This window comes from Astatotilapia calliptera, chromosome 5, assembly GCF_964374335.1.
Source record: "Astatotilapia calliptera chromosome 5, fAstCal68.1, whole genome shotgun sequence".
Lineage (NCBI taxonomy): Eukaryota > Metazoa > Chordata > Actinopteri > Cichliformes > Cichlidae > Astatotilapia > Astatotilapia calliptera.
Genome location: NC_137426.1, coordinates 29,067,501 through 29,135,804, shown reverse-complemented (window position 1 = coordinate 29,135,804; position 68,304 = coordinate 29,067,501). Strand labels below are relative to the sequence as shown.

At 42.0% G+C, this 68,304-nt stretch overlaps 1 protein-coding gene across 2 annotated transcripts; it reads right to left on the bottom strand.

The window, feature by feature from the left end:
* Positions 1 to 22,743: 22,743 nt before the first annotated feature.
* fgd5a (FYVE, RhoGEF and PH domain containing 5a) lies at positions 22,744 to 58,086 on the bottom strand. 2 transcript variants are annotated; one of them, XM_026168686.2, is made up of 21 exons: positions 57,722 to 58,086; positions 53,214 to 55,983; positions 42,544 to 42,661; positions 41,530 to 41,588; positions 41,083 to 41,113; positions 37,882 to 38,033; positions 36,386 to 36,542; positions 32,244 to 32,334; positions 31,824 to 31,874; positions 31,626 to 31,684; positions 30,798 to 30,869; positions 30,527 to 30,595; positions 28,063 to 28,146; positions 27,904 to 27,983; positions 27,686 to 27,782; positions 27,196 to 27,333; positions 26,940 to 27,042; positions 26,694 to 26,830; positions 26,113 to 26,241; positions 25,661 to 25,815; positions 22,744 to 24,194 (listed from the first exon to the last, which is right to left on the bottom strand). In XM_026168686.2, the coding sequence occupies exons 1-21, from the start codon at positions 57,729 to 57,731 to the stop codon at positions 24,158 to 24,160; spliced, it is 4,599 nt and encodes a 1,532-aa protein (XP_026024471.2). In that variant the 5' UTR covers positions 57,732 to 58,086; the 3' UTR covers positions 22,744 to 24,157. The 2 variants fall into 2 exon arrangements, with proteins under 2 accessions (XP_026024471.2, XP_026024472.2); XM_026168687.2 differs by having other exon boundaries at positions 26,140 to 26,241.
* Positions 58,087 to 68,304: the final 10,218 nt, after the last annotated feature.

Below are 68,304 nucleotides of genomic sequence, written 5' to 3'. Positions count from 1 at the left end.
TTGTATTTAAAGTTTTGAGGGATAAACCTCTTAAATTTCTCCAAGTAGAAATATATGTAAAACCAAAACAAACGATTTTCAATTTTTTTGTAGTTTATTGCACTTTTTTGCAATTAATGCATACATATTAGAGATGGACCGATCCGATATTACGTATCGGTATCGGTCCGATACTGACCTAAATTACTGGATCGGATATCGGAGAAAAATAAAAAAATGTAATCCGATCCATTAAATATCAGGAAAGCACCTCACAAAACTTGCAACACGCCGTAACTCACCTCAGAACGTTAGCACGTCGGAGCAGTATGCATCACGTGATAGAGCGGCTGTGGCATGCAGGACCTGTCGGTGGTCTGGATAGCATTTGGAGCTTCGCTAGCAACCCGGCATTTCATCTCCGACAAAGTTATCCCGAGAGAAGTAAAGCAAGTGTGTAAGTCCATCTCTGAATGTTTGTAAAGCATTCCTGTGTTAAGCTTAACAAGCGACTGCCCCTCCTGCTGCTACTTCAATCATGAAACTGCTTAATGATCAGCTGTTCGGCTTTTCTGTCGCGAGTCCGTGTCTCTAGTTTGCTTTTGGCCCACTTTGCACCAGAAAGAGGAAACCAGCGGCTGAACAACAGCAGCACGTTTAAGCTTGATAAGCTGTTGTTAGAATGTATTTAATATTACTTTCTACTCGAGGATCTTTTTCTACGTAGCTGACGCTGGTAACTGTGCAGGGGCGCATCTAGCAAAGTTTAGCCAGGGGGGCCAATAGGGCATTAACAGGGAAAAGGGTGCACAAAGAAATACTTTTCTTTCTTATTCTCATTTAAAATGTCTAGCTTTTAATAAATAATTATCTGACACCCAAAGTTTTAATTTGATGTAAAATGAATAGAAGTCAATTACTGTATATAGTAACTATTAAGTCTAATATATATACCCTAGTAAGCTATAGTACTTTTTCCTTTGGGAAGGTACCATCTGTGCAGTCTGCAATTTTGTTGAAGAAAGATGTTGAATCTATTTAATATTTCTTGAAAAATAATTGATTTCTGTGCATTTTTTTTCACACTGCATCAAATTAAGGTTGATTACGTCGATTAAGCATCATGAGGTGGCACGTGAGGGGTGGTTCCCTATTTTTTATTTATTTATTTTTGTTGTTGCTGGGAGTTGGAACCCTATTAGTTAGGTTGCTTAATATTTATGCTAAGTACTCTTTAAAATACCAGAATAGGGAGGATGGTGTAGGTTTGAGTTTATTAGATTGATCAGTATTGCTGAACTATGAAATATTTTTTTTTGCATACAGGTATAACAGAATAGCTTTAGTGTAGTTGTTGTTTTAAACTTGAGTATGAACTTATACAAAATGCAGCAAGATATTTAAAAAACAGTTTTGTTGATTAAAAAACACTATATCGGATTCATATCGGTATCGGCAGATATCCAAATTTATGATATCGGTATCGGTATCGGACATAAAAAAGTGGTATCGTGCCATCTCTAATACATATTATTAAAATATGGGCTATAACAGTTGTATAGCAACTTGAAATGCTCCCAAAAATGGCACTACAGCATGTAAAAAAATAATATAAGCTCTGGCGGACTTGGTTCTATGGTAGGTCTTAAAGGGATAAATAAATATCGTCAAATAATTGAGATCTCAATTTCAGTGAAAATAATCGTGATTATCATTTTTGCCATAATCGAGCAGCCCTACAGAGGAATGTGGTACGTTTGGAGTAAACAGCAACTGACTGTTGTGGAACAGTCTAAGCTAACAATTGCTGACAATCAAGCTCCATTTAGGCACCTGACTGTCAGCATGTGGAAAACAAGAGGCTCAAAATAAGAGTCAGTAGCAGAAAACACTGATTTCCAGAGAGCATTTGGCAAGTTTCTCATGGGTGTGACCAAAAATGAATTTTCCTTACAAAAGTGACACCATATAAGGGGGGAAAACTGTATAAGGTTAACTGACAAAAAGAAATTATCAACCAAACACACGTTTCCTTACCCTTTGTGCAAATTTATTAAAACCTTTTAGTTCAGAAAGCTGATCTGTTTTAACTCATGCTCATTAATACTGCAGATGCTGAAATTGAAACAGGCTGAAATGTTTTGCGCTGTTTTCTTAAGCAGTCATAGTTTTTCTATTTGGTTGGACGCTGAAGTCAGTTGTGTTGGGTTTGTGGAAGTCCTTGGTATAACAAATGAACTGTAATGGATACCAGTGAAAAGCTTGAGAAAAAAGGGGGTTGATGCTGGTAGTAGCATGTTCTCTATTTGGCCAAATGCCATCTCCAACATACACAAAGCCTAATTACACAATGGTTGCCTGAACCTATTCTTGTTAAATGATGAAAAACTCAAAGGCACGTTTCAGCAGTGGATGAAAATATGGGCTATTGATTCTAAAAGCAGAAATCGCAACAAGGTTCAACATTTACTAAAACCGCAATTCAATCATCTGAGAATCTTTACTCATTAAATGATAACAGTTAGATGAAGTTATATGCAGTGATTTACTGATCAATGATCAAAGGGGAGATTTATGCCACAAAGAAGATTGTCATGAAAAGTGGGTGGCATTGGATCTCCTGTAGCCTGTTTAGCTAAGCTGTCTTTCCAGCTCCACTCTTTGATTTAAAAAACTTTATGTTGTCAAAGTTATTTGATTGCAAATGTATTTTGGAAATCTCGCCATACATTTTTCAATGTCAGTAGTGCAAAAACCTGCACTGATCTGACCTCATTTCTTCCTCATCCTGATTCCTGACCTTGGAAGGGAGAGAAAAATATTTTTGTTTTGTTTTTGTTTGTCTTCTTGTTTTATTTAATTCCTTGTAGGATATGGATCCAACAAGTAAAGTATGCATATTATGCACACACACAAACACACATGCAGCTATTACCCATTACTTGTATTCTTGAACAAAGCCATTGATCTGACACATTTAAAATGCAGTCAATTGTTTTTATTGTTATATTATTAAGAAAAAAGAAGGGGAGGGGGGGGGGTGAAAACAGAGAGAGAGGGGAGGGAGATGGGAGAGGTGTTAGGAGTTAAAGGCAGAGGGGGAGGATTAAGCTGGAACAGAGGTGGGGGAAGACGAGGTGACATCGCAGTACTGAAAGAAGGAGTGTTCCTCCTCCAGAAGAAGCGGAAGCGTTTTTTCTTTTTCTTCAGCTGCTCTTCCACGAGCACCTTTTTCTCGAGGATGAGGATTTTCAGCTCCTCGATTGTTTCGGTGTTTTGCTTCTGCAGCTTGTTGCATTTTTTCTCCACTTCTTCTATTACGGCTTGTTTTTCTTCCAACCTTTCTTTCAGCACTTTAGATGTTGCCTCCTGTTTCTACAGTTTTTCATATAAACACAACTGTCAGCCCTTCACTTTTGGTGCCGACAACATTTTGAGCATTTTCGACAGTTTGTGAAATGGTCGTCATTGGCATTACATGCCAGTAGTGTTCGCTAATTGACTTTACCGGGGATTATTATTATTATTATTATTATTATTATTATTATTATGATTAGTTTCCCCACCAGAAGAATGCGACGTTCTTGCCAGAACATTCCCAAATAATTGACCACGTTTATTAACAGATCAATTTTCTCCACAGTTTTAGGGTGAGCTAGAATAGATATATGGTTTCAGTAATACGAATAAGAGCGCAACAGCATAGAGACAATGACGATCACTCTCATAATTTCATTACGTTAGTGCACCCATTGCTCCGCGTCCTGACCCCCAACCTTAACGCTACATTGATGTCGAGAGTCTCTGACACAGCTGTGCTCTGCAGCACAGACACCCTGCTTATCTGTGATTCGGCCAGACTGGTGTTGAACTCCAAAGACATGCGCGGGGTTAGGTTAGTTGGCTGTTGGTGTGAGTGGTTGTCTGAGTCTCTCTAATAACCCTCCAACAGACTGGCGACCTGTCCAGGGTGTACTTTTGCCCTATGACAGCTGAAATACAACCTGAATAAAATAAGTAGGAGAAAATGAATGATGTTTATGAACTGTAGTTAATGTAGTCAGACAATAAGTTACCGAGCAACAGGCCACAAGTCTTGGTGCAGAATCATACTAAGATTTAAAAAATAAAATGTTGGCACTGGTGTTTGAAACAGTATACTGTCAGTAAGACTGGAGCAACTGCACACATCTGGAAACTAATAACTAGAGTAGTTAGTAACATTTTGTTACTGCATCCATTTAGCCAGGTATAATTAGCATGTCTACATACATGTCATTTCTAATGTGGTCCTATGTGGTATGTTGTAGGACAGTGAAGTGTCTGACACTGACCATGTACCTGAGAACACTGGTATGGAGGGGGAGAACGCACCTCTTTACTGTATTTGTCGGAAACCAGACATCAACTGCTTCATGATGTAAGTATATATCAGTTTTATATTTGCAGTACGTGCAGTAGGGGTGGGCGCTAGCTTCCGCAATGTTATCAGAGTTTGTTTGTTTTTTTTAAATGAAGATCTTCTATTTCGAGAAAACTACCAATAAGGATATATGCACAGATCTAGAAAACAATACTGTAACATTTTATTGATACTTGCAGTTTGGAGGAAGCAGTATTTGCAAGTGTAACTAAATTCCAGGCATTTTTCATCCTTCTTTTCCTATCTGTCACGGTCTGCAGAGACAGGCCATGCGGTGGTGTGTGTAATGGACCCAGGTGGGTACACAAGTGAGTAGACGGGAGTGAACTTAACAGAAAGCGAGCCTTTATTATGGCTGGAGACAAGGTGTACAAACAAAGCAAGGATAGCGTGGCTAGGCTATAACTAAACTGGGAAAACTAATACTGTGACAAACTAAGGAAACTCAGAGACTATGATGTTCGCTGCAAAGACTGACCGGGAAAACATGGATGTGAAAACACAGACGACGCGACACGGACTGTATGAAACACAGAGACTAAATACACATGAGGGATGATCAGGGGAAGTGGCCACACATGGGAGCACAGCTGACACACATGAACCTAACGACAGGACAGGAGAGGTGAAACTAAATACACTGACATTGAATACAGACTTTCAAAGTAAAACAGGAAACATGGAGATTAGACATGACATGAACTAAACATAACCATGCAGACATGACTCATGACAGGTAAACGCACGAACCAGGGAGACTGAGTACAGTGGAAGATGACAGAAGCGACAGCATGAACTTGACAACACAAGACACACAGACATAAACACATGAAGGGCAAGGGAGGCTTAATACAAGGGTAATATAATTACAAATGAGCTGGAATAACTTAATGAACCTAAACAAACAATAAACATCAAAATGGACTAAACACAAAACACTGGGTTGCATGACCCAGGACCACGACACTATCAGCTTTTTTCTAGTTGTCAGTGTGAACCAAGGTGTCAGCAGCAGCATTATAGTGCAAAAGTAGTGACCCAGCATAGATCAAATGTAAGCACAAAAGTAGCCAAGGTAGTGTTTTTCCTGGAAATTTTAAGTGAAAGGATAAAGTAACTGCTTACCACTTTAGTTTAACAATGATTAATGAAATGTAACCGTGTAACTCATCAGCAGTCTGCACAGTATGGTCACATATTAAAACTGAAGAATATGTTGTACTTGTTGTAGTGTTTCATCATGGGTCCAGTTTTTACCCAGGTGCTTAAAGCCCTTCTTTACCCTCATGTAACACCAACAGTAACTTCCAACCACTATTTCCTGTTCCTGTCAGTCAAACAAACAGACGACAAACATCTTCTATAAACAGGAATAATGTCATTTTATCGGATTAGAAAACATCTAATCTAGTGTTGATATTACACTGCTGTTTAGTGTCTGGCTGATCTCAGTGTCACCAAAATATCTGCCCTACATGTCAAACAATGAGAGAACTTGAAACAGTACCATCACCTAGCAGCTTATTTTAATTAGTGCTAACGTTTTGTTTGCTGGCTAACATTGCTATTATTATAGTCACAGTTAATTGACTTTGAATAGCTTTATTTCAAAAGTAATTTTACAATTTCACAGCCATTTAGCTGTGTTAACTGTACATGCTGTAGGTCATAAGGCGTGCATGGATCATTTTTATAATCAGCCTCTTATCTTTTGTCCACCACAGACTTTGCCATGATAAATTGGTCAGTTGACAACCAGGAGCCGTACACCTTAACCTCAGAGGCCAGGACATCCAGGGGCAGTGTGAACACGCACTTGCTTAAATGGGACGCAAGACGGACTATAGAGGGCCACCCAGGGCTGGACTGGGACAAAAAATCGGCCCGGGCATTTTGACTAGAGACCGGCCCACCAAAAATGTGACGTCATTCAGGGGTAAAACCGCAAAGGATTCTGGGAACTTGTGGCAAGAGGTACTAGCGCATGCAGGCTTTCAATTGAGCTCAGTTACACAGCGATAAAAAGAAACACAAAAAATGGCAAGAAGCTGTTGTATTATTAACTGCAATAGCCGGTGTTGTGCCAAAAAGTCTGCCAAAAACTGATTGCTGGTATTTAAATTGCTATGAGTAACTTGTTGGGCTATAATATGTGAAACATATGTCAAATGCATCCCTCATGGATGACATGAAGTCATCTCTCCATCTCTCTCTGCTGCTCTCCTGTCTCCTGTCACAGACTTCTCCACTTTAGATGATAAATCAGCCTGGTGCAACATGTAAGGATTGGCACAATTTGTTAAGATTTTGAGGAGTTTGAGAAACTAACCTAAAGCATAAAATAAAATTTACTATCAGTAACTTCATAGCACCCGCCCAGCAGTATATAAACTCCATCATGCTAGCTAGTACGCAGTACCAGTTATTCTAAGCGCCTGTAAAAAGTCAGCACAACGAAAACAAACTACAACTAAACTTGGTTTATATCTGACACAGACAGCAGGTCATAACTTCTTGCCTGAAGTTCAGTTCCTCTGCCACTATGACCGGCGGCCGCCTCGGTCTCTCCTCCTCTTGCCTCCCCTTTCCCTTATCCACCTGCTGGCCTCCACCACTTGCTGATGTTGCTAAATCTGTGGAAGCTATGCCATAGCTACCGCCAAACAATTCAGTTATTTTTTACACATTTGGCAGCGTCTGCCTGAAGGGCTCGTTTCTTTTTGGTCCTAATTTTTTCTGCACCTTCTTTCCTTTTTTTGTTCTCCATTTTCTTTAGTTCGTCTATAAGATTGCTAAACAAGGGGGAGGGTGCATCCGACCTCCTCGGCTGTAATTGGTCCAGCCCAGAGTCGATCATGACCAACTGGCCAATCCAACACCTTTCATTATTTATACCCTTCCAAAAAAAAGAAAAAATCGATCGGCCCATAAAAACAAAAAATCGCCAGCGGCCCACCGGGCAAATGCCCGGTATGCCCGATGGCCAGTCCAGCTATGGGGCCACCCGCTTGCCAGACAACCAAGTGCTGTCCCTGTCCACGGCCAGTGTGAGAAGGACTCTCACTAAAGTCAACCCACACAAAGCTGCTGGACCAGACAATATACCTGGACGCGTGCTCGGAGCCCGTGCTGACCAGCTGACTGATGTCCTAGCGGGCATCTTTAACATCTCCCTGAGTCAAGTTGTTGTGCCACAGTGCTTTAAAACCACCACCATCATACCTGTCCCCAGACCTTCCCAAAGCCTAATTCCACAATGATTGCCTGAGCCTATTCTTGTTAAATGATGAAAAACTCAAAGGCACGTTTGGGCAGTGGATCTGTGTGAAATCAGCAGCTTGCAAAACGAAATCAAAATGTGTGCAATTGATTCTAAAAATAGAAATCACAATAAAGTTCAACATTTACTAAAACCGCCATTCAGTCATCTGAGAGTCTTTACTCATGAAATTATAACGGTTAGATGAATGTATATGCAGTGATTTACTGATCAATGATAAAAGGGGAGATTTATGCAATAACGAAGACTGTCATGAAAAGTATTTGGCATCTGATCTCCTGTAACCTGCGGAGCTAAGCTGTTTTACCAGCTCTGCTCTCTGATTTTTCTTTTTTCTTTTATGAAAAAACACAAGTTGTCAAAGTTATTTGTTTGCAAATGTATTTCAGAAATATCGACATACTTTTTTTAATCAGCAGAAACTTTATGTCAGTAGTGCAAAAACCTGCACTGATCTGACCTCATTTCTTCCTCATCCTGATTCCTGACCTGGGAAGGGAGAGAAATATTTGTTTTTGTTTGTCTTCTTGTTTTATTTAATTCCTTGTGGGATTTGGATCCAACACGTAAAGTATGCATATTATGCACACACACAAACACACATGCAGCTATTACCCATTTCTTGTATTCTTGAATAAAGACATTGATTTGACACATTTAATTAGTGACCAATTGTTTTTATTGTTCAATTATTAAGAAAAAAGAAAAGGTGGGGGTGGGTGGGATGGAAAGTAAAGGGAGAGAGGAGAGAAAACCCCAACAATCCCCTCTGAGCAAGCACTAGGCGACAGTGGATAGGAAAAACTCCCTTTAAAGGAAGAAACCTATGACAGAACCAGGCTCTAGAGGGGGCAGTCAACTGTCGGGACTGGTTGGGGGGTGATTGTGAAAAGAGGGGAGGGAGATGGGAGAGGTGTTAGTAGTTAAGGGGGGGGGGGGGGGGGGATTAAGCTGGAACAGAGGTGGGAGAGGAAGAGGCGACATTGGCAGTACTGAAAGAAGGAGTGTTCCTCCTCCAGAAGAAGCAGAAGCGTTTTTTCTTTTTCTTCAGCTGCTCTTCCACTAGCACCTTTTTCTCGAGGATGAGGATTTTCAGCTCCTCGATTGTTTCGGTGTTTTGCTTCTGCAGCTTGTTGCATTTTTTCTCCACTTCTTCTATTACGGCTTGTTTTTCTTCCAACCTTTCTTTCAGCACTTTAGATGTTGCCTCCTGTTTCTCAAACTCCTGGAGAAGAAGTTTTTCTTCTCTCTGCTTACTGACCAGCTGTTCTCTCTCTTGAAGCAGGTCTTGATATTTGTGCAGTGTCTCTTCGAACTTTACCTGCAGCATCCTGTTGTTTCCCTCCATGAGCTGGAGTTGGCACTCCATGTCTCCCTGCTTTCTGTCCAGCTGCTCTTTCTCTTGCAGGATTTCTTTATTTTGTAGCAGAGCTTCATCAAGCTTTCCTTGCAAGCTTTCATTTTGTTGCTTGATGCTCTGCAGATTGGAATCCATTTCTTTTTGTTTGATTTCTTGTTCCCTTTTCTCTTGGAGAAGCTTCTCATTTGCTTGCTCTGTGCGATCAAGCCTTTTTTTGTCAACATTGTACATTAGCTCCATGTCTCGGAGATTGGAGTGCAGCCCTCTCTTCTTCGTGCTGTCTTTCATCTTCTCCTGGAGGAGTTTTCTATTTTGCCGCAGAGCTTGATCAAGCTTTCCTTGCAAGCTTTCAATGTGTTGCTTGATGCTCTGAAGCTTGGAATGCATTTCTTTCTCTTTTAACTCCTTTTGCCTTTTCTCTTTGAGAAGCTTTTCATTTTCTTGCAGTGTGCGATCAAGCCTTTTTTTGTCTACACTGTACATTAGCTCCATTTCTTGGAGATTGCTGTGCAGCCCTCTCTTCTTCATGCCGTCTTGTTTCTTCTCTTGGACAAGTTTTTCATTTTGTTGCAGGGCTTCATCAAGTTTTCCTTGGAGCTCCTGGTTCTTTTTGTCCATGTCATGGAGATCCTGTTGTTTCCCCTCAATAATAGCTTCCTTTTCGTGAAGCTGGTATGACAACTTTTTTAGTTGAGCGCTCTTTTGCTCATTTTCCTCCATCAAGAACTTAATCTTCTCTGCGTTTCTGAGCGCTTCATCCTCCAGTTCTTCCAAACGCTTTTCCTCTAGTTCCACTTGGTCACACCAGGGAAGAGAGGAAAGGGAAGAGTCTAGTGGCTCATCCCAAGGAAGAGCGTATGGGTCAACTTCTTGTCCCTTTGGATTTTTTTGAGACATGTTTGGTCTGGATACAGTTACAATTGCAAAGGATCCAAATATTTCAAAAGGCTTTTCTGGCGAACGGTTCAATGCTGCACACATCAAGGCTGCGAGAAACGGACTAAAAGTCGTTGCTCTTCACCCCTATTTATAGGTTTTTGGATCAAAGGAAAGAATGGTGGTAAGATTCTACGTGTGTGACGTCATAATTCTGTAAGGCAATGAGGTTGTCACGTGATATTTTTGGAGGAGGGCATTTTTCAACTTGGACAAATTATCAGTAAAGTTTCAATCTCTGTTATTTTTCCCCAAAAAACGTGTTGTCGCAATCATGTTTTCTACTGTAATTGGTGCCAACAGATGGCGCAGTTTAAAGTTGGCTGTTACTCTGCCCAGGCTGCTACCATAGAAGAAGAATGTAGACCAATAGTACTTTAACGATGTCCGCTGATCGTTTTCGTGTAAATCTTAGCATTGCTTTAGCCGTCAAGCTAAAGGTTTAGCTTCATACTGCCATATTTTCAGAGTAACAAAATATTTAAACGGTCTCAGATCATGGTGAGTATTTGAAAAAATGTTTATTTAATGTGAAGCCTGTGATGTGGAAAGGTTAGCAAGCGTAATTTTGCCTATTGTGTTATACACGGGTGCTTACATCCGAGTAGTGTTGATCTTTTCTAAGGTCCATGGGTTTATCCAACGAGCAGCTAAGTCACCGTTATATCTGTAATTTTGTGTGCAACGTCTTAATGCAAAAAAACAAAAAAAAAAACAACCCACAATGCGTTTTTAAGCTCTCTCTGCGTTCACTGCCTCTGCAAGTGTCAAACTTCCTCGCTTTAGCTGATGCTAACCAACATTAGCGCTTACGGTTCGTATATAAACACAACTGTCAGCCCTTCACTTTTGGTGCCGACAACATTTTGAGCATTTTCTACAGTTTGTGAAATGGTCGCCATTGGCATTACATGCCAGTAGTGTTCGCTAATTGACTTTACCGGGGATTATATTTATTACAACGTTACTGCGTGGAAGTGATCATAGTGTATGCTTATGAACGTGAGTGGTAGGTGTTATTAGTGCGACTTTACCCTTAATTAGTTTTCCCACCGGAAGTAGAGTTGTTTATGCGACGTGATGGCTAGAGCAGTCCCAAACAATCGATTGCGTTTATTAACAGACCAATTCTCTCCAAACTTTTAGGGTAAGCTAGACTAGAGATATGGTTGCAATAATACGAACAAGGGCGCAACAGCATATTGACAATGGCGAGGACTTTAATATTTACATTGTGTTAGTGCACCCATCGCTCCGCATCCTTAACGCTACATTGATGTCGAGAGTCTCTGACACAGCTGTGCTCTGCAGCACAGACACCCTGCTTATCTGTGATTCGGCCAGACTGGTGTTGAACTCCAAAGACATGCGCGGGGTTAGGTTAGTTGGCTGTTGGTGTGAGTGGTTGTCTGAGTCTCTCTAATAACCCTCCAACAGACTGGCGACCTGTCCAGGGTGTACTTTTGCCCTATGACAGCTGAAATACAACCTGAATAAAATAAGTAGGAGAAAATGAATGATGTTTATGAACTGTAGTTAATGTAGTCAGACAATAAGTTACCGAGCAACAGGCCACAAGTCTTGGTGCAGAATCATACTAAGATTTAAAAAATAAAATGTTGGCACTGGTGTTTGAAACAGTATACTGTCAGTAAGACTGGAGCAACTGCACACATCTGGAAACTAATAACTAGAGTAGTTAAGTAACATTTTGTTACTGCATCCATTTAGCCAGGTATAATTAGCATGTCTACATACATGTCATTTCTAATGTGGTCCTATGTGGTATGTTGTAGGACAGTGAAGTGTCTGACACTGACCATGTACCTGAGAACACTGGTATGGAGGGGGAGAACGCACCTCTTTACTGTATTTGTCGGAAACCAGACATCAACTGCTCCATGATGTAAGTATATATCAGTTTTATATTTGCAGTATGCGCAGTAGGGGTGGGCGCTAGCTTCAGCAATGTTATCAGAGGTTTTTTTTTTTAAATGAAGAGCTTCTATTTCGAGAAAACTACCAATAAGGATATATGCACAGATATAGAAAACAATACTGTAACATTTTATTGATGCTTGCAGTTTGGAGGCAGCAGTATTTGCAAGTGTAACTAAATTCCAGGCATTTTCCATCCTTCTTTTCCTATCAGCTTTTTTCTAGTTGTCAGTGTGAACCAAGGTGTCAGCAGCAGCATTATAGTGCAAAAGTAGTGACCCAGCATAGATCAAATGTAAGCACAAAAGTAGCCAAGGTAGTGTTTTTCCTGGAAATTTTAAGTGAAAGGATAAAGTAACTGCTTACCACTTTAGTTTAACAATGATTAATGAAATGTAACCGTGTAACTCATCAGCAGTCTGCACAGTATGGTCACATATTAAAACTGAAGAATATGTTGTACTTGTTGTAGTGTTTCATCATGGGTCCAGTTTTTACCCAGGTGCTTAAAGCCCTTCTTTACCCTCATGTAACACCAACAGTAACTTCCAACCACTATTTCCTGTTCCTGTCAGTCAAACAAACAGACGACAAACATCTTCTATAAACAGGAATAATGTCATTTTATCGGATTAGAAAACATCTAATCTAGCGTTGATATTACACTGCTGTTTAGTGTCTGGCTGATCTCAGTGTCACCAAAATATCTGCCCTACATGTCAAACAATGAGAGAACTTGAAACAGTAACATCACCTAGCAGCTTATTTTAATTAGTGCTAACGTTTTGTTTGCTGGCTAACATTGCTATTATTATAGTCACAGTTAATTGACTTTGAATAGCTTTATTTCAAAAGTAATTTTACAATTTCACAGCCATTTAGCTGTGTTAACTGTACATGCTGTAGGTCATAAGGCGTGCATGGATCATTTTTATAATCAGCCTCTTATCTTTTGTCCACCACAGGCTTTGCCATGATAAATTGGTCAGTTGACAACCAGGAGCCGTACACCTTAACCTCAGAGGCCAGGACATCCAGGGGCAGTGTGAACACGCACTTGCTTAAATGGGACGCAAGACGGACTATAGAGGGCCACCCGCTTGCCAGACAACCAAGTGCTGTCCCTGTCCACGGCCAGTGTGAGAAGGACTCTCACTAAAGTCAACCCACACAAAGCTGCTGGACCAGACAATATACCTGGACGCGTGCTCGGAGCCCGTGCTGACCAGCTGACTGATGTCCTAGCGGGCATCTTTAACATCTCCCTGAGTCAAGCTGTTGTGCCACAGTGCTTTAAAACCACCACCATCATACCTGTCCCCAGACCTTCCCAAAGCCTAATTCCACAATGATTGCCTGAGCCTATTCTTGTTAAATGATGAAAAACTCAAAGGCACGTTTGGGCAGTGGATCTGTGTGAAATCAGCAGCTTGCAAAACGAAATCAAAATGTGTGCAATTGATTCTAAAAATAGAAATCACAATAAAGTTCAACATTTACTAAAACCGCCATTCAGTCATCTGAGAGTCTTTACTCATGAAATTATAACGGTTAGATGAATGTATATGCAGTGATTTACTGATCAATGATAAAAGGGGAGATTTATGCAATAACGAAGACTGTCATGAAAAGTATTTGGCATCTGATCTCCTGTAACCTGCGGAGCTAAGCTGTTTTACCAGCTCTGCTCTCTGATTTTTCTTTTTTCTTTTATGAAAAAACACAAGTTGTCAAAGTTATTTGTTTGCAAATGTATTTCAGAAATATCGACATACTTTTTTTAATCAGCAGAAACTTTATGTCAGTAGTGCAAAAACCTGCACTGATCTGACCTCATTTCTTCCTCATCCTGATTCCTGACCTGGGAAGGGAGAGAAATATTTGTTTTTGTTTGTCTTCTTGTTTTATTTAATTCCTTGTGGGATTTGGATCCAACACGTAAAGTATGCATATTATGCACACACACAAACACACATGCAGCTATTACCCATTTCTTGTATTCTTGAATAAAGACATTGATTTGACACATTTAATTAGTGACCAATTGTTTTTATTGTTCAATTATTAAGAAAAAAGAAAAGGTGGGGGTGGGTGGGATGGAAAGTAAAGGGAGAGAGGAGAGAAAACCCCAACAATCCCCTCTGAGCAAGCACTAGGCGACAGTGGATAGGAAAAACTCCCTTTAAAGGAAGAAACCTATGACAGAACCAGGCTCTAGAGGGGGCAGTCAACTGTCGGGACTGGTTGGGGGGTGACTGTGAAAAAACGGGAGGGAGATGGGAGAGGTGTTAGTAGTTAAGGGGGGGGGGGGGGGATTAAGCTGGAACAGAGGTGGGAGAGGAAGAGGCGACATTGGCAGTACTGAAAGAAGGAGTGTTCCTCCTCCAGAAGAAGCAGAAGCGTTTTTTCTTTTTCTTCAGCTGCTCTTCCACGAGCACCTTTTTCTCGAGGATGAGGATTTTCAGCTCCTCGATTGTTTCGGTGTTTTGCTTCTGCAGCTTGTTGCATTTTTTCTCCACTTCTTCTATTTCAGCTTGTTTTTCTTCCAACCTTTCTTTCAGCACTTTAGATGTTGCCTCCTGTTTCTCAAACTCCTGGAGAAGAAGTTTTTCTTCTCTCTGCTTATTGACCAGCTGTTCTCTCTCTTGAAGCAGGTCTTGATATTTGTGCAGTGTCTCTTCGAACTTTACCTGCAGCATCCTGTTGTTTCCCTCCATGAGCTGGAGTTGGCACTCCATGTCTCCCTGCTTTCTGTCCAGCTGCTCTTTCTCTTGCAGGATTTCTTTATTTTGTAGCAGAGCTTCATCAAGCTTTCCTTGCAAGCTTTCATTTTGTTGCTTGATGCTCTGCAGATTGGAATCCATTTCTTTTTGTTTGATTTCTTGTTCCCTTTTTTCTTGGAGAAGCTTCTCATTTGCTTGCTCTGTGCGATCAAGCCTTTTTTTGTCAACATTGTACATTAGCTCCATGTCTCGGAGATTGGAGTGCAGCCCTCTCTTCTTCGTGCTGTCTTTCATCTTCTCCTGGAGGAGTTTTCTATTTTGCCGCAGAGCTTGATCAAGCTTTCCTTGCAAGCTTTCGTTGTGTTGCTTGATGCTCTGAAGCTTGGAATGCATTTCTTTCTCTTTTAACTCCTTTTGCCTTTTCTCTTTGAGAAGCTTTTCATTTTCTTGCAGTGTGCGATCAAGCCTTTTTTTGTCTACACTGTACATTAGCTCCATTTCTTGGAGATTGCTGTGCAGCCCTCTCTTCTTCATGCCGTCTTGTTTCTTCTCTTGGACAAGTTTTTCATTTTGTTGCAGGGCTTCATCAAGTTTTCCTTGGAGCTCCTGGTTCTTTTTGTCCATGTCATGGAGATCCTGTTGTTTCCCCTCAATAATAGCTTCCTTTTCTTGAAGCTGGTATGACAACTTTTTTAGTTGAGCGCTCTTTTGCTCATTTTCCTCCATCAAGAACTTAATCTTCTCTGCGTTTCTGAGCGCTTCATCCTCCAGTTCTTCCAAACGCTTTTCCTCTAGTTCCACTTGGTCACACCAGGGAAGAGAGGAAAGGGAAGAGTCTAGTGGCTCATCCCAAGGAAGAGCGTATGGGTCAACTTCTTGTCCCTTTGGAATTTTTTGAGACATGTTTGGTCTGGATACAGTTACAACTGCAAAGGATCCAAATATTTCAAAAGGCTTTTCTGGCGAACGGTTCAATGCTGCACACATCAAGGCTGCGAGAAACGGACTAAAAGTCGTTGCTCTTCACCCCTATTTATAGGTTTTTGGATCAAAGGAAAGAATGGTGGTAAGATTCTACGTGTGTGACGTCATAATTCTGTAAGGCAATGAGGTTGTCACGTGATATTTTTGGAGGAGGGCATTTTTCAACTTGGACAAATTATCAGTAAAGTTTCAATCTCTGTTATTTTTCCCCAAAAAACGTGTTGTCGCAATCATGTTTTCTACTGTAATTGGTGCCAACAGATGGCGCAGTTTAAAGTTGGCTGTTACTCTGCCCAGGCTGCTACCATAGAAGAAGAATGTAGACCAATAGTACTTTAACGATGTCCGCTGATCGTTTCCGTGTAAATCTTAGCATTGCTTTAGCCGTCAAGCTAAAGGTTTAGCTTCATACTGCCATATTTTCAGAGTAACAAAATATTTAAACGGTCTCAGATCATGGTGAGTATTTGAAAAAATGTTTATTTAATGTGAAGCCTGTGATGTGGAAAGGTTAGCAAGCGTAATTTTGCCTATTGTGTTATACACGGGTGCTTACATCCGAGTAGTGTTGATCTTTTCTAAGGTCCATGGGTTTATCCAACGAGCAGCTAAGTCACCGTTATATCTGTAATTTTGTGTGCAACGTCTTAATGCAAAAAAACAAAACAAAAAACCCCACAATGCGTTTTTAAGCTCTCTCTGCGTTCACTGTCTCTGCAAGTGTCAAACTTCCTCGCTTTAGCTGATGCTAACCAACATTAGCGCTTACGGTTCGTATATAAACACAACTGTCAGCCCTTCACTTTTGGTGCCGACAACATTTTGAGCATTTTCTACAGTTTGTGAAATGGTCGCCATTGGCATTACATGCCAGTAGTGTTCGCTAATTGACTTTACCGGGGATTATATTTATTACAACGTTACTGCGTGGAAGTGATCATAGTGTATGCTTATGAACGTGAGTGGTAGGTGTTATTAGTGCGACTTTACCCTTAATTAGTTTTCCCACCGGAAGTAGAGTTGTTTATGCGACGTGATGGCTAGAGCAGTCCCAAACAATCGATTGCGTTTCTTAACAGACCAATTCTCTCCAAACTTTTAGGGTAAGCTAGACTCGAGATATGGTTGCAATAATACGAACAAGAGCGCAACAGCATATTGACAATGGCGAGAACTTTAATATTTACATTGTGTTAGTGCACCCATCGCTCCGCATCCTTAACGCTACATTGATGTCGAGAGTCTCTGACACAGCTGTGCTCTGCAGCACAGACACCCTGCTTATCTGTGATTCGGCCAGACTGGTGTTGAACTCCAAAGACATGCGCGGGGTTAGGTTAGTTGGCTGTTGGTGTGAGTGGTTGTCTGAGTCTCTCTAATAACCCTCCAACAGACTGGCGACCTGTCCAGGGTGTACTTTTGCCCTATGACAGCTGAAATACAACCTGAATAAAATAAGTAGGAGAAAATGAATGATGTTTATGAAGTGTAGTTAATGTAGTCAGACAATAAGTTACCGAGCAACAGGCCACAAGTCTTGGTGCAGAATCATACTAAGATTTAAAAAATAAAATGTTGGCACTGGTGTTTGAAACAGTATACTGTCAGTAAGACTGGAGCAACTGCACACATCTGGAAACTAATAACTAGAGTAGTTAAGTAACATTTTGTTACTGCATCCATTTAGCCAGGTATAATTAGCATGTCTACATACATGTCATTTCTAATGTGGTCCTATGTGGTATGTTGTAGGACAGTGAAGTGTCTGACACTGACCATGTACCAGTGCCTGAGAACACTGGTATGGAGGGGGAGAACGCACCTCTTTACTGTATTTGTCGGAAACCAGACATCAACTGCTCCATGATGTAAGTATATATCAGTTTTATATTTGCAGTATGCGCAGTAGGGGTGGGCGCTAGCTTCAGCAATGTTATCAGAGGTTTTTTTTTTTTTAAATGAAGAGCTTCTATTTCGAGAAAACTACCAATAAGGATATATGCACAGATATAGAAAACAATACTGTAACATTTTATTGATGCTTGCAGTTTGGAGGCAGCAGTATTTGCAAGTGTAACTAAATTCCAGGCATTTTCCATCCTTCTTTTCCTATCAGCTTTTTTCTAGTTGTCAGTGTGAACCAAGGTGTCAGCAGCAGCATTATAGTGCAAAAGTAGTGACCCAGCATAGATCAAATGTAAGCACAAAAGTAGCCAAGGTAGTGTTTTTCCTGGAAATTTTAAGTGAAAGGATAAAGTAACTGCTTACCACTTTAGTTTAACAATGATTAATGAAATGTAACCGTGTAACTCATCAGCAGTCTGCACAGTATGGTCACATATTAAAACTGAAGAATATGTTGTACTTGTTGTAGTGTTTCATCATGGGTCCAGTTTTTACCCAGGTGCTTAAAGCCCTTCTTTACCCTCATGTAACACCAACAGTAACTTCCAACCACTATTTCCTGTTCCTGTCAGTCAAACAAACAGACGACAAACATCTTCTATAAACAGGAATAATGTCATTTTATCGGATTAGAAAACATCTAATCTAGCGTTGATATTACACTGCTGTTTAGTGTCTGGCTGATCTCAGTGTCACCAAAATATCTGCCCTACATGTCAAACAATGAGAGAACTTGAAACAGTACCATCACCTAGCAGCTTATTTTAATTAGTGCTAACGTTTTGTTTGCTGGCTAACATTGCTATTATTATAGTCACAGTTAATTGACTTTGAATAGCTTTATTTCAAAAGTAATTTTACAATTTCACAGCCATTTAGCTGTGTTAACTGTACATGCTGTAGGTCATAAGGCGTGCATGGATCATTTTTATAATCAGCCTCTTATCTTTTGTCCACCACAGGCTTTGCCATGATAAATTGGTCAGTTGACAACCAGGAGCCGTACACCTTAACCTCAGAGGCCAGGACATCCAGGGGCAGTGTGAACACGCACTTGTTTAAATGGGACGCAAGACGGACCTCACAGCCCTTTGTTCCTTCAGTGGGCTGGTTTCAGTCATTATGCAAATGTACTGTTTATAAGGTTGGGGAAACCTGCAGTCAGCTGAGACTGAAGAAGTCACTTGGATGAGTGACGAAACGTTTCTCCCACAAAACGCTGCGTCCAGATGAACAAAATCAACTTTTGGAGATTTGCATAATGACTGACTGTCACGGTTCTGGGTCCGTTGGACCCAGTATTTTGAGTTTATTATATTTGGTGTAATTTTGCATCAGGGATTGTTTTCTTGTTCTCTTGTGTTAATGATGATGATGATTATGATGTTTATTATTAGAGTTTCATGTTTGTGTTTAGGATTTGTTCTTCGGTTGGGTCTGCTTAGTATATGTCTAGTTCCATGTGTCATTTTCTGTCTGTCTCTCAAATGTCAAGTCTGTGTCTTAGTATGATGGTTTCTTGTTCCTGTTTTATTGTGAAGGTCTGCGTCTTATGTTAGTGTGGGCAGCTTGGTTCCCCCCGTCTCGTTAACCCTGATCTCTCCCAGCTGTGTCTCCCTCCTGTTGCCCATTCGCTGATTACCACCCTGTGTATATTAGCCCTGTGTTTTCCTGTGCTCAGTGTCGCGTTGTACCCTGTTTCTGTTTCATGCCAGCAATAAAAGCTGTGGTTTTAGTTACATTTCGTCTCGGAGTCCTGCATTTGGATCCACATTTCCACCTGCCCGCACACAGAGCCCTGACACTGAAACCAGCCCACTGAAGGAACAAAGGGCTGGGAGGTCAGTTTATTCATCATAATTATGCAAATTCTCATGCCCATTGATCAGCAACCACTCTCATTCAAAAAGGCATCTCTAAAATGTAAAAGTGAGGACAAGTGAAGTTTTGCAAAGTACAATTAGATTTCCAGACATTTGATGATACAGTCACGTTGCACTAACTCTTAGGTAAGTGGCTAGGGGTTCTCCAGAAACTTTGTGGGATCTTCTTGAGTTTAAAAAAATCTGCTATTCTGACCAGACAGCCAGCAGGGAAAGGTTTGCAATCAAGAGATAAGCTGAGAGCTCAGTGTCAACATTAGTGGGCCTGTATTGAGGAGAAAAGATCTATTCCAATAGAAGGAAATCAAACACTTAAACACTTGGAGGGGTGGAGCAGTGAGTTCAGGGTGTGGTGTTAGAGCAGGCTGACCCACACAGCTGTTCTCCATTACCTGGTCACGCCTTCCCTGCTTCAGTAGGATGCTGGGGTCTAACAGGAGAGCAGTGTGCTGTAATGGGACAAGGCAGCTGCACAAGAAAATATTGTAAATAAAATCATCCACGTGCTTACAACGCGGTGTGCCTTCTTATTGTGATTTCGTTTACAAAACTCGTGCAACATTACTGCATTACTAATTTTTCTAGTATCTGTTCTTGAGTAATTTCAGATCTCTCAAACTAGTGGCTGACCAGCTGGAGGGGTGGGATAAAAGTCCTCTCTGGACAAAATGTCACTTTGATACAGTAATAGAGAAATGCATAGTTGAGTTAACTCGCATGCCTTTGAAGACACTGGAAAACCGAAAGGCAACATGGTGAACATGAAAACACGAGGATCTACAGCTAAGACTTGCACACAAAACTGTGCTGTAGCTGCTCATTTAAACATATGTTGGTACAGCTGCTTCAATGGACAACATAACTGTAAATGAGTGTTTGACAGAGTAACGTTTTTTTCCTCATTCGGGAGTGAATCCACAAACTTTAAAGTAGCGCCACAGGGTATGTAAACTTTCCTTGCAGAGAAGGAAACTACATATGCATTTGATGTTGGATAAATGGACACTGTACCCATGTCCTTTTACTTATATGTACATATACTTTTTATTTTACTCCAGCAATTGATCCTCCAGTTCTAACCATAGCCTCTTTTTCGTTTATTTTTTGATAACGCTCATTCTTATATTAAAACTTATGTTAAACTTCTTCAAATTAAATCTTGGATGATTAGTCACTTATTTCCTGATCGATCAGCCTTTATCTTGATTTTAATCTGTCATTACCCCACTCTTTATCAGGAAATAAAGAAAATTCAAAGGTCATCTGTAAAAAAAAAGAAAAAAAAAGCATGTATTAGGACTCTAACGTCAGCCACAGAGCTGCATTTAGGCATGTTGCAGTTCAAATTGAGCATCAGAATAGGCAAAAAAGGTGATTTAAGTGACTCTGAACATGGAATAGTTGTTGCTGCCAGACCAGCTGGTCTGAATATTACAGAAACTGCTGATCTACTGGGATTTTCCTCACATATCAATCTCAGAATAGGTTTTACGGACGGCTTTGACCTCATAGGAATACAACAGTAGCTCAAATAACCACTTGTTATAACCAATGTATGCAGAAGAGCGTCTCTAAATGGACATCACACTGAACCTTGAAGCAGGTGGGCTACAGCAGCAGAAGACCACACTGGGTGTCTCTCCTTTCAGCTAAGAACAGGAAACCGAGAATACAATTTGAACTAAACTGGACAGTAAAAGATTGGAAAAACATTGCCTGATCTGATGAGTCTTGATTTCTGCTGTAACATGCAGATGGCAGAGTCAGAATTTGGTGTAAACAACTTGTATCAACAGTTCAGCTTGTTGATGGTGGTGTAATGGTGTTGGGGAACACTTTGGGCCTCTTCATACCAACTGAGCATCATTTAAGCACCACAGCCCGCCTGAGTATTGTTACAGACCACAGTGCACTGTGGTCATAAAGTACTGTGTACTGTCTGATGGCTGCTTCCACCAGGATTACACTATGCCATAAAGGTCAGATCATTTGCAACTATTTTTTTTTTTTTAACATGACAGCGAACTCATTGTACTCAAGTGGTCTCCACAGTAACCATCGCAGTCCACTGAGCACCCTCGGGATGGTGTGAAATGGGAGATTTGCATTAGTGGTTGCTATGATGTTAATATGGAGCAAAATCTCTAAGGAATGTTTCAAACAACTTCATCTATGCCATTGAGAATCATACTGCACAGCTAAGCTCAGAAGCCAAAATTTAATGCTTTAAATAGGATGTAGGGTATGCAAATTATCACATGATCAGGCTCCTCAGGTGCTTAGTCACCCTTAAGATGACTGTACTCAGAAACATGATGAGCAACCAGTGAGAAGTATAAAGGGCTCTATCTAAATCCCCATTTCGGCAAATCGCTTTTTGTCTGGATTTTAACTGAGATCATTTACACCTGGAACTCTGAGTAATGCAATTCTGGATGATCTGCTGCTCTCTATTCAATGGTTTTCTTGTGACTTGCCAACTTTGCTGTTGTTCAGTTGTGAGCTGTATTGTGCAGACTGTGTGTTGTACTACCTCTGCTGTGTTTGTGGTTGAGTTTCATGTATTTGAAAGACCACGGGCCTTTGCAAATAAGCTACGACTATAAATTCAGTGTTGTGTTTCTGGCACACGCTTATACTGATACACGATAAAACAATAAAACAACAAAATGAATCCTCTTTCTTTCTTTCTTTCTTTCAAAACCTTATATTAAAAGCAAAATATTTCCATCCATATCAGTGGGCTGACAACTTCATTAACATTACCATGTAAGTCCACTTTTTCATTGATTATTAAATCTTATTTTCACTTAACACCAGTTATTTCCTCATGCTCACACAAACAGGATTTAGGCTGGCTAAAGTTCATATTAAACCAGTTTGACACGATGTAGTGCTGCCCCCTTCTGGATTAAAGGGTCACTTAACCAAGCTGTATTTTTCCAGCACCACAGGCAATAGAGGAGGATAGGTACATTGTGTTCTCATTTCTCCATCACCCCGGTATTTATGACCAGGAGGAGATAAGCACAGCGTGAACATCAGTACAAAAAACACACAATGCATAGCAACAAGACGTGAATAAATCCTAATAATACAACAGACAATTCTGTCGGAGAGAAGAGGATGAAGTGCACAGCCATTTCTGAGCATCCAGTGCTGTTGTGCTTGTAACTAACCTCAGCAAAGCCAGAACCACACACACATACAAAAAGTTACTATGCTTTTGCAGTGGGTATCATTTTACAGTCGCTCGTTATTGTTGATACTGAATTATAATGCAAAAAAGAAACAAGCCTGCAGCACAGCACAGCGAACGCCCACTAAGTAAGCATTTTTAATGTAGTTTATTTTTTTATATGCATCTATATACATAAACATTTACAATGCAGTATATGCTATAGAGGTACAACGATAGTAACACTGTAGGTGTGAGCTATAGGAAACGGGTAGAAAAGCTGAACAGTACTCAAACATGTGCTTTTGATATCATGCTGCTTGTCTGATGATTGATCTTCATTCTGAAAGGAACAGATAATGCCATTGGATGGGTTATTTAAGAGAAACTGCATCTGATTATGAGTGAAATCCTGTGGCACGAGTGGCTGAGATCACTCTAATACTGTGAGGATGAAGGTAGTTTGACAGCATTTTTAAGAAGCTTTTGTATAATAAAGCAGCCAAAGTATGATTATATCTAGCAGCATATATATACAGCATTAAAAAAGGCCCTCATAAAAATGGCACAATAACATGTTCTTATGTGAGTGCACAGTAACTGACCTGTTCAAAAATACTATAAGGTTAAAGTATATGTAAGAATAGATTAAAAAGCAAGGTCCCTCCGTACAGTACTGTGATAACATAAAGAGTGAGGCACATTCATCATCACTTGCAAAATGCACTGCATTCAACAGGAAGAAAGCAACTGGCACTTCAGAGCTGTGTGAAAAATTTCTAAAAGACTTTTAAAAAATACAAAGTATCTTCAAAATTGTTCATCCTTTGACAAATGCTTTAGAGCGGACGGCATGCCGAGGGTCATTTCTTCACTTTGCAGATTCAACACAAGAGTAAAACTGTGTAAAACTCCACAAGAACAATAATGTACACATACTATGATGATTAAAACGAACCCTTATTGGGGACATCGTGAATCACAATTTTTATACAGATAAATCATCTAACTCACTTCAGTATCTGCAGGGTATACTTCACAATATATATTCAGAATACCAAGTATCTCTCCGTTCCCCCTTTACAAGATATGCATACTACCCTGAAGCAAAGGTTATTTTTCATGTCTTTGCAGTTACCATGCATAACTGCAACGAAACTGATATGAAAGGACGTCTCCTGCAGAAGACAAAGAGTGGTTTAACAGTCCAGTGGAAAGTCGGGTAAAATACACCAGAAAAGCAAAAAAAAAAAAAAAAGGAAAAAGTGCAGACATCTGAAAAAAAAGGTGAAAACAGAAGAAATAAAAATTTTTCTCTCAGGTGACGTATTTAAGGTATCTGAGCTGCTCCTGAAGGCTCTTGTGAAATCCGACTCGAGGATTCTGCTGCTCTTCTCCATACAGCAGAATTCCTTTGAGGAAAAATCTCCCAGGTGTTTGAATTGTCACTCAATATCCCACAAAAGGCCTGATGTGACGAATCCTTACTGATGGACTGAGTTCACATGCAGCAGGTAGCTTTGCTGCAGTCACGGAGTGGATGCGTCATTTATTTAACTTAGCAGATGCTATAAAATAGTGGCCTCCTCCATGGCATTGACCCATCTGAAACACAAAGAAGTGGAGCATTAGACCTTCGAACTCATTGTCTTTTTTTTGACTGGATTTGAAAGTCAGCTTATGTCACAGATCAGAGGTCAAGGTGTGTTTTTCCCAGTGTTTTTCTGTTTTCTCATAATTATGATACTAAATTGTTAATATGAATATTAACCACTTTGTTTTTCGTGGAATATAATCAACAAATTAAATCTTACAAACTAGATCATAAAACTCAGCGGCTTCTTTGTCTTTTTTTATTTAACAGGTTTGTATGATTTGCACTCGTGTACACCTGCTCATTCTCTTTATCAGCTTGTTTTGATTTCAATAGACTATTTTACTGTGAAACACTAAAAAAACATGATTAGCAGTTTAGTAGTACTTTTAGTGCCATTTTTATCAGCAAAAACTTGAAGTAATCATGTATGACTTTATCCCTCTCCACATCATTGTGGAGGAATTTTGCCCACTTTTCTTTACAGAGTTTCTTCAGTTCATCGAGATTTACTGGCATTCATATATGCACAGCTCTCTTAAGGTCCCACCAGAGCATTTCAATCAGGTTGCGGTCTGTGTCTGAACTTTAAATGTTAAAAAGGCTCTCTTTTATTGTTGTGACACGCTTATATTTAACTTTAAGCAGAAAAAAAAAAAAGGATGCAAATCTTCGTTAGGGAGTCAGAACAGATTTCACGGAGCGCCGTGAGAATGAATCCATTTTATTTGATATTTAAAAGAAAGTGCCTTGGAGTTATTTTTCTTTTTATGTCATCCCATCCCAGGAGCCCCTCAAAGGAATCCAGTTTAAATCTTGGAAGACCTCCTGCTCAAATACTTTTCAAAAATAAATATATATGCACTCTTTTGAACTGTTTTTACAAGCAAAAAAACCCGACAACCTACAAAACAGGGCTGACAGTAAGTAACAAGTGAATTCAAATAAATTGTCATGGCCCATTATAATAATTGATGCCTTTTGTAAATCTCAAAGTCAGTTGGAAGAGAAACGAATCCACTTTAACAAACACAGCCTGCCACCTCCACTCTTTGCCAGTAAAATGGGGATGCTGCAAACTGCCACGTATTTATTAAAACAAAAAGTGCATTAATAAGCTTGCTGTCAGCCTTCACTGAGTCACACATTCTACCAAAACAGATCAGCAATAGAGGACATAAATGCAGATAAACGAGTGCAAACATTAAGAGAAGACAGGAGACTTGTTAACGGTCAGTGCAGCAATCTTACACGAGAAAGCGAGAATGCATGGAGAGTACATTATGCTGCACTGCAGGAGATCAGCTGCTCACTGCCTACTGTCTAACATACCACACATGCCTTGCTACAGCTCCCTGGTGGTCCAGTGATTAAGATTTAGAGCTCTTGTTGCTGTAGTCTGGCTATGATTGCTAGTCAGAGAATGTGCTTTTAAAAGACACTCCATGAATGTGCTTGTAAAAACTTTTGCACTGACCTGCGAGCAGTGTTTTGATCATCTGCTTTGAAGGTGTAGTAGAGTGTTTTCTTGTGGTACAAATGGAATACGTTACTGCTTTCTTCTCCCTCTGGCCTCTCAGTCAGCTTGACGGTGAAGCCCTGCAGAGGCAGACTCTCTGAAGCCACTTTATCCTGAAGGAAGCAGGCACAAGTTAAAAATGCCAATCTGGCCGTCAGCAGCAACAACAACTTAATAAGTTGCTCGTGCTTTGAGGAAAACAAAAGACAAAAGAAACAGAGAGAGGGAGAGAGAGAGAGCACAGAGATTCCCTTTATTAGTCAATAAGTGTTCTGCTCATGAGGCTGAAAAAGTTAAAGAAGTGGATATGTAGTTAAATAGCTGTCATGCACTCGAGAAGAGCTGGATAAAGGCAATAAGAATGTGTGAATGTGTTTGGGGCTGGTGTGGGAGACTCTGTGCCCCCTCACCTCACTGGCTGTGAAGGTGTAGAGCACCTTGTCTTTGAGGAGGAACCACAGTCGCTTCCACTTCCTTTTGCTCTTCTTCCTGCGCTGCAAACTCCCACTCATGGTGGAGCCCTCCACACCAAGTGACACCTGCAGATAATTGTAATTTATTAGACATTCAGAAACTCTAATAACAGGGATGATGAGTCAGCTGTTTGTTGCAGCTGTAAAGACAAATGAAAGGGTACAAAGTAGTGTGAACCCTAGTGGCAATTTCCGTGCACTGCAGGAAGCAGCTGGACTAGATTCCAGTGATGCCAGTACACACAGACATCTTCCATTCACACAGCTCCCTGGTGGTCTAGTGGTTAGGATTCGGCGCTCTCACCGCCGCGGCCCGGGTTCGATTCCCGGTCAGGGAATAATCTTTACTTTCCCCAATAATACAAGAGTATGTGGGATATGAATGTTTTTACAAGGTTTGCCTAAATATCACAGTGGTCCGTGTTACTTTGGTAATAAGAAGCAATACTCTCTTGCTTATAAAATAGTTATCAGGGTTTGAAAAAAAGGGTAGAGATAACAGGCAGCGAGTAGTTCACCTGGGTCAGAGGGGATATGCTCTTTCGGGACTTCCACAGACTAGGCGGCTGCAGACTCTGGAAGACAGCGGAGAGGGGACGACTGGCCCGGTGAGTCCGAGGGCTGGCGTTATCACAGGCAGCTGACACACTTCCACCTGCAGGCAAATGCAAACTCATTTCCTTATCGAGGTAAACAACTGGAAATAATAAGGTTTACATTGTACAGTGAGTTTTGAAACAGGCACCAGGAAAGCTAAGCTTCACCTCTTTTCCTGAGCTCGGCATAACAGTGATCGCACACTTTAGCCAGTCTGTCTTTGAGGTACTTCAGAGGATATCTGTTTCTGGAACAAGCCCGGCACACCACCTGTGCGGACACATCAGTGACATCGTGATACATCTACAGTGAAAATCTCCAAAGTAACGGTAAAGTATGGTAAGATTATGTCCCCAATATCCCCAAACAAGTTTACAGCTAAACGCCAACCACGTTCGAGTGAGAGCAAACTTTGGGTCTGACCTTGCCACACGCATTGCAGTGGTGTCGTCTGAGAGTGAGGCTGAAGTCGGAGGTGCAGTTCATGCACATCATCACATGAGAAACTGGCACGAGGACAGGTGCAGCCTCGCCCAGCGCCATCCACAATTTCTCACGGGCCTGATTGGACAGCGATGTTGAGATGTTACAGCACGAATAAAGCTCGCTTTTTCAGAATTCAACTCTTAACCCTGTAAAGCCCGAACCACAAAATAATTGCCAGAAAAGTCTTTTTGTTTTCAAAGCTGAGAGAGTTTATTGAATCTTCTGACAAATACATATCATAGGAGTTGAACTGCAAGTTATTGCCAGCAATAATAAGTAGACAGGGCTTATAAATGGTAATTTATTTAAAAAGTGAATCATCAAACCCTTCTCTTAGCTAATTCTGCACCCTTTCTTACAATGACTCAGATGAAAGTTCTCTTCTATGACAAATCGTATTGTGTTACACTGAAGTTATTTTTCCTACCTCACTGCAGGGCCCGCCAAATGTGCAGAGTCCCGCCGCGTGGTCCGCTATGGCTCGACTTAGCGTGTGGAACCAGTCCTCCCTTTCTCCAACAGAACTGAAGAGAAATACAGAAATACAACACACCTGATGCCCCTGATGTGCCTGACTGAATGTGTAGATTTCTTTGGAAACGACAGCCATTGTTCACATCAGAGTTCTGAATGTCAGCGGCTCACCTGGCAGAGAGTGTAATAGTGATGTCGGACACCTCAATCTTAAGACAGTTCAGCACATTGCCCAGCGTGGGTTTGCTCACCTGTGTGTGACAAACAAGACCAGATCACAGTGCAGTAAAAAGCAAAACGTGTTTATGAAACTTGGAAAAGTTCATGTACCTTCATCCCTGACAGAGACAGTGTGTTCTTGAGCCTGTATTTCCCATCCTGCTGAGGGTAGGTGTACAGCATTATGTCGTTCATCTGAAGGAGAAAAAGGAAAGAAAATATAAGAGGTATAGAAAGATTTCACTATTTGAGATATGATGGCTTATTCTCACAACATTTACTGAAACTGCCAACATTTAAAAAACAACAAAAAAAAAAGAGAAACAATAAATTAATTCATAGTATTTTTTATTAACTGATTTATTTGTTGACTAAACTTTTGATTCGTTGTAGATTTTTACAGTTTCTTCTCCTGATGAGAAAATTATTTACCTCGGATGTAATATCACCTGCTAACACAAGGTGGTAGTGTTATATGAACTTAAGCACCACAGCTGCCCAAAACAGCACCGAGGGTAGAGCTGGTTAAGTACTAGGCTGTGTTTTCACAGCACACTCACCTCTGTGCATCCTGTCAGCACAGAATTCCCATGTATGCACACAACAAAATTAGGCATTACTGTAAGGAAAATGTTTATTTTCCTGTCAAACCTGAGGTATTTGAATCCCCTGAATTCACCAAGAGTCTATTGTGTTCTCACAACACAGACAAAAGAAATGACATCATCGGTCACACCTTATGTGTGCTCTAAACATCCGCTGGGGCCTTATAAGCAGCATCCAGGAATTCTCCACCCTGCTCTGGACTCCGGGCCTCCCCTCGCCTTCACAGCCTTCTTAGGCTACGCTGAGAACCAGAGCTGGGTGGAACTGGCCACCTTCACCACAACAACAACAACACTAACAGCAGCAGTAACGCATTTCATTGGACGACTGGCTGGAGACAAAACACTGCATGATAGCCAAGCCCGAGCCCTGCCTACGACCTCTGTGCTCGAGCCGCCGCAGCTCTTCTGCTCCACCCTGCACTACTCATTTACTCATTCCACAGAAATCCAAGCAAGCGCCAAGTTAACAGATTTCACAGACATGACCCACGAGACGCAAATTATATCCACTTGAGCAACCAAGACATTTACTTTTTCGACAGTGGCATTTCATCTCCTTCCCTAAAAGCATCACCTCCTTTACCTGCCCCTTTTACTCTTTCCCTCTGACATCTCTCTAGATCTCCATCCTCCCTCTTAATCCCTCCTCTCACTCACTCAGCCTGCTTTTCTTTCTTTTGTGAGCCCTGGCTTGTGACATGGGTGCTGCTTCTCTCTGTCACAGAGGTGGTTGATTGCTTTCATCGGCGCCGTTTGTATTTCAGTTTCCCATTAATAACACCTGAACCTCTGGAGCTGTTGGCTTCAAGGGAGCAAATAGCTTTATAGTCCTAATAGCCTACAAGTATCAACCACTAACATTTTCAAGCTAGAGCTTATCAGTTTAAAAACAGCAAGAGACTGATGGAAGAGAACAAAATGAATCCTGAGTGTCTCAAATGTTACATGCTACCTGGAACACTCTATGGCAAATATGCTGCCCATGGAAATTCATAACATGAGACAGCACTGATTGCACATGAAACAATAGATGGGACTTCTCTATTTCACATTATGTGTTTGTGTAGCACCACCACCCCTCCTCCCTGCATTCTACAGGGTGTCTGGCCTTCACTTCGCTGTCAGTCCCCTCCCAATACACAGGAAGTCGGCATCCAGTGACCCACACCAAACATCCTGTAAGGAAGTGGGGCCCTGGAAAACAAGTCCTGGGAGGGGAGGAGGGGAGAGGAGGAGAGTGGAGAGGGAGGCCCTTGGCTAGATGGGTGTGGTGTTTAGTCGAGGTCTTACAGCCTTGGCCTTGTGCCCCCCACCCTTCCCCAAAACCTCACCTAACTTGTGGCACAACCCTGTCCAACATTCCTCCACATTTTCTGCAGACCACGCCAGCATTCATTTTAACATTACCTAAATAACACTGCAGGTGTTTTCTGTCCTCGTGCTGTCCATCCACACCTTGCTTAAAACCACACGAGTTTCTTTTGAACTCTAACTGAGATGGCACTTTCCAAAGATACTGAAATCACGAGGCTTTGTTTTGGTAAACGTGTGTGAAATAATGCAAAAAGCACTTGAAAGAAAGGTCAAGCTATAGCCAAATGTTTGATTAAGTCACTCAGGATAAATATTAAATACGCTACTTTGAACAAAGATTGGCACCCAACTGATTTATTGGTGAGGTAAAACTATTGGCTGATATTAGATATTTACCAGTCTTTGAGCAAAGGTTAATAAGGCTAATACATAAAAAGAAGAGATGGGAGAAACAACCTTCCACCATGTTACGAGTGTTTACATTGCACAGTTTGTCCACCACATTTCCTTTAATCTTTCCTATGATTAGCCTTTTTTAAAGATAAGCTAGGCTAATCACAGCTAATATTAGACCATTTCAAACTACTGAAGAAACAAAATAGTGAAATACTTTTAAGCTTTAACACCAGTAGTGTCCGATGTAATGCCATTACCAGAAACAGGTGCCGAGGTTGCCTACTTTTCCTGGAGACCTTCATGAGTGTGCCCTCTTTGACAAACATCTGCCAAAAGAAACAGTATAAAAGCTTTGCATGTTAGGTTGATGTAATGTTGTTAACTAATCCTTACAAGGGTGGGGGGGTCATGACCAGTCTTTTTTATGCTTTCAAAGTGACCTCAGAGATCTGGCATTCAGATTTTGGTGTTGCTTTGTTTTTGACAGTGCAGCAGTAACGCTGTCAGACAGAACTACACGATGCTCACCCTTCCAGGTTTCAGAAGGTCCCTCTTCCCTTTCACGCTGTATTCAATGTGGACCAGACGCAACAAGTTTTCCTGCAGAAGAAGAGAAGCAGGAAGTTAGCGAGAGAGAGATTATCTAGTGATTGATGGAAGAGAAGACAAAGAACTGAACCATCCCTGTTTCTCTGTGTCTGCCATCCCTCACATTTTTAGTATCACATCCCTTTCCGACTCCCTCCCTTTCATGCCCAAAGAGAGATGTGCTACCACCGTCTGTCAGTCTCTGTGTGTATGTGCGTGTGTCAGGGCTTGTGCACAAATGAGAAAAAAAGTGTGATAAACACAGGAGGTAAGCCAAAGAGCCACATGGGAGCTCAGCAGTGAGGTGGGGTTGCCAGTTCATTCACAAACCATTCCCTCCCTTATAATTATCTCCATGAAGAGATAATGTGTGTGTGTGTGTGTGTGTGTGTGTGTGTGTGTGTGTGTGTGTGTGTGTGTGAGGGTGGGGGGGTCATATTCACCCTTTACACTGCTCCCTTTGTAATAAACACCTGGGACTTTCTGATGACATCATCTTTCCTTGCCTCTTGCGTAAATCAACAAGCTAAATGCCAAAAAAAGAGGAACAGAGCTCCCCTTCACTCCTGCAAGTTGTTTGGAAGAAGGATTCACGTGGGAGAAAAACCTCAGCTGTCTAATCTTGTCACGCTTGAAAATTGTTCTTTCATTGCCACGCAGAATAAAGACGCAGCAACTGCAACGGTGAGCTGTGAATATGTCAAACTCAACAGGGGCTACACAGTCTGAATGTAAACTCGCGGGGTGTATCCTGACTCAGAGACTCACCCCCTGTTTCAGATTGTCGTTGGCCTGGTCGGCTACCTCGGACACAATCACCAAGGCAGCTGCAACACAAACAGAGAAAGAAAAAGAGAGAGTGTTGGAACTTGGAACCGTCTCATTGGCTCTGACACAACAGCCAGGCACCGATACAGCTGCGTGCAAGTGTGCACGCGTGTGTCAGCACAAAGCATGCAGATTTACCCTGAGTGTCCTCGTATTCTTTGGAATCAGGAGAGAGGTTGTTCAGGTAATCTGGAGAAATCAGAGAGAAGATATGAAAACAAGACAAGGTAAAACAAGGTTAAATCTGAATTTGCAGGTGTGAAGCATCTACAGTTGTCTGGCCATAACTAGTGGTACAAATGAAACTGTATCTTTAAGTCCAACTTTTGCAAAAATACACACTGTTGAAAATGAGTGGTGGACCCCAGACAGCCCCAGCCCAGTATAACTCCTGGGATGCACAATACTATGCTGAGTGGCTACTGTTAGCTGATGTCAGCAAACCTGGCTGGTTAAGCTGCCACATAATTGCTCCAAGTGGAAACAACAGCTCATGTTAAGCATAAATAACACTTTGTCTTACAATTAAATATGTGCATATGTGCGTTTATGTGTTACCTGTGAGTAGCATGCGGTATTGAAGCACTCTCACTATAACCTGCAGCAGCTGGTGTTTCAGTGGGACTTCTGCTTCTTCTGGGCTTCTTGTCTGCACAGACACACACACACATATTGGAAATTTTAGAGGCTTGTAAAAGATCATCCATGACTAGTCTACATGGAAAAGTTTTTATTAGGGGTCATTTGTTGAATTGTACACTGCAGACATATTATTTCCGCAGAACAAAATTATTGTGAAATTAAATACCTTCTCCCACAAAAGATCTCACCCACATAAGAGTGCAACGGTGCCCCTGAGCTACACACAAAGAGCCGCTTCTCTGGCTCCCAAATAAGGTTAACCACTATTAGTCAGTGTTGCAAGTCAAGGGCACAAGTGACCAAAGGAAACCTATGGGACAGGATGACCTTAAAACATCTTTTCCACCAGTGTATAAAAACCTGAAGCGACTCCCATTCTTCTGCTCGGTGCAGTCATTTGCAGGTGAAAGGGGACAAAAAGTGGCACAATCAGAGAGAGCTTTAGAAAATCAATCAGGATCTAATTGTCTCTGACAGGTATTTATGCCCTAAGCGGTGGAGAAGCAGTGGGGGTCTGTGTACTGTCTGTGTACACACACACACACACACACACACACACACACACACAGAGTTTTTTTTCTAATCCAATGAAGTCCCATCCTTCATTAGCGAGGCACAGATAGCACCCTGCGGGAAACAGCATCTTCATCTTATTTACACCACACAAACGCATACACACTCGTGCACACACAGGAGCCCACGCAGACACAAACACCAGCTCTATCATCCAATTTCAGACGCATTCACACGTGCGTGCAGTGTGCAAATGATGGATCCCTTCCCACGTACACCCAGGCCGTGGTTGGTGATGAGATAACGCTGATTGGGGCTCTAAAAGGGGAGGGATGCGATATGACTTAAACACACCGCTTTGTCTTCATTATCTGAATTGCAGGAGTCAAAAAGTAACAGAAAGCTGAGGCCTCTTCTAGTGACGTCCACTCACCTACTCCTAAGGTTTCCGTGTATGAAGGTGTGGTTGGTTTTTTTTACCCCTCAGCTTCAGCCTTTACTTTTCTGTCTTCCTTCTTTCCTCCTCTCCCACTGATCACTGCATGATGCATTGAGAACAATAATAACTAGCTCTCCATTCTGTTTTCAGAGCATCCGCTCCACTCAAGTGTTGCTTGTAAATTGTCATCCAATTGACACTTGTAAAGAGGAAGTAGCTTTCGAGAGATGGTAATTAGCCTGCAGTTTGTTTGGGTGAGACCAAACGAAGGGGGAGAGAGGAGCGAATGTGCGATGCATTGTGCTGGCAAATAAACACCTCCACAGAAACGCAGAGATAAAAAAAAGAAGCCCCACACCTCTCACACTCTGTCACGGCCAGCTGATTTGCTGCCTGCACACAGAACTGATCTAATTGGGGAGTTGTAAAGGAGGCTGTGGCTCTAATTAGCTTCTGTCTGCCTCATTGCCCAGCTGCCTTTACAAGGATTTCACTCCATCGCTCTCTCTTCCCCCTATCGCTCTCTGTCCACCTGCTGCACAGCCTCCCACTGTCCCCCTAGGCTTCTGGCACAGGAGGAAACACGCAGCGTTTACACACATCTACGCTACCGCATGAATACTAATCCAACCCGAAGTGCTGTGGAAGGAGATTTCTGAAGTGTTTGCAGTTGAATGACATCCATGCAATTTGTGAATGACAATCGCCCTGCAAAGACAATCAGACACACACATGAAGGGACACAAATGAATTGGTAACAGAGGTAATGGGTAACACACAAGCACACCACGCTGTGTTGGCTCACGTGGTAAACGAGCAACACTGGCCGTCCAGAGGAGACTGTAATCCTGTAAGGGTCGAGCAGTGATCTGATCAGGGTCTGTGGCTACTTTATCACTGTCATCACCACATCCACAATGAAATTGCTAGCACTTATGCTGCAGCACTTTGGCTTGTGGCATTAAAAAAGCAACTGGCCGGGAGAGTGGAAAAAAGGAAACGGAGGTGTTGAGGGGAGGTAAGCACTGAAAATAGCCAGATCTAATGAAGATTGACTATTTTTAAATGCAGAAAAAAGAACAGCAAGCTGTGAGTACAATTACCCAAGTCGATGCTTGTGCTTTTTTGTAGGTATAATGACTTGAGATGTGCCACACAACCAGTATTAAACAACAACACAGCATCTCTCAGGAGCAGGAGCAGGTACAGTGTGCCTGTATGATTGTCTTTGCTCTCCCTCAGCCCTCTTTCCTCCTGATTACAGTGGGGTCACAATCACCATGTAACTCCCAAAGCAGTCCTTTGGTACAGCACAGCATTCATCACCCACACATAATGCCCTGGTGTGGGACTGTGGGAAGGACAGACTCCAGGTTATATGCTTATATGTAATAAGGGAAAAGTAAATGCAGGTTGAATATACAGTGACAGCTGGAGCGATCCTCCCAGGAGAATTTAATAGCGACTGCCACTCCGGGTGATACTTTCGGAGATGTAAGGCCAACCCCACATAAATCATTCAGACCAATCAAGCCATTCACGGCATATATTCCGAGTAAGCAGCAGTTTACGATGTGAGAAAAGGAGCTTATAGCCCCTTCATGTTGAGGCACGTAATTGACTTTGATCAAGGATATTTAGAGCCGAGCTTGTCCAAGTGTGGAAACATGTCGCAAGATTACGAAAGGTCGGTGTTTACTGTCCGTGGCTGCGAGTCATTTCTCAACTTCGCTCCCCCCTATTTATATTTGATCGGACAGAGCCAAAGTTTTTCTTTCTGGGAAGAGGCAGCTGCTGTTGAATATTCATGAGCGAAGACAGTTGGTGCCTTGTCCATTCATTTTTCTTATCAAACCACAAATGCTCGGAAGCATTGTGTCAGGCACTCATGGCGAATCAGCACACGGCATGGAGCTGGTGACGCATGCATTTGGTTACAGAGGAGCTGAGCTGAATAGGTAACATGAGGCAGTGCTTTCTAATGATCTGTACTCTGATGAAACCAGAGGCAGATGAGGCTTATATAAAGACTCAATCATTTGAATGCTGTGTATGTGGGTTTATCTATATGCTTTCTTAATATACTGCGTCTTACTCAAAATATGTCAGTCGTGGTTGTTACCCGCTCAAGCTGTACATGTTCATATTCAGCAGGAGCACAAAGTAAGGATTATTAAGCGGACCATGCGTACAATTTTTTGAAAACAGTGATGAAATTAGACCACAGATCCTATTAGACTGAGCCTTTGCCGATCCCTTCACCCAAATCCAACCTCCTGGATGAAGAGACACGCTGGCAAAACAATGAGTATTTGCTGTGGAGTGGGTATAGAATATGCGAGCATGGCAGCAGAAAGGTCAGTTAGATGAAAAAGAGAGGGGATAGAGGGGGTTTAGAAAGGCCAGCGTCTCCCTGTGGAAGCTGGGTGACAAAAATAAAAGCAGAGAGCTGTAAAGTAAGCACCAGGGGAAACACTAGGTTTGATTTCTGCACCCTGATTTACTTTCCCTCCATGAATATTTAAAGTAAACCTGAGATTTTACTTTTGTTTATGTTTTAAAAAAAAATACTGGATCATTTTTAGTGAAGGCAGCACGGTGACAAGGTGGTTAGCACTGTTGCCTCACAGCAAGAAGTTCAGTGAGTTCAATTCCACCATCAGGCCAGGGTTTTCTGTGTGGAGTTTGTATGTTCTCCCCGTGTTTGCGTGGGTTCTCCCTGGGTGCTCCGGCTTCCTCCCACAGTCCATAGACATGCACTTAGTGGGGATAGGTTAATTGAAAAACGCTAAACTGCCCATAGGTGTAAATGTGAGCGCGAATGGTTGTCTATGTGTTAGCCCTGCGACAGACTGGAGACCTGTCCAGGTTGTACCCTGCTTCTCGCCCTAAGACAGCTGGGATAGGCTCCAGCCCCCCCGCGACCCTGAAAAGGATAAGCGGAAGCGAATGGATGGATGGATGGGATCATTTTTCTGAACCCAAGCTTGCAGAAACAAGAAAACAAAGGAAAAATTGCAACAGAAAGAGAAAGTTGGCAGGAAGCACGACAAAGAGCTGTCTTTACTATGTGTATGCATTTTAGTCAGTCTGTTCAGTGTCTTACCTCAAACGTCTTGACGATTTTGGCGAAAGCCGGGTTTTTCCTGCAGCTCTCCTCGAGCAAAGACATGCTGCGGTCGTACTCGGAGATGTAGGTGTCAAACGCGCTGAAGTTGTCCCGACGTGACAAGATCACATCTGCAACTTTTGGACTCTCCTCCCTTCACAGTGGATAAAATCAGCGATTAAGTGCATGCTCTTTAATCACTCCAAGTCATTTTCTTGTTAAAGAAAGAGTCCCACACAAACATCCAAAGTCTGTCAGCTGAGCTCCAACTCGACATGAACTTTATTCCAGCAACGCTTCAGTTACTCAAGCCACACATTTCTCATCGGGATGTTTGAGAACCTTTAATGAGCAATTAATATATCCGTTGTAGTTGCAGCTTAAATTTAGTGTATCAACATGAGCCCATCATCGCTCTTTCCATCTTGGCTAAAGAAATTAATGCAGTTTTTTTTTCCAGAAATCAGGATGCAGCAGACCGTAGAAGAGCATAGATCTATGCTTAGCAGCAGGTAACAGGTGCTACCTTTGGTTGAGGAAGAACCCCTCTGTAATGAAACGATTATAACTGGCCTTTTAGAGTGGTGTTTTTTTTATTTTTTTTATTTTTTGCCTGTCCCATTTGGTTCTTTAGCCATCAGAATTGTTGTCTGAAGACCAACAAGGATACCCAATGGATTTATTTTGCCAAATGGATCATCGTGGCATTGCCGTGTTGGTCCATTTGATCGACCTTTGTTTTTATTATTTCTTTTATTTTATTTTCAGTTGTTACAGACGGGACAGACATGAGTGAGAGATAGGAAAGGGAGAAAGAAAGAGGAAGGAAAAGAAAAACAGAAGGGGAGAGGGACAGTGAGAAAGGGGGGGGGGGGGGGGGGGAAATCTCCTGGATCACCTGTTGAGAGAAAAAGAATAGAAAACAAGCAAAAAAAAACCAAAGCAACATACTAAACACAACACCATCGCATTAATCTAGCTAAGTGTAAACAGCAGTAAATACTAAATATTCAATGTTGTTGTGCAGCACGCAGGACAGACAGCGCACAATGTGCTTTGAAGTAGCAGCCAAGAAAGGTGTAATTTAAGTCTACGAACAGTGAACACGCGTGTGCACACCTATGTGGATCAGCGCGCTTGTATTCAAATGGTTTCCACATGTAATGGTCTGCAAGAGGATGTAGAGAGCCATAGCCCTGTCCCCCAGGGCATGAAGCAGGCATGGAGGAGATCCAGGCCCCAGACATCCAGAGGCCCCAGAGTGCGAGAGCCCAAGGAGGCGTCACCCAGTAGCCACCGAGCAGAAGCTAGAGGGGGCTGCACCGGCGTGCCCGCCGGCTCTGCCGGCACCAGCTGTGCCAGAGTGAACCGAGCCGCAGGCCCAGAGGCCAGAGGCCTGAGTGGTGTTTGAATGTTTCAGAGTGATTATTAGAGTCTCAGTGGACAGTAAATTAACACGACTGTAAAAGTTTCTACAGTTTCTCTCTTCTTACCATTGACTAATACGCTCTTCCAGCTCAGTAAAGATGCTGCTGTGCAGGGTGTACACCTCAGGCAGCACTCCCAGTATTTCCCCCAGCCTCTGCTCCTCCAGCACTGGCTCTCCTTCCTCATCCACCGCCTCAGTCACTGCTGACCTAAAGTCCTGCATAAGAGAGGGAAAACAGGATTAGTGAGAAGAGCGTTTTTTAGTTGTTGTTCTTTTATTTAAGAAGACAAATGTATGGAGCAAAAGGGGGAAAAAGGTTCAAGGTTCAAGGTTCATTATTTGTCACATGCATAGTTATACAAGTATAACACACAGTGAAATGTAACCTGACACGCTCCTCGACATGTGCAAAAATTGTGTGTGTGTGTGTGTGTGTGTGTGGGGGGGGGGGGGGGGGGGGGGGGTAGAGGAAGAACATTATATATATATATATATATATACACACATATAGTATATACATTGGATGAATGTGCAGTAGTAGCAGCAAGCAGGTGAATTCTGTACATTAATATGAATAGACATCTGACTTCAGACTATTTTACAGAAATGGAGGAATTTGTCGAGAGGCTTGAAGAAGGAAGTAGGTGGTTGGGGGGAAGGGGTGTGAATAGGCAGGAGAAATGAAAGGTACAGAGGAATGAGGAACCAGGAGAAAAATGGAAGGAAGGTCAGATCCTCCTTAACATCCTTCCTGCTGCCCTCTCCTCGTATCATCTCATTACTTTGGTCTTTGTCCAGGCATTCAGGAAAAGTGGCCTTGCTTGCACAAGAGCTGTGATCCAGGTGCTGTTGCGTAATGACCTTACTTAATGATACACTCTTATTCTGTACATAGTTCATAGCTTTTAATTTCTAAGTGTACACTAATATACAGTGAATTAGGGTCCCTTAAATCCATTCGCTCACATAAATAATGTGCAATATGTAGTTATAGCTGCGGCGTCAGTGACTAAAAGGATGAATATGAGGAGTTATGGCAGGGAAAACCAAGATCAGAGGTAATTTATCTACTCAGCGAATAAGTAGGTGAGTCATTTGGAGCTGCCAACACTGGTTAAAAAATATCAGTTTCCTTCATAAGCAAAGCTTTGTGTGAAACTACTGTCTATAAAGGTGAGGTGAGTCTGTGAGGTAGAAGTGCATCAATTCCTGTTCTGGGTAAAGCGCAGCCATAAAACAAACAGAGATGTCCCACAGACCCGTCTGATAACGTGGTGACACCGGGCGCTTCGCTTCACGCCGTCCATCACACACAATCGATCTTGGTGCGAGTTAACATTCATCACTTCTCACACCTGCTTTTACGGTTCAGGTCAAATTCCTCTACACGCACACAAACACAGACACCCTCCCTCAGATCCATGGATGAATGAGCTTTAACCAGCTTTTTTTGTTTGTTTGTTTTGTTGCCCATTAACTTGCAACCTTCTCTCAATTTTCCTCACGTAAAGCAGGTCAACAAGCACCACGTTAAGCACTCGGCTGAGCAGCCAGTCATGCTTGGTGATAATTCGGCACAGAGAATCTGTTCAGAGGTCAGCAGGTGATAAATGAGAAAAAAAATATAAAAATAATGATAATAATAATAAGCCCGGGCTTCATATGCTGAAGCAGTTATGGGGGAAAGTCATAGAAGAGGAGCACAGCCTCCCTTCCTATGTGGAGGCACGGTCCTGGAAATTCTTTGTGTTCTTGTTATTCCTTATCAAACAATGGAACAATAGCTCATGTGCCTCTCACTTTACGCTGCGCCTTGTTTTTTTTCCCAGACTGTGTGTTTGTACATGTTGTGCCGCTGGAGCGTTCCGCGGCTGGAATATCTCTGTTTCATTCTAATTATGAGATCAGCCTGCATAAAAACAGTGACTGATATCTCAAAAGACCACATTTCTGAAGTCTGAAGAATAACAACACCCCCATGCATTATGCAAATGCATGATTAAAAACCTGAAAAGCCTCAATGTCACCTCTGAAAGTTGTCAGAAAAGGTGGTGTGGTGACACTGAGGAGGAATGCGAGGTTACTCGGTGTCTATTAAATGGCAATTTCTGGTAACATAATAATAATTTACATAGAAGAAAAATGTTCATTAATTACTTGCTGAAACGTCTCATCGCTGATGCACTGATGTCCAGCATATGTCTCTGCCTGCACTTTGCCACACATCCTGCTAATTAGTATGACTGAAGATCATGATGAGACTGCAGATATATGATAATGAATTGGGCCCATTGCATAATATTTATATTAGTTGCTGTTTAATGGCATCAAATTAGCCATTACGCAAAGCTGCTACGGTGCACTCACGGCAGGCGTTCATAAATCATGGTGAAGGGCCACACATAAGAAATTCAGGTTATGACCTTATTCAAGGTTAGAAGGTACAGGCTGACTGATGGGCTTCCCCGGCTTCAATGACTCTGCCTGTCAGATTTGTACTGGCAACCATCACCTTAATAGCCACTTCTCCACACCGTGTTTTCACTTCTAATGCACGAGTTCTTTAAAAAAAAAAAGTGAATTAAATAAAAGTTGTCACTAAAGGTCATTTTAGGTGTCAAATATCCTTCTTTGTTTGTACCTCTGCGGGGATGTGCTCTTGTTATGACAGGCAGTGAGTGAGAAACGATGGGAAGAGGTGACAACAGTTGGCTGCGATGCGTGGCCGCCCTCTGGCTCATCACGGCTCACTTTCAAATCCTCTGTCCAACAATAACTTTACTTGTTCCTCTAATGAGAGGGAAATTCTCCACTGGATGACACAACACGGTCACGAGGAACTTGAGGTGCGCGCAAAATATAAAAAAGGACCCTCCTGCTTTGTTTTTTTGTTTTTTTTCATGACCTTCGGGTGGCAGATTGCCATTCGAGGGTGGGGATGTGCACGCACACAGTGTCAGATGAGTAAGGACGCAAGGACGGCATCATTAGGAACGCTGCGTCATCTTACAACTGACCACGCCAGAGTACTACATGTCAACTTTGTCAGAACCAGGAAGTAGATCTTGCTGCAACAACACTGATAAACCTGAACGAACCCATACAAAGGTGGAGGGGGGTGAGGGAGTGAGAAAAAGGAGACAGAGACTGGGGAGCAGACACACAGGATATGATGTTATCAAGACAGTTTAATAGGCCTTCAAGCAGGAGAGATTTTAAGCCTGTGTGACACTTTTGTGGCGTGTGCTGGTGAATGTCCTCTTACCTCCTGAAGGTGCTTCAGGCCGCTGATGTGTCTGAAAACAAGAAGAGAAGAGGAGCATTAGATCTAATTAAACTGTGGGGAGGAATTTACAACCTTCTACACAACTAAGTTCTTTTTTTTCCATGGGACTCATTTAATTATTTAAATTATGCATGATGGAAAAACTACATCAGTGGAATGGTTAAGTGGGCAGCAGGGCAGGAGCGAGACTGGTGAAAGACACTTGTGTAATTGGCTGTCAGTTACTCTGCATGCAGCTTGATGAACGAGGGAGAAGAAGGCGGGGATGCAGTTGGATGGAAATGGAGAGCAAAACGGGGGGCGGGGGCATAAAAATAACAATATTGTATTAAAAAATAAATTAGATGTCGATAGAGGACGATGCTTGTGATGACGTGGAAGAGATGTGGCTCAAATTGGAGGAATCCACAAGTGCGGGCAACTCACAGTCTCTCTGAGTCGACGAGCTCTTTGGCGATGTAGAACGCTCGGGATCGGCCATCAATCTGTGTGACAGGGAGGGAGAACGGCGGGAGACGAATGAACACGGTGCATGTTTAAAGGCTCTCTGTGGACACTTACTGCTCTCGAACGCTAATGCGCAGCCAAGCCACGCGGCAGACGAGGAGCCCGACAAAAACTCAGATCCACTTTTTTGTAGATTCTTGCTGTCAAAATAAGACTGATTATTTCATTACGCTGCAGCGCAGACGTGAAGGTTTCCTGAAAATACGTAACTTTTAAATTGAGATGCATTATGTATGAGAGCCTGTGTGTGTGTGTGTGTGTGTGTGTGTGTGTGTGTGTGTGTGTGTGTGTGTGTGTGTGTGTGTGTGTGTGTGGTGACAACAGTGCTGCCCATTGATTTAGAAGCTAATCAAAGGGCTACAAAACATCCGAGCCAAAGCATAACACCGGAGCCTTTTAGGGATTTACCGGTACAGCTCCTGTGCTTGTCGGCCTTATTTTTGTTCCTATGTGCTGCATTTCACAAATACTGCATTAAAGTCACACGATCCTCATTTCCTTGAAATAAAACCAAAACAAAATGCAATTAAATGAATCTGTTCCTGGGGCCAACAACTAAAACCTCACTTTTTTCCTCGTTGCATTCTCTTCTCATTTATTGTGGCTTTTCTTTGAAGAAAGGGAGAACAAGGAAATGAATGTCACATAACGAGAGCAGGGGGCTGATGCAATTGTGATAGCAGCAGGATGGGTGGGGTCCATCTTTGAGCTACTGTAAAATGTCTGTTTTCTACTATACAGAAATTGTTTACCCCTCATTTTTCGTTTTTACTTTTGTCAAAGGTCTGATAATTCAAATCTAGCACTGTCAACAAAATAAAGCAGGACTTCAGCTTTTCATCTAGAGCTACTAAACCAATTAGCAGGTCATGGGGCTAAATAAACCACTTTCTCTCTCGCTTTCACTCGTTTTCACATCCCACCACCACTCACCTGTCGTTCATAACCCTGCTCTACTGCCCCCTCTTCCTCCTCAGAGGTACGCCCGTGGTCCTCATCCGCTGACAGCCCAGCAGAGACGGGGTTCATTGGGAAAGGCTCTGTGTAGGCACTGCCAGGGGGAGAAAAAAGTATGAAAGCAGCAAGACAGCACTGGTAATGAAATATGACATATGAATTATCTAGTTTGATGAGAGGCTTTATCATAAAAGCAAATCTTAACCAGGAAGATGCTGAATATATTCAACTGGGATTTCAAGGTAGCACAGAGGACGCATTTAGCACATTTACTGTAAAAAGCCACCGTATTCTAATGGGGCTTCCTTTAAAACACTAAGGATGACTGCAAACTCCCTGTAATTGTGGGTTTTGCTTTTTCCTGTGTGCATCTCTAAGCATTTCTGTCCTCATATGGAGCCCTCCAGAGGGATACTGTAATCCCTTTCCTGATTTGTGCTCTTCACAGATGGCACGTTTGTGTATGTGCGCCGGTAATCCTTTAGTGAGCTTCTACACCTGAGAGGGGCACGTTGTAGGTCACTTCACATTTAATCCCTTTAAATGCAATCTGTGCCCTCTGGCCCATTAAGACCCATTCAGTATCCTAACAGTCACACTGTCAGTAAGATACCTGAGTAACAGTTACTGGCAGAGCAGCAGTATGACATGTATAGGACAGGTATAATAGGTGCTGGGAGCACTGCCTGTGCTCTAATGAAACACACATTACTACACTTTAAATTGTTAGTGAGCTCTACTTAATATTAAATAAAAAGTGCCCAATTTTAGACACTACTATTGGGCAGCTAACATACAAAAACTTTTACAATGGGTTCATAACGACCCCCCTGTAACAGCCTGGGTACAAATGGAAACTGCATCTAGCTGTTACTCATTATCATCAATACTCAGCTCACCACTCCCTTTTTCTCCAACCCTTGTTGGGGATAATCTAATAGCTAAGGAAACAGTAACTATTTGGCGACAGTTCAGAAAATACTTCGGGCTACTTGGACCGTCTTTGCTAACACCTTTATCAAAAAATTTTAATTTTGCACCTTCAAACACTGATGCGGCCTTTAGTAGTTGGAAAGATAACGGACTTAGGACTGTTAAGGACTTGTATAGTCAGGACACCTTTCTATCTTTTGCTGACCTATCGTCCAAATACGACCTGCCTAACTCCAACTTTTTTCGCTATCTTCAGGCTAGAAATTTTGTAAAAACGCAGTTTCCTCACTTTCCCAATCGGCCTCCAGAAACAAATCTGGATATCATCCTGCAGACGAACCCTCATCAAAACAGACTGATATCAGCCTTGTATAAAATACTAGATGCTTTGGTCCCCAAATCCATTTCTCATATTAAGTTGAGATGGGAGGAGGAGCTTCAGACAACCCTGCCAGAACAGCAGTGGGATCGTGCTTTGAAATTGATTCACTCGTCTTCAATTTGTGCTCGTCATGCTTTGATTCAGTGTAAGGTGGTCTATAAAGTACACTATACAAACGCAAAATTATCTAAAATCTATCCAACCATCAGTGATGCCTGTAGCAGATGTGGACTATCGCCTGCCAACCATGTCCACATGTTTTGGTCATGTTCGAAACTAAGTGCATTTTGGAGGAATATATTCGACACACTTAGCCAAGCATATGGCCAGACTGTCCTTCCTAACCCACTCTCTGCAATTTTTGGCATTCCTCCTGACTTGAACTTATCTGGTCCCCTCAAACAGGCCCTAGCCTTTACCACTTTACTGGCCCGGAGGCTTATTCTGTTGAAGTGGAAGCTTCCCCACCCCCCAACTCATGACCATTGGGTGAGAGATGTACTCTTTAACTTAAAGCTGGAAAAACTTAGATTCTCTCTAAAAGGTTCTATTAGGGAATTTAATAAAATCTGGAAATCATTTCTCTTGGTGGTCGACACTATTACTTTACTTCCTGAGTCTGCAGTGAACTGAGCGAAGCTACATTATAATGTTTTTGTTTTTTTTTGTTTTTTTTATACCTTATCTATTTGTTTTTCCTTTTGTTTTGCTTGGTCCTTTCTCTGTTATTTGTTTTTTCTGTTTTTGTTTTGTTTGTTTTTGTTTGTCTGTTTGGTTACGGGGAGGGGGGAGGAGTTGTGGTTGTTGTTGTTTTTTGGGGGGTTATGCTTGTTATGTATATGGGTCCTGAGGTGTTGGTTTTTTTTTTTTTTGTTTTTTGTTTTTTGTTTTTTGTTTTTTTTTCTCTTTTTCTTTTCTAAATTTATTTTTTGGGTTTTTGTGTGTGTGTGTGTGTGTGTGTGGGTGTGTGTGTGTGTGTGTGTGTGGGCAGAAACTGGTTTTCTGCAGTGTTTTGTCTATTGTAGACCTGGTAGGGGGAGAATTTGGGTTGGGGGGTTAGAGGGTATAATGGACATACCACTGTTCTGAAATCAAGATGGACTTAACTGTTGCTAACTTTGTATGTCATTGTTGAAATTAATAAAACAAAGTTGAAATAAATATTAAATAAAAAGCACCTCAATATACATGAGTTTAAGTGACTAGAAAATAAATCAGTTCACAAAATATACTCTCACACTATTAGTAGAGCCAAGATCTCATTTTTGTCACAGTCACTGAGCCTCATACATGACTACAAGAACACAGCTTTAATTAGCATTAAAAAAATGACCCTGAATGTGAACACTCGCTGGCACTCACTAATAGCTACAGGAGTCTCAGTCATGGTGGCCTAAACAAACCTCAGTGCTGTTCTTGGCAGACACTGGAAATCACATTACATTACTCAACAATTACAGCATAGCAAAGTTCAGAATTTTAACCCAGGAGTAAAAACTGATCATATTGATCAGTTTTTACTCCTGGTAATGACTCAAGGTGGAATATAAGTAAGAGCTGTTTTGCATTTAAGTTGTATTTTATTATTTTAACCATTATGCTGAAAAAAAAAATCATAACTGGGATAAAGTTTACCTTCAGAACTTTGTGACAGAAGCTTAGCACTGGTAAACATCTTCAAATATTTTCATTTCTTAGACCTAAAAGTTTAAAAATGGTGTGTCTGAACATTTCTCACACCACAACCTTTTTGCTCTTTATTACCTCACTTGACCTCAGAGTAAAAGTGGGATGGCAACCTCCTTGTGACTAGGAAAAATTGGTGGTTGCCTGGTGATCACATTGAATTATTTTGTTGTTTGAGATAAATGAAAGCAGTTACAAGGACCAACTGCTGACCCAGAGGTTGAGGCATGGTGAACCTCTGGGTGTAATCACAAGGCGACTGCACTGGTTGCCTGGTTGAGTGAGTATTCAGTCAGTTTAAATCAAACTCTGGTTTAGTTTCCTAGTTGGTGCAGTCTGTTTGTGCAGATGTGAACACGGTAGTTGCACTTGGGTGCGGAACGAAACAATGGCACTGAGACCCTTTGGTGGAGGTGGTCTTGGTGCGGTTCTAAACTAACTCCAGAGCGCTTTGTTTAAGATGTGAACATGATCGGACCTTCAGTCGAACCAACTACCAGGTATGCGCTGCAAGCATAGCTAAAAAACTTCCCATAGCCATGAATACTTTGTATTCTGGGATGCAGCAAGGCACTATAGGTGTGCACAGGTCTGTACAGGATAGCAACTATGTATGAAATGAAAAGACTACTGGGACCAGAGTAAATGAACTACAGGTGTGCAAACTTGCCTCTTTACACTGGAGGACTCGATTCCACTGGTTGCCAACTGCTTGTATTCTGGTTATATTCCCATGTAAGAACAAGATTGCTGAGTTGCTGTTAAATCGCTGTTGTGAAGCAACTACATCACTATCTGTGGAGGAAGTTTCACATCTATCTATTTTCTGTCTTATTGCCATTTTAATGCTGTCTTGGTGCACCAATGTTGCTTCAAGACAGTAGCTGACTGGGAGGGATCGCAGACCTGCCTCCTGTCACATCAGCCACAAAGCTCTGGAGACAAACGTCTCCCCCTAGCATTGTGTGATTGGCCACATTTACCTAACCTGACTAGATACACTGTGAAGCACGCAGTTCAAAATACTGCTGTGAGCTGGAAAAACACGCACTTTAATCTAACTATCAAGTAATATTTAATCTGTGACTCTTAAATGACATTGAGTGTGAATCATCGTCTGACCCTGTGTGACCTTGAATTGGACCTGTTGGAGAAAATGTAAATGACCTGATCTTTCCTTGTACCTTTTCCTCATTACTTGCATTTGCTGCTGTGTGTAATGCTTTTGTTTGGTCTGCTGTTTGTTCTTGGTGTGGCATGCCATTTACACGGCCTGCTGCCAATCCTCCCACAGACCTGAGGTTCATTAGTCTGCAATATTTCTAGCCAGGCTGTTCCCTCCAGTCTCTGCCACACTTATGTGTTACTAAAGTTAAGTCCAAGTAGACATTCACAAGTGTTAATAGTTATCGCTAGCTGACCTTGTGTCTCTGTGCATCCGGTTCTTGACCTCTCTGTTTGTCTGCCTGCCTCACTCAGGTCTCCACTCACACTACTGTTTTCTTCACCCCCACCAAATTCAAGCATGATCCTCACATGAGATAGATTCTCACATGCATTCCTTTAATCAGTGTTTTTATTGATGCCTCAAACAGCCCTCAGCGCAAACTGAGAGTAGACCAAAGGTTAAAAGAGGTATCCCCCTGGACTTCAACTCCGTTCACTTACACATACTCAGTCACTCACACACACACGTGCACACACAGACACCAATTGACCTCACTGGTTTGGCTGGTGAAAGCACCTCCAGCCTGGTGACCTTAGAGAAGACAGGTCAGCCTGGATTGCGTGGGTGATGCTGTGAACAAAGAGAAACGGTGGGGGAATGGATAGCTCCTAAGCTCAAAGTGAGATCAATTACTTCAAACATCCAAGACAAACTCTCACCTTCACCTTTTCACCTTCAACCTTGAACGGCAGAACAATCTTTGTAAACAAACCCTCTGTGTGCGTTATGGATACTTTACACTGGCCAAGAGCCATTTCCCAAACAAGAAAATGTGAAAGGCACACACACACACACACACACACACACACACACACACACACACACACACACACACACACACACACACACACACACACACACACACACACACACACACACACACACAATGACTGCTGATTTAAAATATACTGACACTTTAAAAACAGCCCATTTTGCCCTATTTTTACTCTAAAGAGTGGCATGCCAAATTTAAACTTCAACCAACTAAATACATAAATGCCATTACCATATTTAAACCAGCAAATATGAGTTTTGTAATATACTAATTCATTAGGCCTTTCACAAGACCATTAAGGCAATGCTATTACGCCAGCCGACTGCAATGTCCCCTGTTAATGCGACAAAGTTAAATCTACTGTGTCAAATTCCGAGGAAGACACAATGGCTCTCTGCTAAACGGCCGATATTCCACCAATCTACTGCGAATTTGGCGATGCTTGTAATATGTAATTCAATTGAGCTAAACGCTGAGTGTTAAAGTATATATTTGGACCAATGAGACAGGCCTTTTCCCTCTCCTAATGGCACTATTACAAGAAATAGGACCAAAGGAAAAGCTTCATTAGCTTGCTAACTATTGAAGACTGGGATACTAATGGGAGGATTAAGAGTGTGGGAGCAGTGCTAAATAGCTGTTTTTCTGTTTTTAGAGAGGACGATTACATATAGCCTGTGGCTGTTGTGTAGCTGAAACTGTGAGAAGAACACTTGCTGTATTGCTGCTGTCTTCCCTGTGATGTGATCAATAGGTTGAGGTTATTAATATTTCCACATCGTAATTGGTTGCAATTCCTTCCATCCATATGTAGAACAGCATTATAACTCCTGTTCACTTCTGGTTGATTCATCCTTAATGCTGCTATACTTTGGGCCAAGATGCCGAGAGTCTGGGGATGGTCTTGATAAACTGGAACAACAATAACATCGGACCTGACATTCCTGACTGCACCACACCTCGTTCTGCTATTCAAGGGAAAGTCTGCGAGCCTCCACCCCACCTTGGTGACCCCCTTCTTCCCACTTCGTTCTATCTGTCCTCCCCTCTCTCCACCTTGCTGCCTCCCACCAGAGCCCAGCCCTCGTCCTGCATTTCCTGTAAACAGGCTGGTGGGAAGCTCCTAGGCTGGACGCTTCCTCCCCGGGGATGACCTGGCAATGACCTCAGAGTGACTGGCACCAGGCCTGGCCAAACCAGTGACACACCCTGTCCACCACCTCGCTACACAGCCACCACCCAGTGCAACAATGTACTTAAGATGTCTCCCTCATCACTACTAACACTAACATAACAGTGGGTGGAGGAGCTGTTTCAGAGGCCATGCCAAGGCTTTGTCATCACTCTGAGGAGGTTCACGTTGAACCGTTTGAAGTGAAAATGATGCCAAAAGATAAACCACAGATGCATGTGTCACTGAGCTCAGCACAGTGGAAACCTTTTACTGTGTGCATAGTGTGGGCAACATATTTGCATTATTACTGTAAACCTACCTGGAAGTGCTTTGAGGTACCTGAAGGGACACTTTATGCTTCGTAATTTGAGCACAGTCCTAAATCCTGGACTTTCCTTGCTAAAATGGTTGTTTGCCAGCTCTCATTTGTTACTGCAAGGGCTACTTGGCAAACATTATTCTGCTGAGGCTGCACACTCAGCATGAGACTCATCTTTGATAAAGCACACAGAGCTGTAACTTAGTATGCGTGCACATATGCATATACACACCACTTACAAACAAACATCTTGTATAGGGCTTGGAATAAATCATTAGTGCACCTTTTCCTTATCCATTGTACACTATGGTAGCTTGCTAATGAACATGTCTCTTTGCTTTGCCTGAATGCCTGTGTTAAAGTAGCGTCTGAATGCTGCTGGACATTAATCACATGCGTGGAAACAAGCCAAGCCTGTAAGTTCTCCTTAAAATGCATGTCTGCGACTGCAGGCATGGTCCTTTTGTGTGCACTGCTTTGGGGCCACTTGGCCATTTTCCTCACCACAAAAACACACTTTTTCCTCTGTGGGTCTACAACCACATTGACTGTTGAATCTTTCCTCAATAAATCACTGCCTCCGTCGGCTTGGTGGCCTGGGACAGTGGCAAGTGTCAAGATTTGAAAAGAGTTTTGGGCAAGATGTACACATACACGCAGACAAAAGCACCTACACCAACTATACAGGACTTTATTACTGTGGGCAGTAAAACATAGGTACACACATGCGGTATATACACTCTGACATGTATGGATACACTAAAGAGTGACCCTGGCAATAGATGCCTCTCCAGGGGAACGAAGAATAGGCAAGGTGACTGGACAGATAGGCTTTTTGCATCCTTGTGAGCGCTGTGAGACCTCTGGCACACAATGAGCCACATTGATAGCATCATCAGGAGACAAAAAGCCACGGGAAAGGGCTTGAAACGCAAATGATTTAAAATGATGTTGAAATATGTATATAAATATGTATGTTGGTATGGGGAAAATGAACAGCTGCATACCTGGAGAAGAAGCTTTGTGTGGCTAAGTGTTACGAAGGACAAAATTTGCTAATAAACCCATAAAACAAACTGTAGATTTGATCATTAAATAAAAAAACAAAACAAAGGACACTGCCAGAAATAAGGGCAAATTAAGGAGGAAGCATTCTGTCCCAGGATCATCTTAAACATTTCACAGAGCTCTTGGTAATGACCCATCTCTTTGACCACACAGAAGTCATCAAACACGACTCTTTTATTAAGACTGGGGAAACACTGAGGCCTGCAGTGGCTGAAGCTGTGCCACAGGCTGGGGTAATTTGGCCCAGTCTGATCTCGGTGATTCCTCACTCTATCACGCACTGCAGTAAACCCTGCTGCCCCTCAAGGGTCCAATGAAAGAGGAGCACTCAGGAGAGAGCTACTTTAATAAAAGCCCTCCTGAACTTAACTATCAGTGTCAGGTACAGGAGAGCAATTATACCACAACTGTTCTCGCTCTCTTTTTCCTGTTCCTACTGCCCCCACCCACCACCTCACTTGATCGCTATTCTCTTTGTTTTCTTACTGATCAGCTCCTTTTAGTCACACCTCCCCTCCCCTCACGCTCTCACACTTTCTTTAGTGTTCGCCACTTCTTACATGTGAAAAAAAACCTCCTCTCAATTTTTGCACTTTTAATTGCATCCATAATGACTTTCTCTAATGTGTGTAACCTGCACTCTGCCAGCTACGCAATTGCCATTACCTGTTCTATCTGCTCAGACTTGCAGAAGAAGCAGCACCACCACCAGATGTGACCTCTAAATCCACCAAATGGAAAATCAGGAGTAAGCTCTCCCATAAGCATTGTCTTTCTTCCCAAAGCCAGTGATGCCTGACATAGCAGGCTGCTCATCTCTCACACACAATGTCTGTCAGCTGTTCTAGGGTTAAGCCTGGACTCTTGCGTGTATTGCGCTGCCCCTAACAACTCAAGCTTTACTCACTTTAAAACTGATTCCAGTGACAGATGCGCTCTCTTGTTCTGCAGACTGCAAAATGAACAGGCAGAATAAGCTTTGTTTCTAGACTGGCTGTTAGTAGTTTTTTGTAGAGATGGCACGATACCACTTTTTTATGTCCGATACCGATACCGATATCATAAATTTGGATATCTGCCGATACCGATATGAATCCGATATAGTGTTTTTTAATCAACAAAACTGTTTTTTAAAATATCTTGCTGCATTTTGCAAGTCTGCAAGTTCATACTCAAGTTTAAAACAACAACTACACTAAAGCTATTCTGTTATACCTGTATACAAAAAAAATATTTCATAGTTCAGCCATACTGATCAATCTAATAAACTTAGACCTACACCATCCTCCCTATTCTGGTATTTTAAAGAGTACTTAGCGTAAATATTAAGCAAACTAACTAATAGGGTTCCAACTCCCAGCAACAACAAAATTAAATAAATAAAAAATAGGGAACCACCCCTCACGCGCCACCTCATGATGCTTAATCGACGTAATCAACCTTAATTTGATGCAGTGTGAAAAAAAATGCACAGAAATCAATTATTTTTCAAGAAATATTAAATAGATTCAACATCTTTCTTCAACAAAATTGCAGACTGCACAGATGGTACCTTCCCAAAGTAAAAAGTACTATAGCTTACTAGGGTATATATATTAGACTTAATAGTCACTATGTACAGTAATTGACTTCTATTCATTTTATATCAAATTAAAACTTTGGGTGTCAGATAATTATTTATTAAAAGCTAGACATTTTAAATGAGAATAAGAAAGAAAAGTATGTCTTTGTGCCCCCTTTTCCCAGTTAATGCCCTATCGGCCCCCCTGGCTAAACTTTGCTAGATCCGCCCCTGCACAGTTACGTCAGCTACGTAGAAAAAGATCCTGGTGTAGAAATTAATATTAAATAAATTCTAACAACAGCTTATCAAGCTTAAATGTGCTGCTGTTGTTCAGCCGCTGGTTTGCTCTTTCTGGCGCAAAGTGGACCAAAAACAAACGAGAGACAGACTCGCGACAGAAAAGCCGATCAGCTGATTTAAGCAGTTTCACGATTGAAGTAGCAGCGGAGAGCGAGAGGCAGTCGCTTGTTAAGCTTAACGTGGGAATGCTTTACAAACATTCAGAGATGGACTTACACACTTGCTTTACTTCTCTCGGGGATAACTTTGTCGGAGATGAAATGCCAGGTTGCTAGCGAAGCTCCACATGCTATCCAGACCACCGACAGGTCCGGCATGCCACAGCTGCTCTATCACGTGATGCATACGTTCTGAGGTGAGTTACGGCGTGTTGCAAGTTTTGTGAGGTGCTTTCGTGATATTTAATGGATCGATTACATTTTTTATTTTTCTCCGATATCCGATCCAGTAATTTAGGTCAGTATCGGACCGATACCGATACGTAATATCGGATCGGTCCATCTCTAGTTTTTTGTAGTGTATTAAGGCCAGTGCACTCCAATTCATAGCATATGGAGATTACATTTTCTTTAGCCTAGATGTTGGGATGCAGCTTTAGCCCCAGTGCAGTACAGAAAGATGTGATATCCTTTGTGGTGCTCACAGCCATAAAAAAAACACTGATAGTTGTTTGTATTGGTCTATATCTGGGATTCTAAAGATACACCCACCAGGCAGGTAGCGGTCCTCGGTAAAATACACTAAGGTACATTTCATTTATCGTTATTGGCAGAAAATGACAAAGGAAGCTTTTTGATTGAATTTCTTTAAGCCTCGTTCAGCCATCAGATTAAACATTTCCAGTGTACACAAATAAAGCTGGGGTCATGACAACTCTAAAATGGTTAAAAACCTATAAATCAGCAAATACCAACAGAGGAACCAGATCTGACCAAATACGTTTCATATAATAACCAAATATTTTTAATGTTTGAATTTTTCTGGCTGTATAAACTAGGCACTCAGTTACCGAACCTTTAATAACTTTGGTCTATATTGTGTAGCACTTGCGTGTTCATCTTTGTATGACTGTATGCATTTAATGCATTTAATAAGATGCCACTATAGATGGTAGGGTGTGAGGTAACATCTCTTTTAGAGCTCAGATGAAACAAGCTTTTCAAAATCTTGGTTTTGAAACTAAATCATTTGAAGAGCAGCTGGATTTTTAATCTTACCTTTCATTGTCCGATTTCGATGGCTGGGGTTTGCTGTCAATCCCAGGGAAACTGTTCATATCCACATAGCCATCATTCTCATTGCAGGGGACTGTTGAACGGTTTGGATCCTCAAAAAACTCAGTAACAGTGTGGGATCTAGTGGGTCTGCCTGGGATCTGGATGTTCTCATAGTCTGAGCTCATGGCTGGGATGTTTTCGTAGTCTGAGGTATCTGCACTGGGGAACGAGATAGAGCGGGGTTTGGTCAAAGGCAGCGGCATGGCAGAGCGGCGAGAGCGCTCCTCGAAGGACTCCACTCTAGAGACGCTCCTGCCATAAGCTTTGGGGTCTCCTTTCCTCCTGTGCTGGTCTTTATAAAGGAGAAAGGTGGATGGGAGGTCTGAAGGACGCTGCTGAGGTTTCACCATGCGGGACTGGGGCTGAGGAGAGCTCCCAGTGCTTCTGCGATCAAGCTCGATGACTCTCACTGGACCGTGGTGGCTTGACTCAGAGGAAGAACGCGAAGAGCGGACACTTCCATCACTGAATCCCTTTGAATCTGTCTTTTTCTTGAACTTCAGAGCTAAAAAGCGCTTAAAGGAGGACTTCTTCTTCTTAGGTAGGTCACTGGGTTCGTGTTGGATGAGGAGGGATGGGGAACTCTTGGTAACTGGTCTTTTAGTGATGTAAGCCAGCTCAAATGGTGGAGGGATGTCCACTAGAGAAGTTGGTGTGGAAACACCACTGGAGGACTGATGGCTACGCTGGGAGAAACTTCCAGAAGAAGTTATCATACATGGAAGGGAAAGGGTGTCATCCTTTCTCTTCATCCTGATTTCATCTTTCAATGATTGACCCATCTCAAGTGGGCTGCTCAAGGACACGTCTGGGCCATCTGCAGACCGTGAGTATAACAAGAAGCGGCGAGACTTCATAGATGGAATCACACAGTTTATACCTGCTTGCTGGGGGTGGCTGGTAGACTCACTGTACTTGTCCAAGGACACCGTGTAGTAGTCATGGGTCTGGTATTCCGTCCCTGTCTCCTCTGGTACCGTTTCCGGGACATAACCAGGAACTTTCCCAGAATAGGATCGTGATCGAGTGACTATTGTCTTTCGATCAAGTGTCACAAAATTCTCCCCTTCTGAGTCAAACCCTGCCTCTTCATAAATATGCTCTTCACTATCGGAGTCTGTGTCTTCATAATAAGGCACAATATGGCAGTCCAGTTCCTCTATGTCTTCTTCAAAGGCCTCGGTCGTGTGGGCAAACACCACCCTGTTGGTTAGCTCTGGGGTTCGGCCCAGGTCTAGGTCAGCTGGCACTGTGATATTACACAACCTGAGCCGAGGCTGGCAGCTTTTTCTTTGGCTGCGCAGAGCCTGCTCTCTTTTGGCGTTTCTTTCTTTTGCACTTTTTACTCGGAAATGCTTCTTTTCCTCTGCTTCCTCTTCATCGTCATCACCTATCTCGATGTAATCCTCTGATGAGACACACTCTACCTGCTCAAGGTCATCGTCTTTAGGGCAGAGTGAATCATCAATGTTTGCATACTCATCTGCTGACTCGCTGTCCTTTGTCTTTTCTGTGTGCTCGTTTGACTGTTCAGTGGCCTCATCGATGTGCCCCAGTTCTGAAAGTGCCTGCTTATCCTCCAACTTGTCCACATCATCTGATGACACATAGTAAGGTTCCTGGTTAGAAGCATAGCCTGTTGTGTGCTCTTCATCTGTGGTAGAAGGCTTCCCATCAGTATCATCCTGATTCCACTCAGGGTCAGCAGTGTCAGTCAGATCTCCCGGAACAGCTTGTATGACAGAGTAAGGCCCAAACACATCCTCCGTGCTGGATGTGAATCGGAAACAGCCGGAAGGATCCTTGGTTGCCCGTTCTGGTTGCCAGACCTCGGTGTCCCCTGTTTCAGCTGGGTCGCATGACTCACATGTATCACTAGCATCGTCTGTGGGACCAATCACATCGTAGGGATATTCCTCAGTTACAGTTGGAAGCATGCTGAATCCAAAGGCAAACCCTCCACCTGTCAGTTCATTCTCATTTATAAGTGAGTCATGGTGCAGATGCTCGTCACTTTCTTCACTGACTTCCTCCTTCGGTTCACTGTTGTTGAGTGACTGGGTTTGATCAGCGTCTGATTCCTCTAAAGCTTCATCTGAGTGTTCTGCAGGCTCACAAAGTATTTCAGTCTTTTCAGTTAATCTCTTCTCCTCTACTTCTTCATCCTCCTCTCCTGCTTCTTCTTCTGTTTCAGTTTGAGAAGGTGCTGGTGTATTCTCATCATCATCAGTGCGACTGCCATCTTCAGGGGAGTTCAAGTCAGTGTCATCATTTTCATTCTCAGTAGTGTCAACAGTGGAAATATCATCTGCTTTGACTGTGTCATCAGAGCCGATGCTGTCTACATCACCGTTATTATCTAATATTTCTTCTTCATTTTCTGATTCCTTTTTAGTTTCTGTCTCTATTGTGTCCCCTTTGTCATTATCCCCTTCCTGTGCCTCACTTTTCTCCTCTTGGTCCTGATTCTCCATTTCATGGAGCTCTTCAGTCTCTCCATCAGAGTGAGCCACATCTCCATTACTGAGACTCTGCTGAGCACAGGGCTCCCCCTGTGGGTAAGGCTCATACAGGGGTCTGGGCTTGGGGGCAACAGGAGGTTTTGGACCTTGGACAGTGGGACAAGGTCTCGACATTAGCTTGGACTGCACTTTGATGGTGAGATGACTGCGGACCTTTGGTAGAGGGACTTGCAGTGGATTTTGAAAATCTGAAGAAAGTGAGAAAATTTAAAGAAATTAGTGACGCAAATAATATTTGCCATACTTTGCAAGCTTGCGCTGAGATAAAACATGTGGCTTCTGCTGCTGTGTACACTGCTAAGAGGAAACCTTGTACACTGTAGTAGTCAGTGACACGCAGAAAGCTGCAGGGGACACAATCAGCAGGAAAAATAACAGAGCCACAGGGTACTTAGAGAAGGAACAATAACATTTCCCATCTAGGAAATGACACATGCAGATTGGCCAGTTAAAGCAGGATTAGATAATGATGGGCTGATTACGGTGAAAACTTTTCAACTAAATTCATAAGAATTCTTCACACTGCCATATGTGTATTTAAACAATCTCATAAGATATGATTAAGGTGGTCATACCTATAATAACTTTATTTTTTTTACTATTAAAATGAAGTAGGTGTTAAATTGTGTTAATTCAGTGAAGAGCAATGCTTGTGAAATTTATAATTCTAATGAAACACACCCATACTTAACAAAGTGTGTATACACCCCTGGTCTCTTCCTGTTATTTAGTACCTGCCCTGACGCACATCCTATTAAACCCTGTGTGCACCCTGGTTATCTCTTAGTGTTCCCTCTCTCTCTCTGTGTGCCAGTGCACTCTCCGTCTCGTTTATAGCATATTCTTCCAACACTTTGACTTTTTTTCAGTAATGAAAAAAAAAAAAGAATTCCAGGTTCATTAATCAGGCCAGCCGAGACAACATGAAGGACTCCACGCAGGTTAGGGAAAGGACATTAACTACACCCCCCATCATTCCTCCATAAACCTCTTTAGGAGTACATATTTTCACAACACAAATGCACTTCCTTCTCGCCATTCTTCCCAAACACCCAGAAACACAAGCGCATATGTAAGCACACACAGTTTTTCTTTTCTTTTTTTCCTGAAAGAGTGTGTCAAAGAACAATAAAACAGGAAGAGAAAAAAAACAAGGATGCCAGTCTGACAAAGCAACCGACTGCAAACAACAGGATATGGATTACGCAACAAGAATTCGATTAGAACAAATGCTTGAAAAACAAAGGAAGAGATAGACACTGGGACCTTGACAGTGCCAAACTCTCAGGATATGATTTCAGACTGAGTCCTTATTATGAATACCAACCATAAAAATCACACCGAACCAGCCTAAAATCTAAAGCGAGGAGGCTGTCATAAAGAAACTGATAATTACTGTTGAGATTCTGTTTGAAATTTTTCACTTAAACTGCACCCGGTTACTAACTTTCTTTCTTTTTTTCTTTCTTTCTTTCTTGAAGGCTAAACCTTTCAGGACAGGTGACCTTTTATCCAGAACAATTGGTTTGTGCACTTTCATAGAGATGGATTATAATCCTAATTCCAAATCTAATACTATAACAGGACATTTTTCCTAGTGGAGCCCTCCACTGGGAACTGGCCATAACGGGTCTGTGATTTAAACCACTCAAAAAGTGTTATAAACAGATAATTCACATGAAAAAAGATCAGTAGACGTGTGACCAAACTATCAAACTAACTAAAATGTAACGGACCAGATCATTTCCAGTCATACAATGAAAATCATCCTGTAACGTGCAAAGCAAGTAGGTGCAATATAACTCCAGGCACCATTAACCAGATTCACAGTTTAACACTCTTGCATTAACACACTTTTCATCATGTAAAACCAAAAGTTGCCTTTCTGGTGTGTTCACGCAAAAGCTTATGTATTTCACAACCAACCTGCGTTCATTCTTGGACATCATCATACACGGTAAGCGAAAGTTATCCTCATTTTTGCCCACACGCCGATCGTGCTTCTCCAAATGACGCGGAAACTTAATCCAAACGCATCGCCGGAGAATCAAGTTGTGGAGGAAGAGGAGCAGAACATGTCATCTTTATCTTCTCCAGTGGTGGTCGACTTGTGCAAGGTGCCTCTTCTCGCAGAATGAGCAGCTGAGCTTTGAGCTCGAGTGCTGATGCTACAGCGGACGCTGCTGTGTGGAAACGGGAGGTGCTTCCTGGCGCTTCCTGAAGCAGGATTACAGAGCGCAGCGCGGACTCGAAGCGCGATTCAGCCCCACTCAAAATGCACTGCACACCAATTTCTCTCAGCTACTGTGGAAGTTTTGGCACTGACGAATCAGTGTACTTCACCACACGAGTGGCCGTCCTTTGCTCCACATATGCGTGTAAATGTTGCCATACAGACCAGCAGGGTCAGATGGAGTTGAGAGAGATTTGTTCAGTAAATATGAAACTATAAGCCACAATTCATCTTCAGCACCGTATCGTCCCGATGGACATCTTTAAATCTGCAGCTACATTTTTATTGTTTTTTGCATGGAAAACAACATCTGTTCTTTGTGTGTGTGCGTGTGAGGTGTCTTTTCATTGACATGTAACTGATGACAGTTGGAAGATCCACAAAGTTAGATAAGCTGTTCAGCTGTGTCGCTGCATACTTGTCGTGCTTGGAGCATCACTGGATTATCTAATCAGAAATGAAGCAGTTTTTCTCCAGTGTGTTTTGCTCATGGAGCATTTCCTGAACTAGAACAGTGCATAGAAAGGCTCCTAAAAGCAGTTTCCAAAAACAGTTTCTCTAGGACGCCAAAGCTTTTGCTATTGGCTGGGCTTCCTGGCCCGGCATCTGTGGCATGATTGAATGAATGCAACCCTTTAAAAACCTCTCTTCATAACAGGAAACTGCTCTCCCAGTTTCCTGCACAACAGGCACCACTTCCTTAGCAACAGATGGGAAAGGTTGGTAATGTTAACCCCTTAGGTAACCTCCAACAAAGATGATTGACTGGTGCTCTGCAGAGCACGATGGTTCGAGGAATAGAAAAACTTCAAACAGCTTAAAAGTGGGGCTTATGGTGGGATTCCAAGGACACCTTGTGCAACATGGGGGGACTGGGACCGTAGCCCACTTAGGGGTCTCTGATTTGACAGCTCCCAATGCTGGTTAAATGCCCACACTTAGAATAGGAGGAGCTCACCTCTTTCTTCCTGCTTTTCTACCCACTTGAAGGTCAAACAAAGCGGCATACCTCAGGGATTTCTACAGCGCAGTTGAAGTGGATAGTGATAGAGCAGAGAAGCACAATGAAAGAATCATCTAGTGTATCACCACAGGGCTCTGGTCTTCACTGCTGCGCTGGCGTACAGACCCATACATTATACACACTGGAAAATTCCCATTCCAGATGGTTTGGTGCAGAAGGGACCAGACTTTGCTGCAGGTGCAAAGAGAGTGTTCATGTCATAATGACTCCATGTTATCTTTGCTCTTCTGTGGGTCGTCTAATTAAGAAATATAAAATAAAATTACTGCTTGCTATTATACAATTCCTGAATTATTAACTGTATCACCATAGAGGATGTTAAATATGAGATTATTTCACTTGGAAATGTGACCGCAGCATTTGGTGCAGTAATTAAACTCTTTATTTGTGTATGATGCTGACTAATGTATTTTTCAATACGGTACAGCAAAACAATTTGATCACTGTGACTCAGTTGTTCCGCTGCCAATTGTTAGATTGTGAGGCTGTAAAAAAAACATAAATAAAACTATTGTGGTATGCTGAAGCCAAGTGGGGTTTTTTTTTTGTCAGTAGTAGCACATTTATAGCTGCCGTAAAGCAACCTTTTGTTTTTCAATTGGATGACTAAAGATAGCTCCGGTCTGGTCTTTTGGCAGTGCCAATGTGCCACCCTCAAGAGTATTTTATTCACAATTGGTGCGCATGACCTTTTTTTTGTGTGCTTTCATTTGTGCAAAATGTGTTTTGCTTTTGCTGGGTGTGCAAATAGAACCTGTCAAGAGTATTGTGTCATGCTCTTGCAGAAAAGAATGGCTTCAGTAGTAAATATCTCCACCAGATGTGGCACAGACGGTCAAAACATGTTTTTGGATGGAGAACACAAATTTCCTGGACAGCCTGTGGCTGTGCACTGCGCTCTGTCACCCCACCTGGAACATGGCTTGACTGGAAGAGAGAAGGGGACAACGGTGATATTATTGAGAAAAACACGCTGTAGTAGCAGAAAAACAAACTGACTTGATCTCACCCCGCACTCGCCAGCACACCCAACACCAAACAGGAAAGGGATTGGGCAAAGGGGTCAGCAACTTGTTCCCAGAGCTGACACAATCCATAACACCTGCTTTACAAGCAAATCACTAGACTCAGTGGATGGTTTGAATGTATTTATTCCTCTGAGAGAGCTGCGAGATATCACAGTTTAATGCAGCTGGTTGCTAGAAAGCACATGTGTGACACAGATATGTGTGTCAACGAAAGAGAAACTTTTGCACTGAATAATTTTCCAAGAAAGCAGACCAGTGAATTAAGCAGCCATGCAGTCAAACTGCAGTGCATTATTGATTAATGTGATGCTTGAGAACAATCAGGCAGAGGTCTTTCACCCTTTAAAGCGACCTCTAACACCTTTATAATTGGAAGGCAAAGCGTTTGACTCCTGCAGCGGATCGAACAATCATCGACGTGTTTTATTGATCCCCAACTGTGAACCAGTAAGGACAACAGTGCTCTTCAGAGACTTTTGAATAGACTCTGATTTTGAGACTTCACAGCAGACGAGGTGAATATGACAGGACAACAGACTTCATTACAAAATGCGAGGGGAGATTATTTCAGGATTATTTTTCTTTTTCCAACAACTGTGGCAAGACAAAGAAAAAAAAATCATGATTCATTATTAAAAATGAGCACATCAATGTCTCTTGAAGCCATCTCGAAATTTTTATGCCTAAAATACACACAAAAAACATTTTTTGCAATCTGAAAGAAAACCCTGCTGTCAGCAGTGTTTCCTCCAACTCTTTCAACAAGGCAGACCCCATCTCCAAACTCCCTCCACTAATTTTGCTTGCACACACAGATACATATATATATGGCTATACTGCATGTATAAATGCAGCTGAGCTTTACAATAAGCAGACAGACCCTGGGCATCAGCACAAATAAGCAGCAAATACAGGTTTCATTCCCCAAAGGGCCTTTAGGAGTCTACAGCACATCAATCAGATTACCTCGTATCACCACTGACATCTTAACAATAAAGTACATTATATCAAATTTAGGAATATTCAAGCTCTGTTACTGTTTCAGATCTGTCCCTGCCACACTGTAAATTTCATGCTCTCGTAAGCACTTTGTAAAAATGCCACATAAGTTTTCCAAATCATGATTGAGTGGTGCGTCAGTGGTGAATTAGGTCATGCTATCTTTCAGAAGGTCTGTTTGTGTTAAGTCTAGGCTACTCAAAGATAAAGTGAAAGCACTGTTGCATTCCCAAAAAAACAAAGTATTATTGCTCTGTAGTAAAAGGCCATGGCTCTGGAACAATAGCTGTCATATTGTCGTTAATTAGCCTGAAGCCCAGAGACTAGGCCAGACCCTGATAATGGATGAATTTGTTATTCTTTTTTCTATATTGCAGTGGAGGCAAAAACAGTGCACCACTCAAGGAGTTCTATAAAAAGGAGCATCTGCGTCCTCAGAGGCCTTTCATTGTGACAGACTGATGAGTTATTGTCTTTATCTCTGCAGGTTCTTACCGAATTATATATTTCCGTAATCTGTGCAGCGTGCTTTTGTTTATCGCTTTAATAGCGCTCAACACTGAGGTCCCATGTGACAATAATAACATGAATTCCCTGGACGGGATCCGCTCTGAGCATGTAAAGGCGCGTGTGTGCATGTGCTGTGCGTGTTCATGCAATTATGTGGCGTACATGTCTCCACACGAGCACGCATGTGTTGTGTGCTATCCACTGTGACCAGTCTGCTTGTGTATGCCACTAAAGGAACTGGAGAGAAAACAATAGGATCGTGAAAAAAAGTCCCGAGCCAGAATTTACTCTTCCTGTGAGTGTTTTCACATTTCTCAGCCAAAGGAGACTGGGAGGATGCAGATACTCCTGCTAGTGAAACACACGTCTTTGGCAGAGCTTTTATATAGTCTCACGCAAGTCTGGATGAAGGTGCAAGCACATTGTGCATTGAGTTATGCAACAACGTGGAACACAAGAAAGGATTTCATTTAACCCCATGGACAGGAGTTAGATGTATTAGAATGGCCGTCATTAGCTAGAATGCCTCCACTCCAGTTTATTTTTGACAATACGTCAAAGCTGCAAATGAAAATATCATGCTTTAGGCTGCTTGAAGCCGTCGCATAAATAAGGAGACACATCCTGTTCAATGGCAGCACTAAAACATACGTCAAATCTCTGATAAATATAAATGAGCACTATTCATTCCAAGCAAACGCCTGCACATAAACTTTTTGTTTCAACAACAATGGTAGCCACACACGCATGTTGCAGCAACAACATATAACATATCAGCGGGGCTTTCCACTTTCTTCTGACAATGCACCTTTCAAGATATTGTCCTCGGGTGCAGATACGAGTGACCGATGTCTGCGTGCATGCGTGTGTGCGCTCAGCCCTCCATTATCCAGATAGCTGCATCAGAGTGTGTGGAAAACACAGATGGCTGTTGCTTTTGCTTCTTGTGTGACCTTTTACACAAAGATAACAGGGTGGTCTCTTATCCCCACGACCCCTCCCCCTCTTCCCCCGAGCCCCCCAAAAAACAGCGAGGCCTGGCAGCTCAGACAGAGGACTTCCTCCCTTCGAGCTGTCTGATAGAACAATATCAACAGCCAGCGCCACAACCTTCCTTTTGTGTCTCCAGTAGGCTTTTGTTTTGGAATAATTAAGTCCTTTCTAATCACGATGGGTCCCTAACTGACAGGATATGAGAGATCTAGAGTACATTAAAATAAGATTAGGTTCAGGTAATGATGTAAGATACATTTAAACTATCTGGTCATATATACATGCATTTTTCACTGGCATTAGACACACTGTTCCCATCACTGCAGTGCACTGCAGTAAGCTTAAGAGCCTGAAACTGATATAAGATTGTTTTATAAAAGTTGCATTGCACTTTTCCTCTTATAATTTGTCGTTTTTAAAAAGAACTGGCACTTAAATATCACTTTATTTTAATTAACATTATTAACACTATAAGCTACATTTATCAATAGATTCATAAATGACTTTAAGCACTTTCTCTCACACACACTCACACTGCCATGGATGCATCTGTGACAATTCAGGGTCCAGGATTTTGCCCACTTCAACATGAAAACTGAGCAACAGTTTTCTCATTTACCATCTTTTACCAAACATCAGTTGATGGAGATATTATAGTTGATCAGATTTATTTATGCAATTACTCCAAATCTACTCATCATAGTTTGCATCAGGCAACTTTTGCTCTTTAAAGGAATTTCGTGAGGGTTATTTTGCCCTTTTTTCACTGCAAACTGATGCACAACTTCCCTTCATATCACCGTGACGCTCCCATTGGCAGGACATTACTTCCCTGGAGCACTGGCATTTATTTGGAAACACAAGGTGACTACACCAGAGCCTGTTACCATGTAGACTTGAATTGAGAAAAAACTTGACTTTGAGTCTTCTTTGTTTTTCAATCCTCTTTTATGCTGTTTTTTTACTTTTTCTTTGTTCTTCGTTTTATCTCTTTCTCATGAACAAACACCCAAGGGGCAAGAGCGGTTTAGCTGTCCTGTCTCTGGTCAAAAATTTTGCTGAGGCGGTTCCAGCTGGGGCTTTCTGTGTAGTCTCACACACAGAGAGAGCCTCGGGGGACGAGTGTTGTTGGGGGGGGAGGGGGGGGGGTTGCACAGGATGCTTCATATACAAACTGGAGGGTTTTCGACGACATCAGCACAAACAAAGCACGCTCAATTTTCAATTATGGAACACCGCAAAACCAGTAAAGTGTAGAATATGCAGGAGCATATATATGTGATCATGTTAAAATCATAATAGCAGTGCATAGGTCACAACATCGGCTCAGCAGTTTGGTTAAACTAATGATTATGAAAAAAGAATCTTTTGCAAATTGTGTCTAAAACTAATTTGCAGCAGCAAAAATCCTTTTAATTACAACGTTAGTATAATTTGATCATTTTTTTTAGCTGGAACAGAAAATGTTGTTAATTTATGCATTTCATAAGTTGCAAAAATATCAGTACTGAAAATACAGATATAATGCTCAATGACAAACTTTTGAAACTATAAATAACTGGTGAGACCACAGCACTCTGCAGTGTTTTATGAATCATAAAGATTGTGGCTTGGCTTAATTCTGAAAACATCCACAGCAACCGGACACACTGTTTATTTGCATTAATCTTAAACAAGTTGTGATTCTTTCCATATGCATTAGCCTTTATCTATAAAACAAACAAACATTTGTGTGCCAAAATCAAACCACAGACCACAATCCAGTCACTGACTATGTTGCCATCTAAGCATAATTGGAAGTACAGCTTAAAAGACTGTAAATTTTGGCTATAGGGCGACTGTTGGTGACAAACAGAGGAAGGAGAGTGCACTTAAAAGAACATTATCTGAAAGTGATATCTGCCCCAGGTGACAGGTGTCAGTCAGCAGGTATTGCTACTATATAGTGTTTCCATAGCAACATGGAGGTCAAAAGGGTGAACTTTGATACAAAGAACCACATTCGATCGTTACTGTCGTCACATCGCATTGGCTTGGTGATATTGTGCTGTCATTATTTGGAGCAATGAAAATCCTTCTTGCACGCTCTCCTGGGACTCACTTCTCTCCTCACCCCTCATTGACCCAGTGGCCATTGTCTGCAATGCCCACACACTTGAGCGTGGTCTAAGCTCTGCTGTGTTGTATCGCCTTATGAATCCAACACTGTGGCGCCAAAGCAATAACAAAGATTTAGATGTCAGGTGATGGAGCCACTTTAGGCTTAAGTAGGTAATAAAGATGTATCGCTGTGAAAAAAAAGTGTCTCCGTGTCAAGAACGTAAAGGCTGAAATATCTGTTTATAATTCATGTGTCTGTGTGTGTGCGTAGGCAAACAGATATTTTATCTATTGTTTCATTGTCCTCTAATGAGGTTAAGCGGCACCTAGATGCAGAGCACAGCTGAGGTCATAGCCAGACAGCCAGACAAAATAATTCGGAGCATTCGTATATGTCACTTTTTTAATTCAGTCGAGCTTGCGTCCTTAAGAAGCCAAATTCAACCCAAAGTACTAAGTAGTAAATGTGCAAACCCTTATTCCTTTAAAATTTTGGTTCCAAGGAGCCATACATTCTTGAATTTTTTTGAAGTGGGCTCCATCAAAAAGCCTCAAGGGTTTATGAAGGTCTTCCAAAGTTCTTCTTTTAACATTGGGTGCTTTGTAACTCATTTTCAGTCCAGTGCCTATACCAGACCGTTTTTAGAGGAATGTTTTTTTTTTCATTGTTTAACACTGACCTATGAACCATTCAAATATTAAAAAAGAAACCTAACTCAAGGGATGAACCACTCTACACATAACAGACAACTTAGCAAATAACCAATTTTCAAATTGTATATTTGGGTGGCCTGTTGCAAAAACACATCATTTGTTCCCAATTTTTTGAATATATGAAAAATGCCAAAGATAACACAGTTCGACAGGCAAACGATCAACAAACAGCCATTAGCCAAACTCTTGGCATGTCTTGGCATGGTCTGCAGCAGAGCCATTGTTAAGTAAGGGAAATGGGGATAAAAGGCTGAGGTGTGCCAAATTACACAAGAACTGGACTGAAAGTCAGTGGAAACACATCTTATGGGGTAAAATTTTGGGTTCAAAGTCATCAGCTGTTGCCAGTGTGTCCATGGGAGGTTCAATAGTGAGTGTCTACAGCCAACTGTAAAACACAGTGGAGGCTCTGTCATGTTTTGGGACTGTATTTCAGTCAGTGGTGTTGAGGATCTTGTCAAAACTGAGGAATTATGAACACAGAAAAGTGCCATCAGACTTTAAACCGCCATGTAATACCATCTGGAAAGCATATGTTTGGCATTACAATGATCCCAAACACACTGCCAGTGCAGTAAAAGCATATCTGGAGAGAAAAAGACACCATGGAGCACACAATTAGTCAAGGATTGGCCTCCCCTGACCTCAGACCTTAACTTTACTCAAGCAGTGCGGGATCTTCTTGGCAGACAATAAAACAAATGGAAGGCAATATCCAAAAACCTGAAGGCGGTTACAATTGTTTCTATGTGTATTTGCACATTTTTCAATCATCCATCACCTATTTCCCATTATCCTTGCAAAAAGAAGTCACGAGTGGCTCAAGACTTTTGCACAGCACTGTATCTAACTGAAATACATTTTATAATGGAAGTGACACCCAGACCAAACTAAAACGACTGAATGAAATGTGGGCGATCACATTAGATATAGCTCTTTTTCGGGGCACAAAGCTGTCGTTATCATCATCAGAGACTGAGTGAAAAAGCTATTTGTGTATAGCTTGTATCCTACATTAAAACAATTCAGCCTTGGAGTGAGTTGTGTAAGACGTCAGTGTTGTAAGTCATAATATTTGAATACTCCTATCATATGTATCATTTCAAAATGTAGCTTCAAGAGTATCACTATCAAAAAAATTAAATTACTTATCAATTGTTTTTACATTAAAATGAAAGTGATAAAAAAAGTAACATTTAGAAAAGTACAAGCATCAGTGCTCTTTCCATTGTAGCAGCCATAGGTCCCCACTGTGAGAAAATCTGTGTCTTCAAGCAGTATGCACATTTTATGAGGTCCATTAAAAAGTTTGTGCTAACACCGACATAAAGAGGCCATAAAATGCACAATATCATCCTTGGGGCAACCCTCGCTATTGGATTCCTGTTTTCTCAGGATGGACACATGCTTATTGTGCTAAACCAAACCTTGCTCTCTTTAACACCTTTCAGCGCTTTTCCCCTTCATGCCTTTGGGATATGTGTATTTGTGTGTGTACATGCGGGGAAGCGGCCCACATTTTATCTACAGCGGCACTTTTCATTACTCTCATAAGGTGAGGTCAAAGGGTCAGGTCTTACAGCGTGGGTGCACAAGTATTGTCAGTGAAATGAGATGTAATATGTGGCAGAGCAGTTTTTATATATATATATATATAAAAGTGGCTTTGTGGCAGACACTGAGCCGAGCAGATGGTGACAGGCAGGGAAATGAAGCTTTAGGTGACAGCTGAGATGGAGCAAGAGATGTCTCAGTCAGATAGATAACAGCAAACAGCAGAGCCGCTGATCCCTGCAGAGACCGTCAGCGGAGCGAAACATAAATCACAAGACGGACACATTTACACTTGTAGGCAACGTGATGACCAGACAGGCGAACAGAAATTTTCATCAGAGACGTGCTTTGAACATTTGAGATATCAAATTTGATGATATTAAAGCAAACTTCTAAAACACATTTCCTTTTACGCAGCTGTGACCACCGTCCTAACCTGCGGAGGACAAGGATGTCCCAATCTCATCTCAGATGTGCATCCATTACTGTGTGGAATTATAATGGGACAGAGTCACCACAAGGGCAGAGTCAAACACTAACATGATTATGGTAATGACTGCCAACAGCTACTCCTCCAAGCGCAAGGGAGATGGCACTGAAAAAGCCAATTCCTAACAATTAATCAAAACACATAAGTAGACATAATGTCATTGACTTTCACTTTTGGCAGACAAGTGATTGGTGAATATTGTTGATACCTCTAAAGCTATTCAATCACTGTGATGCAGGTGGTTGGAGGTGGAGGAATTTGGCAGGCTATGATACATCATGTCAACATTTACCTTACACTTTGTAAGCAAATGTAATTAGCCAGTATCACAGTTTCTCAGGTCTCTTGCATGTAAAATGGTTGGTTGCATTTCGGATTTAACTGACCGAAGGTGTTCCTGCTGTGATGACAAACTGCAGTTTTCCTCTAATGTGATGTGGAAAACTGCTGAAAATGATGCTTTTAACCGTGTAAAGCAGGAGGGCAGCGAGAAGTTTTGACAGTGAAGAAATAGAGGCTAAATAAACTTGAGTCCTCAGCTATGCTTACAGCTCTATGAGAGCTACCTATAGAGTGTATATGAAAGATGAATGAAGCCACCATGAAATCACCCACTAATTCCTGCACTACACCTCTTTGTCCAGAAGTGAGGCCTAGCGTGCAACTGTTGGCTACAGATGCCTTTGTCAGCACACCGGTCAATCAAAGCCCAACTTTAGGCCTTAGCAAAAATTCAAATGGATGAGTTCTTTAATAATAATGGATTGGATTTATATAGCGCTTTTCAAGGCACCCAAAGCGCTTTACAATGCCACTATTCATTTAAGCATCTCCTTAGGAGTTATTAATTATTAAAGAGGAAAC

Bases quoted from the DNA above. Each gene is read 5' to 3' on its own strand.
- fgd5a (XM_026168686.2), bottom strand. The intron at 41,114-41,529 runs GTGAGTTGCCCG...TCTTGTTTTCAG, and splicing joins CTCGTCGACTCAGAGAGACT to ACACATCAGCGGCCTGAAGC. The intron at 28,147-30,526 runs GTAATGGCATTA...TTTCTCCTTCAG, and splicing joins AACCTCGGCACCTGTTTCTG to ATGAACGACATAATGCTGTA.